The sequence below is a fragment of the Coptis chinensis genome, chromosome 7, assembly GCF_015680905.1.
Source record: "Coptis chinensis isolate HL-2020 chromosome 7, ASM1568090v1, whole genome shotgun sequence".
Classification (NCBI taxonomy): Eukaryota; Viridiplantae; Streptophyta; class Magnoliopsida; order Ranunculales; family Ranunculaceae; genus Coptis; species Coptis chinensis.
The window spans coordinates 61,863,343-61,935,096 of record NC_141462.1 but is presented as its reverse complement, the minus strand read 5'-3'; the positions used below and the strand labels follow the sequence as shown (position 1 = coordinate 61,935,096).

The following is a 71,754-nucleotide window of genomic DNA, read 5'->3' as shown; positions in this document are numbered from 1 at the left end:
AGCTATGATTCATTAGACTATCATAATTTAAAGAATAAGAGTAAGACATAATGAAGAACTACTTTATTAAGAATAACTTGAATTGAATTAATGGTGGCTAGGCTAATAAAACAATAACTAAGGTTTAAAACTGAAGAAAACTAATGATAAAAAGCTTAATTAACTAAGGGGTTCTTATTCTAAGTAATGGGGGAGGAGAGAGTAGAGTTTTACCTTAGTCCTCTTTATATATGAGAGGGCTAGGTTTACAATTTTAGGCATAGACTTTGGAGTTATGTTTTGGGTCATTAAATCAAGCCAAAATCTAATTACTTAAGTCCAAAAAGGGTTTCTCTGTCGAAAATTACTGCAACAACCTTTTCATTGCAACACAAAGAATACTTCCCTAACTCTAAAGAACTATACTACTAGAAGAAAAGTAAAGAACACTAACATGATATTAATATTGCAAAACATAAACCCTATTCTATACTTCCATCCCCTGGTGTGGGCAATGGAACTAATAACTAAAAACATAAAGAACTAACCTAATTGAAGAACACCATGAACCAGAAGAATCATTAAACCTTAAGCACTGGCTTTATCTCCTCCCTTGAAGGAGAAGATAGCCTTCCATAAAGAAGGAAGAACATGAAGAACGAGAAGAAGAAGAGTCAAAGAACATAAGACTAGAAAGACTAATTTATTAAGACTCAGCTAGTTAAAACCGATCTTTTATTATTAATCTCTCTCCTCCAAGTTAAAGAGACAAGAATATAAGTGAATTGGCCCTTTACATGAGGCACTTAGGTCCTCTATTTATAGAGGTTACAATGAGCTCTAGAAGCATTCTAAACCGTCATTTGTTTCCTAATACAAATAGACTTCTTTTAGAGTCCAACTTTGCCTTCAAAACGAGAAGGAATTGGCTCAAGAAAATGGGATTCATGCGTCACGGGCGCACTATTCATGCATCCCAGACTTAATCAATGCGTCTGGACGCTCGATCTATGCGTCCCAAACGCATGGGTCGCGTCTGGACGCACGATAGTCGCGTCTCAAACGCGAGACTCTATTTTTCCACCTTTGGTCTATTTTTCTTTCCTCTTTTGCGGGTTTTGGTCCAAGCAACGAATCCTTTGGCCTTGGGCTTCCAAATAGGCTTTAAAATAGGTCCAAGTCGTATCTTTAATAGCTTCAATTCCTTGGCCTTCTCCATGATTGTCCACGGGCTTCCCATGTGATCCTTAATGCTCCGAATTGCTCCATTTTATCTCTTTTTCTCTAATATTCTACAAAACCCTCTTTTTCACCTATAGAATCTAAAAACATAACTTGCAAACACTATTAGTCCACTAAGATGGCTAAACAAGAGGCATGATCGAGGGTTAAATTACACTTTTTGAGCACTTATCAGCTCCCATGACATCCTGATCAGATTCTGGTTATGTCTCTATTTAACAGTTTAACCTATTATGGTCACCTATTATTGTTCCAAATGAACTTTGGGGACATCACGGGTAGAATATGCATAGTAGTTCATGTCATGATATGTTGTGTAACATTGAGTGTTTTAAATGCATGCCTAAATTAGAAGAGTTGCAGAGCTCAGTTCATATCATGATATGTTGGTAACATAGAGTGTTTTAAATGCATGCATAAATTAGAAGAGAGCTGCATAGCTCAATAAGAAAAATAGTATGTGAGCAACATAGCTCAATATTACAGACCCATGAGAAATATTGTTTCAAAATAAATGTTTTCTAATCATGAACTGATTGGCTAAGTCTTTACTTAGCTTGTTGAGCAGGGTAGAATCAAATTTTGGTTCAATATCACTACTTGCAACCGCACCAAGGATCAAGAGCTCCTAGGCCACTCTCGAACCCGCTTTGGTGGTCGGATTGACTAGGACGGTTGAGGGCTGAACAGAACATTCACCTAAAATGGGCACGCGGGCAAAAAAGAAGTTGGGCCGGCACGCATGTCATTGTCGATGTCTTCTTGAAGATGAGGAAGCATCGGGCATGAGCTCATTCTGAATTGCTGAAATACTAGTAGTCAGGTCATGGAATATGATGAAAGGGTTAGTCACTTGCCCCTAATCATCCACCTGAGAAATGTATCCAGCAGTCTCAATAGCCTCCTCAAACTTAACTTGTTTGGCTGCATTGAAGGAGTATTCAGAAACATCAAGTACTCTTAAGGCAAAACGAATAACATTGTCAACAAACCTCCTCTTCACCTCTTGCACCACCTTAGAATAGAACTCAAAGGTCTCTGCCAAGAGATCATCAACCCTCTTTTCATAACGTAGACGTTTCTCTCTGAGACCCCTCTTATAACCTGCCATAGTTTCATTAGCATGGGTAATGGCCTAGACAAGTGTCCTCACCTCAGTGTTCTTATGGTTAAGCTCACCCTGGACTTGGTCATTCTTTGCTTGAAGCGTGGTGAATTGGGAGCGCAACTCCAACAACTTCATTTTCCAAGAGGCAGCATCAACAGCTCCTTTTTGGGCTTTATCTAGAGAGTTTCGAAGGTTGGCAATCATCTATCTCATGTTCCTAAAACCAGCATCTGACTTCTTCTCTTTTGCCAAAAAGTTGGTTAACTTTGGGTTTGCATTTTCTCGACTCTTTTCTCGGTAGCTTCTTTTAAACCGCTTAAACTCACCAATAGCCATGTCATCGGGATCAGATCTTGGCCGAGGTCGCAAAGATTGGTTCTTTCATGGCCAAGAAATTATTCACTAACTGAAAAATAATATAGAATATGTAAACAACACAATGAGATAACACAGGACATTGTACAGAGAAAGAAGTTTTACCTTGGCAAGTTAAACGACAAATCTGTGAAATGACATATCCAGACTACCAGCCATACTAGCTTCAGCTTTGTCAACAGGAAGTCGCACAGCTTCCAGAACTCCAAGCTCGATGTCAACATCATTAACTGAGTGTTTATTGGTAACAAGAAGATCATCAGGTCGGCCCCAACGCCTCATCTCCACGACCATCTCCCTTTAAGGAGAATCTGGGGATTGCAGCAAGAAGGGCATATCATCTCTCCTCTCCCTCCTATGTCCATCCCCAGATCGAGGAGGAGGGAAGGCAATAGTTACAGCAGTCGTCTCAACGATGCCTTTCCCCTTCCGGTCATCGGGGAGGGAAGGATTAATAGTCAATGGTACATGGTTACCAGCCTGTTCAAAACCTAGGGGAGGATCTGGAACTGGTAGGGGTGCAGCAACTTTCTCAAAAAACTTACCAAAATTAGGAACAGTCACAGGAACCTTGAAAGATGTTTCTTCATCCACCGATAGAGGACAAAATTTGGTTCTCTTACTTTAGGGTGCAACATTAGAAGCAAGAGCAGAATCAGTTCTCTTCGACTTTGAATGGTTAGACGCGCGTACTTCCCTCTTAAATTTACTAGCAGCCAGAAGTTTGTGAGGCAGTTCAGACCCCCTCCTACCAGTGATTACACAATCATCACTGACATTAGGCTCCTGAAGTGTACCCGATGTGGCAGCATCACTGGAAGTCACGATAGAACTCTTCTCTTTGCGGTTTCCTTTTCTTCTAGTACTGAGAGAAGATTCATCTTGAACTGGAGGAGGAAGAAGACCAGGATCTTGATCTACATGAAGAGGGAGTACTGTGCGCCCAGAGTTCACAGTATTAATCCTAAACGGAGAAAAGCCAGGGCAAGTGCTAGCAGTTCCTCGACAGACATGTTGAAATACTCAAGGAGATGGCTGGGATCAAGAACTACCACCCAGGGCATCCTCTAGTCTTTGGAGATCTTGTTGTTGAAATCCACGAGGCGGCATCGATTCGCGATAAGTTGGTTCCATGGGGAAGAGTCATCTAAAGAATAATAACAAAAGAACTAAGTTGAAAGCACTTATGGATGATTTGTAAAATTCATGAGAAAATATACTTACTAGTCAGGTATGAATATGTTTTCTCGGAACAGAATCCCCAACGGCTCACCATCATCATCATCGGAGGATGAATGTTCCACTCATTACCCAACACCCGAATGTGGTTATCGGCCGAACCATCATCATCAGTGTTTCCTCTCGAAGAAGACGATCGGGCGTTCTTGTCTCTAGTCATGAGGTAGTAGTAAGACTGGGTCCCTAATCGCGCCGGACCTCATAAAAATACCCAAACACCCATCGATTCAAGATGAATTCATGTTTCTTTGCCAATATGGCAAAGTACATGACATGTCGGCAGAAACATGGGCCGCGCTGACCAAGGCAAGATTGAAGTGAATCAAACACTCCCTCAATAATGGGTGGAGAGGAAGAGTGAGACCAACCTTAAGTTGACCAATTGTGACGGCGCTAAACCTCCTTGTAGGCCAACTTCGTCGGATAATCTCCCCACTCAAAGCCCAATATTAGTAGGGATGTGAAATTTCTCTCGATCGCTTCTAGGGAAGAGAGGTCCCCGAATTTAGATTCGTCATGATCGAAAAGATATAAAGTTTGAATTTTTAGTTTAAACCCTAGAAGGAGAACTAAAAAGTTCGGTATCTGGAAGAGAAGCTGAAGAGATAATGAGGACTCTCACCAAACTCTTTATATCTGAACATGATGAATGGTTGAGATGGTCCTAAGTGTTCCATCTTTCGGGATGGAACTTCCATCATTACCTATTTTCGAAAACGACATATCCACTCGAGCCGCCTTTTCAGAGCCTTAATTAGGTAAGCCCATAAGCAGTTGTGACAACTGTTTATGGAAAAGATTCTCGCACCAAAAGTAGTGTCGCTTCAAATGCCCACGTGCTAGATGGCACGAGAGGGGGCATCTGTAAGGGGGATTTCCCGTCAATAGATAAAGGACACATGGACAGGGAATGACCTGGAACTATATATACCCAGAATGAGACGAGAACCATCTAATTAGTTCTGGGAATGAATAATCTCGTGTTTCTCACGAGTGTTTCATAAACATGTGCTAGTCACGTGGCAGGGCCACCTTTGGAGATAACAAGATTAGCCAAGTCGTTAGGAACTCGATATAGACAGTTCACTGAATAGAAGAGAACCGAGAAGGACGGTCCTTGATGATAAGGAAGGAATCGGGATGACATATCTCTAAGAGGTTACCTTTTAAGCCTAATCTTCCCGCATGACAGATTATTATGATCTAAAAGGAAACATATCTCCGATAAGATATGGTCCAGATTCAACTTCAAAGAGAGAGATTCCTAATTGGAAAGCAGAGTTCAAGGAGGGAGGAAACTCACAAGCGGTGAGGTTAGCCCAAACCTTAGGACTCCTAAGACTCCTCCTATATAAACAATAGGAATTTGCTATTAGGAACGATGCAAAATAGGGTTTGGTTATTCTAAGCGGATAGGAAGATCGTGAGACCCCATGGGCGGTTCAACCCCTGATTATTCAATCAACTCATCTCATTTCTCTCTTCCATCCCAAACTTCTTCATCACACGGCATAGAGGAAGATCGTAGGATACTCAAAAACTCCCCTACATGTAATCCTAGTATCAATGCCACCAAGGATGAGGAATTTGATTAACCTTCAAGCGCTGAGTACTTCAATTTTAGGTGTAGACAATGTGAGTAACTTGGGGGGATTATAAGGCATGAAAAATATTTAGGGAACACTTTGCATTTCAAAGCTTGGGAATGTGGCTGATATGTGAGAAGGTAACCACGTTACATTGTTAGTGTCGGCCCCGATGCAAAAGCGAGCCAGCGACCGCTTTGGACCACCAAGTCAAGATCAAATTTAAGGGCCACATTATACTCGCCCACAAAAGGGAAATTTCTTACGTTTTCAATCAAAAGTCAAAAATCCACCTACAGAAACATAAAAATAAAAATAAAAATAAATAAAAAATAAATAAAAACACACCGACCCACTCCTTATACAAATACAAAAAATCAAAATAGAAACTAAAAAGGTAAACTAATAGTAAAACCAAGTCTGGCAATTCCCAAAACCAAACTTCTACAAAAAAAATTAAAAAATAAATAAATAAACTCAGACGTTGTTCAAGAAGTAAAGACGTAAAGGTACGAAACTTCACCCACTCTACATGGTTTTTGGTATTAGATATTTAGATTGGAGTGTTTGTTGTTTACAAGCATGCCTCCTAGGATTAGAATGCATGCACTTGGTAGTAGCAAAAAAAAAAGCAAAAAACAAAACAACTTATTTAATCTCAAGCAGAAGCTATTCGATCATAAATATTTTTCTAGAGGCAAAGCAAAAGATAGTTCTGATGAAGATTTAGTGAATGATGAACATGAAAATTTGTTGGATATACCACATGAAGATTTGGTAGATGAGGAACATACAATTGCCAATGATAATGAGGATCATATGATGAATGACACACATGAAGACTTGGTAGTTGAAGACAATGAAAATTTGGTGGTTGCAGACAATGAAGATGATGAGCATTTGGTTGATGAAGAACTTAATCAGCAAAAAAATGTGGCTGACTTATTTAGGCTGGTAAACATTGATGACCCGCAAAATTGGGATAAGATGGATCAAAATTACAGAGATTTATTAGTAGAAAGATACCCTAAAAGAGATAACACTGTCGATTTTCCTAAAGATGATCTTGGTAGGCATTTTTCTTCTACTCATTATGTTCGACACTTATCAAATGGAGAGAAGCAAGATAAAAGATGGCTTGTATATTCTAATGCTTTAGATAGGGTATTTTGCTTTTGTTGCAAGTTGTTTAAGCACGACGGAAATAATATTCAGATGGCGAATAATGGATTTAAAAATTAGAGAAATATTTTACAGTGGCTTAAAAGTCATGAAAAAAGTAGTAGGCACATCAGTTGCATGAGCATTTGGATTGAATTAGAGATAAGATTGAAAAAGAATGAAATGATAGATTGATAAACTTGTGCAAGAACATATCAATAAAGAGAAAGAACGTTGGGGTCACATATTACTGAGGATATTCTCTATTGTGAAAACTCTTACTAGAAATAATTTAGCATTTCGTGGGACAAAAGAGAAGATTTATCAAGAGACCAATGGTATTTTCTTAGGCATAATTCAGATGATTGCCAAATTTGATCCTGTAATGCAAGAGCATATTCCACCTATTCAAAGAAAATAAATTCATTACCATTATCTTAGTCACAAGATACAGAATGAGTTAATACATTTGCTAGCAGAGGAGACCAAAAGTATCATTGTAAAGAAGATCCAAGAAGCAAAATATTTTTCTGTGATACTTGATTGCACCCCAGATATAAGCCATGAAGAACAAATGTCAATTGTTATATGGTGTGTTGATGTTTCTACAAGTCCGGTAAAGGTAAAAGAATTCTTTTTAGGGTTTCTACAGGTGGACGACACTTCGGGATTAGGACTTTTTAACACACTCAAAGATGCACTGAACTCTCTTGAAATGGATCTAACATGAAAGGGAAACACAAAGGTGTGCAAAAGAGGTTGCTTGAAATAAATCCAAGAGCAATGTACACGCCTTGTAGTTGCCACAGTCTCAACCTCGCTCTATGTGATATGGATGACTATATTCTAAAGCTGTCTTTTTTTTTGGAGTGGTACAACGCATATATTCATTGTTTTCTTCTTCTACAAAGCGGTGGAAGGTCTTCAAAGATCATGTAAAATACAAAGAAAAGAATGGTAAGAAAGTGTCTAAGTGTTAAGTCATTGTCTCAAACTCGTTGGGAAAGTAGTGTGGCAAGTGTTAAATGTTAGAAAAAAGGATTTGCACAAATCCATTGAGATATGAATGAGTAATTTGTCTCCCAAGTTACCCCACTTGAGATGAAATGGGTTTCTCTTGAAACATTACGTAGAGTGAGAAAAACCTTTTTGAAATGGTGCACTGGTTTAAAACAGTGCATTATGCCGAAAAGGTGCGACCTTTTGAAATGTGCACTGGTTCGGAACAGTGCATCATGCCGAAAAGGTATGACCTTTCGAAATAGGCACTGGTTCAAAACAGTGTTTTATGCCGTAATGGTGTGTCCTTTCGAAACATGTGACTTTTCAAAGAGTTGTTTACTTTTTCCCAAGAGTCATTGTGTTGTTTCGAAGAGGCACCACTCACTTATAAATAGTGGATGAATTTGGAGAGAAAGACACAACACATCACACAGAGTTTTGATCTTTCTCTTCTCCCTCTGTTCTTAGTCAAATACTATGTTGTGTTCCCTGATTCTAAAGAATTGAAGTGCTATTTTTCTATAGAAGGAAATATGTTCTATCTTGGGAGACAGTTTCCCATCAACCTTCAAGCACCATGAGGGGGAAAATCTGTCATAAGGACATAAGGTATCTACACTAAGCTCAGATTTAACTAAGAAGTATAAGACACTTACAAGGCAAAAGGTTTATATAGTTTGGTAATTGGTAAAGAGTAAGTACAATTAAGTTGTATATTCTTAACAACTTAAGACAGATCCTTCTTTGGTAAATTAAGTTCATTCGTTAAACTAAAGGTTTTCTCATAATATATTTGTTATATCAATTTGATTTTCTTGTTAGCTTAACAATAAGTATATTTTTAGGATAAGTTTCCTACAAACTTAAGACAGATTTCTTGCCTTGAATTAATTTTGGTTATACTTATTGTAAATGCACTAACAATCTTAAAGTGGGTTTTGTTAACGTGTCATTGAGAAGCGTTGGTCAAAAGATTGATATGTGGCAGAAACATTTTCTTGCCATAGTTCCTCACTATGATGCTTCCATGCACTAGGATAGGTATGTATTTCTAGTTAATTACACACTCATAAATTATATATTTTGGTAGTTCTTTAGTAGTGAACGCTAAGGTGACCTTCGAAATTCCTTCAATCTGGTTGAAAAAATGTGAAAGAAGGGAATAGTTCACGTACTGATTGAATGGAAAGTCGATTTGTGTCAATGAAGTGCTTGAAGCACACTAGTTTTGTATCCAATTTAATGGACGTCTGTCCAATAACTTAAATAACCACCATGGTCTTTGTAATAGTATTGGCGCCATATGGTTTGGGTTTAAACAAAGATGGTTCATTGAACATGGGTGGAATTAAAGTGAACTTGATGAAAAGGTCATTTGTTTGAAAAAGGCAAACACTTGGAAGTGGAACCAAGATATTTGAACAAAACACCTACGTTGGTAAGATAAGGTTCAAGACTTGGAGTATTTGTGACTCTTTGTGAACATAACCAATAACCAACAAAAAGTACTAAATGGTTTACTATTAGGTCTTGTGAATGTTAACATACGTGTAAGCAAATTGAGGTCTTAGAAGTGTTTAGACACTATATGAATGATATGTGACATTCTTTAACAAGGCGCTCACTTGAAAAAACATATATCTAAATGGTTTTCCAATTTATTGACTTTGTCATGAGAAATCGGAAAAATGTGGGGGATTATGTATCTCCTTGAATTAATCAATTCAAAATTGAAAATTGTTGAAGCATTACTCAAAAGACATCAAATGTGGTGTTTTACTCTAGGAGAGATGTATAAATTTCAAGGAAATCCTCAAAGCAAACGTGCATAGCAAGGTCCACTATGGAATCAGAATTCATAGCGTTGGACAAGGCTGGATAAGAAGCAGAGTGGCTTTGAAATTTCTTAGAGGATATTCCAAAACTGGGCTAAACCTGTACTATCTGTGTGTATACACTTTGATAGCCAATCTACTATTGGTAGAGCAGTAGTATGTATGTATAAGGAAGTCTCGACACATACATTATAGACATAACACTGTTAGATAATTGCTCTCAAATGGAGTTATCTCAATCGACTATGTAAGGTCAAAAGATAACATTGTGGATCCGCTTACAAAAGGTTTAATAAGAGAACAAGATGAAAGATCATCAAAGGGAATGGGCTTAAAGCCTTTGAGATAATCAACTAAGAGTCTTCATAATGGAAAAACTAACCTAGTTGATTGGGGATCCCAAGATCTAGGTTCAAAAGACCAACTAAATTATGTCTAAGACTTAGTTACCACTGGAGATTAATAATATACTCTAACCCATTCCTATATAAGACAGTGCATATCTGCCATGAGACCCAGGATAAGTCAAGCGTTTAATGATTTACTATATCTTGGAAAGTTATGTTATCCAAGTGGAGTATTGCAGGATACTCTTTATAGAAATCACCTATGTGAGTGTGAAGTGAGACCCGCTTCTATGAGAATTTTAAAGGCAAATGTCTCAAAAGCACTCTCTCGAAACCAAGAAGTGTTCAAGGCCAAAATGAACACAAGCGTGAGAACCAAATGGTATTCGAGAAGGCGTGTGAAGATGATTGTCTAGGTTTATACAAGCGGTGACAGGTTCAAGGACATTAATTGAAGTCTACTGATCATCAAATTAAATCCGATCGTCTTTCACTAAAGCAAATTCAAGGCTTCCCATGCTACTTGACCTGATGTGGTATCTTTTCATTTATAAAAGAACAAAATCCGATGTTTATGATAGAAGAAGCTAAATTTTCAATCATGTGGGGATTGTTAGAAAAATAGATTTGCACAAAATCCAATAAGATATGAATGAGTAATTTGTCTCCCAAGTTACCCCACTTGAGATGAAATGGGTTTCTCTTGAAACAATATTTAAAGTGAGAAAAACCTTTTTTCGAAAAGGTGCCTTTGTTTGAAATAAAGCAGCATTATGCCGAGAAGGGCAACCTTCTGAAATGTGCACTAGTTCGAAACAGTGCATCATGCCGAAAAGGTGTGACCTTTCAACATAGTGCTTTATGCCGAAATGGTGTGTCCTTTCAAAACATGTGACTTTTCAAAGAGTTGCTTACTTTTTCCCAAAAGTCACTGTGTTGTTTCGAAGATGCACCACTCACATATAAATAGTGGATGAATTTGGAGAGAAAGACACACCAGATCACACAAAGTTCTAATATTTCTCTTCTCCCTCTGTTCTTAGTCAACTACTATGTTGTGTTCGCTGATTCTATAGAATTGAAGTGATAGCTTTCTATATAAAGAAATATGTTCTATCTTGGGAGACAGTTTCCCATCAACCTTCAAGCATCGTGAGGGGGAAAATCTGTCTGAAGGACATAGTGTATTTACACTAGGCTCGGATTTAACTAAGAAGTACAAGACACTTACAAGGCAAAAGGTTTGTATAGTTTGGTAATTGGTAAAGAGTAAGTACAATTAAGTTGTATATTCCTAACAACTTAAGACAGATCCTTCTTTGATAAATTAAGTTCATTAAGTTGAACTAAAGGTTTGTCCATGATATATTTGTTATATCAATTTGATTTTCTTGTTTACTTAACAATAAGTATATTTTTGGGATAAGTTTCCTACAAACTTAAGACAGATTTCTTACCTTGAATTAATTTTGCTGAATTAATTTTGGTTATACTTATTGTAAATGCACTAATAATCTTAAAGTGGGTTTTGTTAACGTGTCGTTGAGAAGCTGTGGTCAAAAGATTGATATGTGGCAAAAACGTTTTCTTGCCATAGTTACTCACTATGATGCTTCCATGCACTGGAACAGGTATGTATTTCTAGTTAATTATACACTCATAAATTATATATTTTGGTAGTTCTTTAGTAGTGAATGCTAAAGGTGACCTTGAAAATTCCTTCAATCTGGTTAAAGAAATGTGAAAAGAAGGGAATGGTTCCGCGTCTTGATTGAATGGAAAGTCGATTTCGTCGATGAAGTGCTTGAAGCACACTAGTTTGTATCCAATTTAATAGGCGTTCATTCAATAACTTAAATAACCACCGTGGTCTTTGTAATAGTCTTGGCACCATATGGCTTGGGTTTAAACAAAGATGGTTCATTGAACATGGGTGGAATTAAAGTGAACTTGATGAAAAGGTGCGACTATTTGAAAAGACAAACACTTGGAAGTGGAACCAAGATATTTGAACAAGACACCTGTTGGTAAGATAAGGTTCAAGACTTTGAGTTTTTGTGACTCTTTGTGAGCATAACCAATAACCAACAGAAGTACTAAATGGTTTACTATTCAGTCTTGTGAATGTCAACATACTTGTAAGCAAATTGAGGTCTTAGAAGTGTTTTAGACATTATATGAATGATATGTGACATTCTTTAACAATACGCCTCACTTGAAAAACATATATCTAAATGGTTTTCCAATTTATTGACTTTGTCATGAGAATTTGGAAAAATGTGGGGGATTATGTATCTCCTTGAATTAATCAATTCAAAATTGAAAATTGTTAAGCATTACTCAAAAGACATCAAATGTGGTGTTTTACACTAGGAGAGATGCAGAAATTTCAAGGAAATCCTCAAAGCAAACGTGCATAGCAAGGTCCACTATGGAATCAGAATTCATAGCGTTGGACAAGGCTGGATAAGAAGCAGAGTGGCTTCAAAATTTCTTAGAGGATATTCCAAACTGGGCTAAACCTGTGCCAGCAATGTGTATACACTTTTACAGCCAATCTGCTATTGGTAGAGCACAGAGTAGCATGTTTAATGGGAAGTCTCGACACATACATCGTAGACATAATACTGTTAGACAATTGCTCTCAAATAGAGTTATCTCAATCGACTATGTAAGGTCAAAAGATAACATTGTGGATCCGCTTACAAAAAGTTTAATAAGAGAGCAAGTGGAAAGATTATCAAGGGGAATGGGCTTAAAGCCTTTGAGATAATCAACTAAGAGTCCTCATAATGGAAAAAACAACATAGTTGATTGGAGATCCCAAAATCTAGGTTCAAAGGGCCAACTAAATTATGTATATGACTCGGTTAATCGGAGAGTAATAATATACTCTAACCCATTCCTATATAAGATAGTGCATATCTGCCACGAGACCCAGGATAAGTCAAGTTTTTAATGATTTTCTATATCTTGGAAAGTTATGTTATCCAAGTGGAGTATTGCAGGATACTTTTTATAAAAATCACCTATGTGAGTGTGAAATGTCTCAAAAGCACTCTCTGAAAACAAGAAGTATTCAAGGCCAAAATGACCACAAACGTGAGAACCAACAGTATTCGAGAAGGTCTTTACCGTGAAGATAATTGTCTAGGTTTATACAAACGGCTAACAGTTGAAGGACATTAATTGAAGTCTACTGATCGTCCAATTAAATCCGATCGTCTTTCACTAAGGCAAGTTCAAGGCCTCCCATGCTACTTGACCTGATGTGGTATCTTTTTATTTGTAAAATAACAGAAATCCGATGTTTATGATAGAAGAAGCCAAATTTTCATTCATGTGGGGGATTGTTAGAAAAATAGATTTGCACAAATCCAATAAGATATGAATGAGTAATTTGTCTCCCAAGTTACCCCACTTGAGATGAAATGGGTTTCTCTTGAAACAGTACTTAAAGTGAGAAAAACCTTTTCGAAAGGGTGCGTTGGTTTGAAACGATTGCATTATGCCGGAAGGGCAACCTTTCGAAATGTGCACTAGTTGAAATTGCATCATGCCGAAAAAGGTGTGACCTTTCAAAATAGGCAATCGGTTCAAAACAATGTATTATGCGAAATGGTGTGTCCTTTCAAAACATGTGACTTTTCAAAGAGTTGCTTACTTTTTCCCAAGAGTCACTGTGTTGTTTCGAAGATACACCACTCACCTATAAATAGTGGATGAATTTGGAGAGAAAGACACACAAGATCACACAGACTTTTGATTTTTCTCTTCTCTCTTTGTTCTTAGTCAAATACTATGTTGTGTTCATTGATTCTATAGAATTGAAGTGCTAGCTTTCTATATAAGAAAATCCGTTCTATCTTGGGGAGAGCAGGTTCCCATCAACCTTCAAGCAATCAGTGAAGGGGAAAATCTGTCTTAAGGATATAGTGTATTTACACTAGGCTCGGTTTAACTAAGAAGTACAAGACAGTTACAAGATAAAATGTTTGTATAGTTTGGTAATTGGTAAAGAGTAAGTACAATTAAGTTGTATATTCCTAACAACTTAAGACAGATCCTTCTTTGGTAAATTAAGTTCATTCATTAAACTAAAGGTTTGTTCATGATATATTTGTTATATCAATTTGATTTTCTTGTTTACTTAACAATAAGTATATTTTTGGGATAAGTTTCCTACATTAAAGTAATAAGATATCAAGTGCCAAAGATAAGGGATGCTTAATTTTCTTGGCGGATGCTAATGACAAAACAAAAGTGTGAAGAGTCCCTAGTAACACATCCATGGGATAGAAAACTTTGAGTTCTTGCTTGGTATGGTTATCATCATTTGTTATTTGATGTGAACTCGTTAGTTAAACAATGCAAAAATTGAAGATATGCACATTGATGTTGCCAAAGATCAATCAAGGGACTTATTTCTGCATTTGAAAAGTATAGAAAATTTGGATTTGAGGAGGCCAAATTTGAAGCTAAAGATGTTACAACTTCTATGCAAATTGAACCTATTTTCCTTGAGAAGTGTATTATTAAGTAGAAAAGAGGTAGTTTGATGAAAATGCTATCGAGGAGGCTTCACTATCACCGAGGAATCATTTATAGTCCATTATTTAAGTATTTATTTTAGACCAAGCTCTTTCCTCATTAAAGCGGGTTTGAACAATTCCAAGTATATGAAGGATTATTTGGGTTTTATTTAATGTGGAAAAGTTAAACTCGTATATGCTAACATTTGAAGGTTTCTTGTAAGCACCTTGAAGTGTTTCTAAAACACGAAGATGTTTCGATATTGATGGAGAAGATTTATTTTAGAATTAAGAATCATAAGAAAATTTTGCAGAAGGAGACAAAGAAAGCGATTGATGTGGTGAATTATTTGAGATTAAGAGATCATTGTTTTTTTAATGCTTGGGTTGCTTATCTGATATATTATTGACTATACTTGTTACAGTTGCTTCTAGTAAAAGAAGTTTTTCCAAGTTAAAGTTGATCAAGTCTTATTGATAAGCACCCCAAACCGTAATATGAAACCCTATCATCGCATATAAATTTGGTTAATTATGTGTTTAATAATCATGAAATGAGTATATTTTAAGTACTTTTCAGGTATTCATAGTAAACATAAAATATTGGTTAAACATCGTTAAAGCCGAGGAACGATGTATATATGAATTCTTCCAAATCAGCCATGTGAAGCCCCAACAAATTCGCATGACATTGCATCAAACTTCCCGGGCTCCTACCTCTTGAACCGGGACTCGAATCGACAAGTGAGCTGCTCGCATTAATCAGGCTGATGAACTCTACGCATAGACGGGAAGTTGTAAAATTGTCAAAAGACCGGACCGCCTCTCGACTGCACATGGACCCACTATGCGGGCTCGCAAGATTTGATGAGTCATCATACAAGTCAAGACAAAGGTGCAAATAATTGGTGCAAAAGTGACACCTTGCATGTAGTTAATAAAGTTAGATGAGATTAGGTGTTAATAGTGAAAAAAGATAGGTGTCACTTTGTTGTGGATTGTGTGGTTAATAAGGAAGTAAATATGGTTTGGTGTTTCACATGGGAGGAAAGGATATTTCTCTCAAATGGAGAAGAAAACAAAACAAGGAGGGGGACACTCCATTTACTCCCTTGACTTCTTTTCCTTTACCATGCATTATTTTAGTTCCTTAGTCTTAGTTTGTATTTTAGTTTTTTAGTTTGTAACAAAAAGCTTGTAATAGTTTTAATTTAGGAAACTTTGTGTTCCTCTTGAAAATAAATCTCACTTCTTCATGCAAGTGAGTTCATATATATATAGTTTCTTTTTTTCTTCTTGTTCTCCCTCTCTCTTTTTACATTTATATTCCACACTTGTCATATTTTTCTCCCAAGGAACATGAGCTAAACCTTTCCTTGTGGGGAGTTAATGATGCTCATGTGAGGGATAATCTTTGTATTTGATTTTAGTAAGTTATTTAGGAAGAACAACTAGACCTACATCTTATCCCAAAATAGTAGTTGGTGTAGAGTCTAGTTAGGAATCAAAGTGATAAGCTTAGAGATAAGTCATTGCTTTGGTTCTACATGCTATCATGTATGATCTTATAGATGAGTCATATACGTTAGGGATCAAGTTAATTTTTATTAGGACTTGTCTAAGAGTCCTAGGAAGATTAAGATGCACTTACTAAAAATCAAATAATACTGAGGTTATTTTCACATGAGAAAAAGTTAACTCTCCACTTTTTGTCTTAGTAAATTTTTATTCTTGTTTTAGTTGCATGTTATTGCGTGAACTTAAGTTTGTTTTATTTTGTGCATTAAAAAGAAACCAAGTATGTAGTTAGTATTAATGAAATATTAACTAAACTTACTCACTAGTTTCCAAAGAGCAAAACCAAGTTGTAAGTGGTCCTAGAATTTAGGTTGGTTTGAATCCCTACTTTCAAAACTATATGACACGAAGATGCGTGAGTAAGGAAAAATACTTTGTTTTTAAGCACTTTGGCCAAGGAAGATATCCAAATCTCTTTAGATAATGCATAAAGGTGAATATCACTTATCTTCTATTGACGACCATGTCATAAGAAAAATTGAATGGATTAGCAACATTATCTATTGAAAAGTTGTTGTTGAAAAAGTCTAACTATTCAAGTGTAATTAGTGAATTTCGCGATCTAAAAATGCAAGAAGAATGATTTAAGTTATAGGTTTTTTTTTGCCCTCTCCGGATTATATTGGCGGATGAAAGTTGAATAATATAAGTATTTTGTTTTGTCTTGTGTTTTTTTTACATATAGGGGTCATATTCTAGTGCATCGCTTTGGGCCACAAAAAATTTTAGGGTCGACACTACATTGAGGGATAAAGACCACAATTGAAAATTGAAGTTGATCTAGCATCTTGAGCCAAAAGGTCTGCTATAATGCACTGTTGGCCTTTGCCTCACCAAAATATGAAGGAACTCCAAATAGGGAGTATTATATTGTGGTGCAATATTTGCCGCTTGATAGGTGATTCATTCTTGTCAATCTTGTGACTCTATATTGTCTTAAGATAGCTAATATGCCCCTGCTGTGGAAAATTTAGGCGACACCATCTACTCGAGGCGAGGGAAGGTTCCATCACCAGAGATACCATCATTTTGATAACATGGCAGGGATCAAGTGGTGGTTGGCGGAGGGCGGAGGGGTGTCAAGGTGGTTGGGCACCGCGACACCTAAACTTCCAAAAAGTAGTAGTCTAATGTGTGTTGGTGTTGGTTTTAAACTTTGCCACCTTTACCCCTTAGAGCAACATTATCAAAACTTATTAGAATCGAAAAACAAAACCCCTCCCTTTCTTTTCATCCGGTTTTTTCTAAATTATATCAAAAACAAAACTTGCTGGCGGTGTACGTGATTGATTCATCGAATCTTTGGTAATACTTAACTTCTTCCTTTCTCTCTAATTTATATTCTTCCTCAAGTTCTGGTTTCAATTTACACACTTCATCTTTAGTTCCCAAAATCTTCAACTTGAATTGGAAAACTGATTTGGATTGTGATTTTGATTATTTTAATTAGCTAGTAAATGGGTGAACCTAATCGAGAAATACTTGAACAAGCGGGAAGCAACCATTGATGAACAAACTCCTAGTTGTCGGTGAACAACGTGTGGGTTGATCTGTTCACCAGAGTGTTTGTTCTGGAAGTCATCAAATAGAAGAGCAAAGTGGGTGTGTCAGACAATATTTAAAGACGTTAAAATTGTCAATGCGTGAAAACAGACTGCAATCGCAGAAATTAGCGTGATTAGAGTATCTTTAGTAAGAAATCAAAAGAAAACCAAATTTTTAGCAAACCAAATACCAAACCCAAAAACACCAACTAATTTAGGGGAAAAACATCAAATATTCGACGACATCAAGCGGCGGGGTTTTGGATAAGCTGCGCCATATAGCTCACACGACTTTCTCAAAACGCGCCAGAAGTTCTTCTTAGCGCCCAAACCCGCGTGGTTTTCCAGATACAGCGATGTGTAACCTACATCAATTTGGATGAAAACAGCTTATTACCGGATCCTCTAGGAAAACCACCACTGCGATTTGGAGGAACTCCTAAACAAGGTTGAAACTCAAATGCGGGGTGGGAGGAGGATGTCTGAGCAGGGCATCATGAAGCAAAATCAATGGGACAGCCCCTCGGGTCCCACAAAAGAAGGACAGGGGAATTCTTCACCTAAAAGCATAAAAAAGACCACCGGCATGGTGGCGGGAGAGTCGAGAATCCCCATCAAGGGACAAATGCTTGAGAAGGCGGTACCAGAATTTAGCCCTAGCAATAAAGATGGAAAACCATAGAAGAAACCAGCGTGGAAGGGGTTGAAAAGCTTCTTCCCCAGCTCGATAGGACAACCCCTGCGACAAAATGTCGGACGAGATCTGGAACTCAATCAAGAACCAAAGCTACCTCAAATAGCCCGGCTCCTCTCAAGCTAGGTTCTTTAGGTAATTTTAGGATCAGAACTTCTTGCAAGTTCCACAAGAGTAAAAACCCGCGACACTTGGGGCTGTAGGACCCCAAAAATGAACTCCAAGATCTAATTGAGAGGGGTACTTGAAAGCGGTTAAGTAGCACATGAAGCGGCGAATGTAATGTAAACGAGGAGATTGACATTTCATCTAGTGGGGATCCCTCAGAAATGGACCACTCAATGGTCATGTTCAGTATCGACATGATCTCGGGGAAAGAGAAAGCCGGAGAAGTGGACGGGTCGAAAAAAAGGTGTGAGATACCAAATCTGGCGTCGCCAAAGCAAATGAGGATCATGAATAGCGAAATATTTTTCTTGTCGTAAATCACCGTCGTTGTCCCAAAGATCCCACTTATCTGTTCGGGTCATTCCTCAAAGCATCCGAAACCACATGCGGGACACATTGGTCCTTACTTTCCTTTGGTGATTCGATCTACATTGTATATTAGTCGATTCAGAAAGTTGGGAAGATAATGTTATACTATGGCGATTCAAGAAACCGGCAGATTCGACTTAGAGATAGTCGTCCTCACTCCAACCACTGTATGGATCAAGCGGAGACAAAGCCCACAATAGTTGGAGAGGTCCGGTACCCCGGTAGCCACGGTCTAGTAACCCTCATCATTAACTTTATTTATGATCAAAGCTAACATACCTTATCACATGATCTGGCGGGGACTGTTGCATAGACTGCAATGATGTTCAACACCTATCACCAATGTTTAAAATTCTAGCATAAACAGAATAATCGAGACAATCAGAGGAGATCAAGTGGTTGCCAAAACATGCTACGCTCTGGCGATAAACAGGCCCCACTCCTTTTGAAACTAATAGATGTGAAGTCGCTGTCAAATGGTAATTGCAGGTTGGATCCTCCTCTCCCCGGACTGTTCCCAGAGAGAGGAGGATCCCCTCCCGTGAGCCCTTAGGGAAGTGGAGATCATGGGAGGCACACCTAGAACCACTTTCATCGGCACCTTGTTGAGTTCTAAAAGAGCGTGGGGCTTTAACATACTTCCTCCAAGAACTTGAGGGCGTATTTGCTTGGTGTCGATGAAATGCCAGAATTGACTTCATGTGGAATGCCACCAATTTGATATCCGCAGTGTTGATGAAGTAATCCAAACGAAGCCGAAAAAATAGGTGTTAGCAGATCCAAAGTAGTGAAAGCCCGAAGTTCAAAAGTGAAGGCAGCTAATTTTGTCGTAAAATCAATTTCCCCTTTGGATTTCTAACATTGTCCTGAATGCACTTAAAGAAGAATGGGTCATGGAGAATGCATGTATCGACTTTAAAGATCGACGAGCGGTGTGTGTCCAAAGGCAGGTTACCTCTACCCGCAATTGACAAATTGGTGGATGCGGCAACTGGACATACATGAATTGTTATCCTTCACGGATGGGTCATCAAACTGCGAGCGAGATTCCATTGCATGAGGAAGACCATAAGCATGCTAGTTTCCTGTTAGGGATGGCATATGCATTATCAAGTCATGCCATTTAGACTAAAAATCTTGGCGGTACATACCAACGTTTAGTAAACAAGATGTTCGAGGATTGATGAAGCGATATTATGGAAGTGTATGTAGGCGGTCTCTTAATCAAGAGCCTAAAAGTCGTGGAGATAACCTCTCCCACTTTGAAGCTTGAGCATTTGATATTCTACGAGGTATCGTCTGAAACTCGACCCGTTGAAATGCACTTTTGCTGTCTCATCGGGAAAGTTTTAGGGTATTATCGGTTATTAAGCGAGGAATCGAGACAAATCCGGATCATATCCGGTAGCTTTATAGAAATGCCTTCATCTAAAAACATGAAAGAGGTCCAAAGCGTCACAAAAGCGGTGGCGGCTTTGAGCGAGTTCATTTCAAGAGTTAGGATAAGTGCAAGCTTACGATTCTTTGTGAAAGAATACCTCGTTTGCTTGGATGAAAGGCTGCCAAAAGCATTGGATCAACACGGCGTGCACGGGATCACCACGATCCTTTCCAAACTAATTAATGGAAGTTTTAGGTCTTTATCTCTCTTCATCGACTCGGCATCAGTTACGTATTGATCTGGCGTGGATGAAAAGAAAGGTTGAAAAACTGTCTATTTATTGAGTCGAGCAGCTTATACCCGAAACAAGGTATCCTAAGCTTGAAAAGAGCGTTAGCTCTCTTGTTCTTAAAGCAGAGAAATTCACGACCATACTTCCAATCTCATACTATCGAGTGATCTCGGTTCTAGAAAGACCGAACTAGTCAGGAAGGTTAGCTAAGTGGTCTGTGCAACTGTCAGAGTATGATATAATATACGTCCCACGAATCTCAAAGAAAGGGCAAGCACTGGTAGAATACTTGGGAGATTTTCCAATGACTTACACTGGGTACGACTCAACAATCCCGAGTTCATATGATAGTACCCTGCTAGAATCTTAAATTGCGTGTCCAAACCCTTGGGAGCCGCGGCTCGAATGGCGATTGTTTGTGGATGGATCTTCAAATGACAAAGGCGTAAGAATTGTGTAGGAACCGTTATTCGAGCGAATATTTCTACAAACGCGAGAATCCGCAGCGGTGGAATTAATGGAGTTCTCATGATTTTGAATAGAAAACATACCTTTGAATCGATTTAGATAACTCGAGAATCCAAGCTTTATCAAATCCAAAATCAACAATCAACCTCTTGATCTTACGTTGTATTCCTTTATAATAGATTGGGCGTTATTGTGGACAGCGATCTACCAATCCCTTCTTTCTCTCAAGATCGAAGCGAATTCATATCTACTTTTCTTGCCTCTTTTTTAGAACAATGAATAGTGAATTTTGGCGGAGAGAAGAGTATTCTATTTATAGGCTACAACAGGGACCATGAGGAGAAATTAGGGTTGGAGCCTCTGGACGGGGCTTAGACTTCCCATGTTAGCCCGGAACACCGTCCCCAAGTCCGTCAACAAATGGCTTATTCCACTAAAGGCCATTGTTGCACTACCGCCTCTAATCCCAGTGCGTATCGTACGTTTATGGGCTCCATATTATATGCTCGTTGATCTCCGTGTTTAAGATATCGAATGTCCGTTGATTAAGTCAAGTTCTTGCGACAACTACATTAATCAACTTCTTATGAAGCTCCTCGAGGGACATCATCAACCCGACTTCTTCACGGGACATGGATTCCTTCTATAATCAACATCACACCTTACATACAATGTCATTATCTAATCCATCGAGTTTGTTGATTCACATATGAATCCCGCTCATTGATGATTTAAAGCAATGTACAATGCATGTAAGTGCCGATTATTATATCAGTTAGAAGGACAAGCATCCATAATAGCGAGGCGTTTGTTCTCTTATATAGTCAATTATGGGAGAAACAACCTCACTTGGTCATGTTCAATATACACAAAGTGTACTAGTGTAATCCTATAGTCAAGATAGACTAATATCAGATTATACTACGACCGTACCAATGGTTTATCCAAATCCATCTAGGTTGTGAACGATTACTTATACTTTATAAGGTACTGATGATATGATCTTCTGTATGTTCACACTATATCATCTATAACATAAAGTATTAGACACATGCATATAACTAATAACATATATAATATGCATAACATTTTCCCCATATGATTCTCATTCAAAATATAAAGAATTAGGAGTTAATACAAAAGTAATGTTTTAGTATATATACCCTATCAAATTGGGCTGTTTTAGTATGATATCGACTAGAAATCCATTTCGGCTAGGTTGGAATGCCTCTAACAATGAAGCGAGTATGAGGCTGACCCTTGTTGGCCTCACAATGGCTCGACCTTGGCTTAACACACCTCAATGTTTTTAGTGACTCCCAATTTGGTTGTGTTTCAAGTTGATGGAAGCTACGAGGCGAGAGATGAGCGGATGGCAAAATACCCGGAGGCGGTAAGGGGTCTTGAGTAAGTTCGAGAATGTTCAGTTTTATCAACTGCCCCCTCAAAAATTGACACGCTTAGATGTCTTTGGCATATGTTACCTCAATGTTGGGCAAGCTGCGAGTCTCGCCGTACCTATAAAGTTCGGAGACCGGACCAAGCATTCATACTGACCGGTGTTACTACGGTTTGTGTTATTCTAGCCACCATACCAAACTAGATGGATCCATACAAGTCTTACCTTATGGGCGGGACACTCCGGAGGATAAGAACATGACAAAGGCGACTCTTTGGTAAAGGTGCCAAGATTCACCCTCATTGGGGATGATCTCTACAAGAAGTCACTCTTGGGGCCTCACTGCGATGTCTCTCCTGACCTCATTTGAATAGATCATGCGAGAAGTATCTGAAGGGAATTTGTGGTAACCACGTTGGGGGCAGAACACTAGCTTTCAAGATCCTAAGGTAGGGATACTTTAGGCCTTACATGCAAAAGGATGCACAAGTTTTGTCCATAAATGTGACAAGTGTCGTGACATGCTCAGCTTATCCATGTCGATTCTTACTAGTCACGACCGGACTATTTCACCAAGTGGATAGAAGCAGTTCCCTCATCTTCATTCAAGAAGCGGGGCGTCCGAGAAAGTTCATTTGAAATAACATTATGCGTAGGTTTGGCATACCCAAGGTCATAATCTCGGATAATGGGCCGATAGTTATTTGGCGGATCAAGTGGCCGACCTCTGTGAAAAGTTGCACATCACCTATCTTTTTCAACCCCAAGGTATTGATAAAAGTAAAAGCATGTTTTACTCCTACTTAACTAATTAAACTCGGAGTAAGTAAGAACATGAATTTACAATAGTTGTTATCAAAGTTCTACTCTCGATTATCTTATAATAGCGAGTCGAGAATTGGTTCCCTCTAGTTTCTTAGATGTAATAATTTCTATAAATTAAACAATCCTACAATATCAATGAGAGCAATAATTGAATTATACTAATATGGTGAAATTAACTAATTTAGATATTCTAACTTATAATATGGCAATTTAATGAAAATATGTCAATAAGAAGAAGAGATTAGAGGGATTTGATTCCACCTTGATTAATTCTTAATATGCTAGTATAGATTTGTTGTAATCCCAATATTTATGTTTTCACATAAAATTGGGTCTTTTAATCCCTAATTATTCATGGCAATTTCTACCAACTAATAATTATCATGTGAGGCAATTTAAACTCATTCTCATGGTGAATTAACTACCTTCTAAAATAGAATATTTTACTACAACTTATTCTACACTAACACATCAATTCTTCATTAAGGCTATAATAAAACCCCTCTAATGGAGGTTTAGATATGATTCATTAGACTATCATCATTTAAAGAATAAGAATAAGACATAATGAAGAACTACTTTATTAAGAATAAGTTGAATTGAATTAATGGTGGCTAGGCTAATAAAACAATAACTAGAGTTTAAAACTAAAGAAAACTAATGACAGAGAGCTTAATTAACTAAGGGATTCTTATTCTAAGTAATGGGGAGGAGAAAGTAGAGTTTTGCCTTAGTCCTCTTTATATAGGAAAGGACTAGGTTTACAATTTCATGCATAGACTTTGGAGCTATATTTTGGGCCATTAAATAAAGCCCAAAACCTAATTACTTAAGTTGAAATTACTGCAACAGCCTTTTCATCCACTTTTACTCCTCTGATTGGATCAAAGCCTAGACCATTAGAAAGCTCTTTCTGAGCCGGTCATTTTGACATATAGTAGGCCCAATTCTGATGTCTGGGTCCAAAGTTACGGCCTATGGAAGTTTTATTGACTTTTATGTTATATTTCTGTCCGCGTTGACTTTGACTTTTCATCTTTTACTGGGATTTAAAAAAGTTTTTTTTTCTTTAAAACTTGGGCTTTAATCATAAAACTTCTTAGCAATCAACATTTGCTCCTTTCTCTTGCAAAAGTGACATATTTCTTCATATATTTAACTACAATACCTGAAATACACAAAAGCACGTAAACAATACTAACTCTTATTTATTATACATATAATTGGTCTAAATCTAATATTATTAAAGGGTTAAAACTACGGTTTTGGGCTCTTTATCATGTATCCACAAGACAATGGCCAAGCTAAGGCCTCAAATAGAGTTATTTTGGATAACTTTGGAAGCCACAAACTAGATGATGGGCGGGGGTTGTTGGTCGAAGAATTACCTAAGGTTCTATGGGCGTTGCAGAACTACACTGGATGATCCACTAGTGAGTCTCTATTTTCACCGACTGAACGGAACTGGGTTGTTATCCCTTTTGAACTAGTACTCCCCACCCAAAAATCGGACGTCGTGCACACATTAGACAATGAAGAGTTGTTATGCGAGATAAATGGATCTCTTAGATGAAAAGCGGAAAGCCACATTGTGTTTTCGTTGCTAACCAACGGACTCTGAAGAGATCATACGACAAGAAAGTCGAACTTCGAAAGCATTTAAATATGGAGATTTTGTCCTTCATGAGATCCCGAGCATAATGACAAGCTTAGTCCCAACTAGGAGGGACCTACATCGTCGACAAAGGTCGATTTAACCGGCTTTTACTACTTACACACCATTGATGGAGACGTTCTTGTCAAACCATGGAATGCGAGAGCACCTCCCGCAAGTATTTTCAGTAAATTATGATTTCATGCTTTCTTATGCATAATTTATTCTCTCCGGTTATCAATCGAATCTCTTCCTTGCATTAGCTCTTTATTTTTATCCCCAATGAACTAAGCCTTTAAGGAATTCGATACTCATTATCTGTTGAAGTATATTGTATGTCAATTTACCTTTGAACCAGAGATATTGTGTTTGGGGATGCGAACTGTATGCGGTTCCTTTTTCCCCATACGACTTGAATTGTAAGCCCAGTTCTTTAAGACTAAGATAATCCTCGATGGGTTAAGCCTTTAGGGAATCTAACCACACTAATTGTTCAGTAAATTGTACGCCAGTTTGGCTGGGAACCAGAGATAGTGTTCTTGGGAACCTGAACTACATGTCAGTTCCTTGCATTCCTATGACATCACTACCGGGGTTGCTTGGAAGATTTGGGTTGGATTCAGATCCTAGCACACAATCACTGGCCTAGAATTATGTCGGCATGATTGCGATGAGGAAGATTCTCTCACTGTTGTTATAGCGATAACCTATTTATTTTTTAAATAAACAGGACCTATTGTTATTGAACACAGTGTCGTGCTCAAGGCACCAAGTTACTTTCGTGTAAAACATTCGGCTCCCCTAAGATGTTGTTTCTCTACTAAGATTGTACTTCGTTACGATTAAATATAAGTGGCTCCCATGACATCCTGATCAGATTCTGGTTATGCCTCTATTTAACCAGTTTAGCCTATTATGATCACCTATTATTGTTCCAAATGAACTTTGGGGACATCACGGGTAGAATATGCATAGTAGTTCATGTCATGATATGTTGTGCAACATTGAGTATTTTAAATGCATGCCTAAATTAGAAGAGCTGCAGAGCTCAGTTCATATCATGATATGTTGTGTAACATAGAGTGTTTTAAATGCATGCATAAATTAGAAGAGCTGCATAGCTCAATAAGAAAATAGTATGTGAGCAACATAGCTCAATATTACAGACCCGTAGAAATATTGTTTCAAAATAAATGTTTTCTAATCATGAACTGATTGGCTAAGTCTTTACTTAGCTTGTTGAGCAGGGGTAGAATCAAATTTCGGTTCAGTATCACTACTTGCAACTGCACCAGCATCAAGAGCTCCTAGGCCACTCTCAGGAACTGATTGTGTGGTCAGATTGACTAGGACGGTTGAGGGCTGAACAGAACATTCACCTAAAATGGGCCTGAGCAAAAAGGAAGTTGGACCGGCAGGCATGTCATTGTCGATGTCTTCTTGAAGAAGATGAGGAAGCATCGGGCATGAGCTCATTTCGAATTGAAAAAATACTAGTAGTCAGGTCATGGAATATGATGAAAGGGTTAGTCACTTGCCCCTAATCATCTACGAGAAATGTATCTAGCGACCTCGATACCACTCCTCAAACTTAACTTGTTTGGCTGCATTAAAGGAGTATTGAAACATCAAGTACTCTTTAAGGCAAAGCGAATAGCATTGTCAAGCGGACCTCCTCTTCACCTCTTGCACCACCTTAGAATAGAACTCAAAGGTCTGCGCCAAGAGATCATCAGCCCTCTTTTCATAGCGTGAGCGTTTCTCTGCGAGACCCTCTTATAACCTGCCATAGTTTCATTAGCATGGGTAATGGCCAGACAAGTGTCCTCATCTCGGTGTTCTTCTACGGTTAAGCTGCGCCTGGACTTGGTCATTCTTTGCTTGAAGCATGGTGAATTGGGAGCCTTAACCAACAACTTCACTTTTCCAGGCTGGCAAGATCGCTGACTCCTTTTGGGCTTTATCTAGAGAGTTTGAAGGTTGGCAATCATCAATCTCATGTTCCTAAACCCAAAGATCGACTTCTTCTCTTTTGCCAAAAGTTGGTTAACCTGGGTTTGCATTTCCTCAGCTCTTTTCTCAGTAGCTTCTTTCGCCCAGTTCGGCTTCGCATTAGCCATGTCATCGGTGGATCTTGACTGGCCGAGGTCGCAAAGATTGGTTCTTTCATGGCCAAAAAATTATTCACTAACTGAAAAATAATATTGAATATGTAAACAACACAATGAGATAACACAGGACATTGTACAGAGAAAGAAGTTTTACCTTGGCAAGTTAAACGACAAATCGTGAAATGACGGATCTAGACTACCGACCATATTGGCCGGCTTTGTCGGCAGGGAAGTCCGCGACTTCGAACTCCAAGCTCGATGTCAACATCATTAAGCGAAGTGTTTATTGGTAACAAGAAGCTCATCAGTCAACCCCAACGCCTCATCTCCCGACCATCTCCTTTCGGGAGAATGCGGGGATTGCAGCAAGAAGGGCATATCATCTCTCCTCTCCCTCCTATGTCCATCCCGGATCGAGGAGGAAGGAAGGCAATAGTTACTGGCGTCGTCGTCCAACGATGCCTTTCCCCTTCGGGTGTCATCGAGGGGAGGGAAGGATTAACGATCAAAGGTACATGGTTACCGGCTGTTCAAAACCTAGGGGAGTGGTCCAGGCTGGTAGGGGTGCAACAACTTTCTCAAAAAACTTACCAAAATTGGGGAGCGATCAACTTTGGAACCTTGAAAGATGTTTCTTCATCTACCGATAGAGGACAAAATTTGGTTCTCTTACTTTAGGGTGCAACATCGGGAAGCAAGAGCGAGAATCGGTTCTCTTCGACTTTGAATGGTTAGATCGCGTGCTTCCCTCTTAAATTTACTAGCAGCCATAAGTTTGTGAGGCAGTTCAGACCCCCTCCTACCAGTGATTACACAATCATCACTGACATTAGGCTCCTGAAGTGTACCCGATGTGGCAGCATCACTGGAAGTCACGACAGAACTCTTCTCTTTGCGGTTTCCTTTTCTTCTAGTACTGAGAGAAGATTCATCTTGAACTGGAGGAGGAAGAAGACCAGGATCTTGATCTACATGAAGAGGGAATCGTATGCGCTTGAGTTCACAGTATTAATCCTAAACGAAGAAAAGCCAGGGCAAGTGCTAGCAGTTCCTCGACAGACATGTTGAAATACTCAAGAAGATGGGTGGGATCAAGATCTACCACCCAGGGCATCCTCTAGTCTTTAGAGATCTTATTGTTGAAATCCACGATATGACATCGGTTGTAGTAAGTTGGTTCCATGGGGAAGAGTCATCTAAAGAATAATAACAAAAGAACTAAGTTAAAAGCACTTATGGATGATTTGTAAAATTCATGAGAAAATATACTTACTAGTCGGGCATGAGTATGTTTTCTCGGGAACAGAGGAATCCCTATTGGCTCACCATCATCATCTTGAGGATGAATGTCCCACTCGTTACAACACCTGAATGTGGTTATCAACGAACCATCATCTTTGTGTTTCCTCAAGAAGACGATCGGGCGTTCTTGTCTCTAGTCATGAGGTAGTAGTAAAGGCCCGGTCCCTAATGCGACCGGACCTCATAAAATACCCAAACACCCATCGATTCAAGATGAATTCATGTTTCTTTGCCAATATGGCAAAGTACATGACGGTTCTATGAGAACATGGTATTTGCTTGACCAAGGGCAAGATTGAAGTGAATCAAACACTCCCTCAATAATGGGTGGAGAGGAAGAGTGAGACCAACCTTAAGTTGACCAATTGTGGATTTGGCGGCAACCTCCTTGTAGGCCAACTTCGTCGGATAATCTCCCCACTCAAGCCCAATATTAGTAGGGATGTGAAATTTCTCTCGATCAGTTCTAGGGGAAGAGATCCCGAATTTAGATTAAATCATGATCGAGAAAAGATATAAAGTTTGAATTTTTAGTTTAAACCTCTAGAGGGAGAACTAAAAGTTCAATTATCTGAAAGAAGGCTAGGCTGAAGAGATAATGAGGACTCTCTCACCAAACTCTTTATATCTGAATAGGATGAATGGTTGAGATTGTCCCAAGTGTTCCATCTTTTCGGGATAGAACCCGCCATCATTACCTTTTGAAAAACGCATATCCACTTGAAAGTTGTCTCTTTTGAGCCTTAATTAGGTAAGCCCATGGCGGTTGTGACAAATTTGTTTATAGAAAAGATTCTCGCACCAAAAGTAGTGTCGCTTTGAGCGCCCACATGCTAGATGGCACGGAAGGGGAATCTGTAAGGGGATTTCCGTTAATAGATAAAGGACACGTGGGCGAGGGGAATGACACGGAACTATAAATACCCGAATGAGGCGAGAACCATCGGATTAGTTAGGGGAATGAATAATCTCGTGTTTCTCACGAGTGTTTCATAAACATGTGCTAGTCGCGTGATGGGCCACCTTTGGAGATAATAGTTAGCCAAGTCGTTAGGGGCGATATAGGCGGTTCCTAAATAGAAAGAACTGAGAAGGACGGTCCTTGATGATAAGGAAGGAATCGGGATGACATATCTCTAAGAGGTTACCTTTTAGGCCTAATCTTCCGTACATGACGGATTATTATGATCTAAAAGGAAACATATCTCGATAAGATATGGTCAGTCGATTCAGAGTTCCAAAGAGAGAGGATTCCTAATATGAAAGCAGAGTCCAAGGAGGGGAGGAAACTCACAAGCGGTGAGGTTAGCCCAAACCCTAGGACTCCTAAGACTCCTCCTATATAAACAATAGGAATTGGCTCTGGGGAAGGAGCGATGCAAAATAGGGTTTGATTATTCTAAGCAGATAGGAAGATCGTAAGCAAAAAGCCGCAAGGCGGTTCAACCCCCGATTATTCAATCAACTCATCTCATTTCTCTCTTCCATCCCAAAGTTCTTCATCACACGGCATATAGGAAGATCATTGGATACTCAGAAACTCCCCTACATGTAATCCTAGTATCAATGCCACCAAGGATGAGGAATTTGATTAACCTTCAAGCGCTGAGTACTTCAATTTTAGGTGTAGACAATGTGAGTAACTTGGGGGATTATAAGGCATGAAAAATATTTAGGGGAACACTTTGCATTTCAAAGCTTGGGAATGTGGTCGATATGTGAGAAGGTAACCCGTTACATTGAGTTAGTGTCGGCCACGATGCAAAGCGAGCCAGCGACCGCTTTGGGCCACCAAGTCGATTATCAAATTTAAGGGCCACATTATACTCGCCCACAAAAGGGAAATTTCTTACGTGTTCAATCAAAAGTCAAAAATCCACCTACAAAAACATAAAAAAAAAAAAACCCCAAACCCGACCCACTCCTTATACAAATACAAAAAATCAAAATAGAAACTAAAAGGTAAACTAATAGTAAACCAAGTCTAGCCGAATTCCCAAAACCAAACTTCTACAAAAAAAAATCAAAAATAAATAAACTCGGTTATTTGTTCAAGAAGTAAAGACGTAAAGGTCCTAAACTTCACCCGCTTCTACATGGTTTTGGTATTAGATATTTAGATTGGAGTGTTTGTTGTTTACAAGCATGCCTCCTAGAATTAGAATGCATGCACCTGGTAGTAGCAAAAAACAAAACAACTTATTTAATCTCGCGAGAAGCTATTCGATCATAAGTATTTTTTTCTAGAGGCAAAGCAAAAGATAGTTGATGAAGATTTAGTGAATGATGAACATGAAAATTTGGTGGATATACCACATGAAGATTTGGTAGATGAGGAAACATACAATTGCCAATGATAATGAGGATCATATGATGAATGACACACATGAAGACTTGGTAGTGAAGACAATGAAAATTTGGTGGTTGCAGACAATGAAGATGATGAGGATTTGGTTGATGAAGAACTTAATCAACAAACAAATGTGGCTGACTTATTTGGGCTGGTAAACATTGATGACCCGCAAAATTGGGATAAGATGGATCAAAATTACAGAGATTTATTAGTAGAAAGATACCCTAAAAGAGATAACACTGTCGATTTTCCTAAAGATGATCTTGGTAGGCATTTTTCTTCTACTCATTATGTTCGACACTTATCAAATGGAGAGAAGCAAGATAAAAGATGGCTTGTATATTCTAATGCTTTAGATAGGGTATTTTGCTTTTGTTGCAAGTTGTTTAAGCACGACGGAAATAATATTCAGATGGTGAATAATGGATTTAAAAATTAGAGAAATATTTTACAGAGGCTTAAAAGTCATGAAAAAAGTAGTAGGCACATCAATTGCATGAGCAGTTGGATTGAATTAGAGATAAGATTGAAAAAGAATGAAATGATAGATTGATAAACGTGTGCAAGAACATATCAATAAAAAGAAATAACGTTGGGGTCACATATTACTGAGGATATTCTCTGTTGTGAAAGCTCTTGCTAGAAATAATTTAGCATTTCGTGGGACAAAAGAGAAGATTTATCAAGAGAACAATGGTATTTTCTTAGGCATAATTCAGATGATTGCCAAATTTGATCCTGTAATGCAAGAACATATTCGACGTATTCAAAGAAAATAAATTCATTACCATTATCTTAGTCACAAGATATAGAATGAGTTAATACATTTGCTAGCAGAGGAGACCAAAAGTATCATTGTAAAGAAGATCCAAGAAGCAAAATATTTTTCTATGATACTTGATTGCACCCCAGATATAAGCCATGAAGAACAAATGTCAATTGTTATACAGTGTGTTGATGTTTCTACAAGTCCAGTAAAAAGGTAAAAAAGAATTTTTTAGGGTTTCTGGTGGGCGACACTTCCGGGATTAGGACTTTTTAACACACTCAAAGATGCACTGAACTCTCTTCAGCTAGAAATCGGTGATATAAGAGGACAAGGATATGATAATGGATCTAACATGAAAGGGAAACACAAAGGTGTGCAAAAGAGGTTGCTTGAAATAAATCCAAGAGCAATGTACACGCCTTGTAGTTGCCACAATCTCAACCTCGCTCTATGTGATATGGTTGACTCTATTCTAAAGCTGTCTTTTTTTTTGGAGTGGTACAACGCATATATTCATTGTTTTCTTCTTCTACAAAGCGGTGGAAGGTCTTCAAAGATCATGTAAAATACAAAGAAAAGAATGGTAAGAAAGTGTCTAAGTGTTAAGTCATTGTCTCAAACTCGTTGGGAAAGTAGTGTGGCAAGTGTTAAATGTTAGAAAAAAGGATTTGCACAAATCCATTGAGATATGAATGAGTAATTTGTCTCCCAAGTTACCCCACTTGAGATGAAATGGGTTTCTCTTGAAACATTACGTAGAGTGAGAAAAACATTTTGAAATGGTGCAATTTGGTTTAAAACAGTGCATTATGCGAAAAAGGTCGCGACCTTTTGAAATGTGCCTTTGGTTGAGCAGTGCATCATGCTAAAAAGGTATGACCTTCGAAATAGGCTTCGGTTCAAAGCAAGTGTTTTATCTTCAGAATGGTGTGTCCTTTCAAAACATGTGACTTTTCAAAGAGTTGCTTACTTTTTCCCAAGAGTCATTGTGTGTTGTTTGAAGAGGCACCACTCACCTATAAATAGTGGATGAATTTGGAGAGAAAACCACATGAGATCACACGAGTTTTGATCTTTTCTCTTCGGCCTGTTCTTAGTCAAATACTATGTTGTGTTGTGTTGATTCTAAATAATTGAAGTGTTATTTTTCTATAGAATGAAATATGTTCTATCTTGGGAGACAGTTTCCCATCAACCTTCAAGCACCATGAGGGGGAAAATCTGTCTTAAGGACATATGGTATCTACACTAAGCTCGGATTTAACTAAGAAGTATAAGACACTTACAAGGCAAAAGGTTTATATAGTTTGGTAATTGGTAAAGAGTAAGTACAATTAAGTTGTATATTCCTAACAACTTAAGACAGATCCTTCTTTGGTAAATTAAGTTCATTCGTTAAACTAAAGGTTTTTTCATAATATATTTGTTATATCAATTTGATTTTCTTGTTAGCTTAACAATAAGTATATTTTTGGGATAAGTTTCCTACAAACTTAAGACAGATTTCTTGCCTTGAATTAATTTTGGTTATACTTATTGTAAATGCACTAACAATCTTAAAGTGGGTTTTGTTAACGTGTCATTGAGAAGCGATTGGTCAAAAGATTGATATGCGGATGTAAAACATTTTCTTGCCATAGTTCCTCACTATGATGCTTCCATGCAACCGACGGTATGTATTTCTAGTTAATTACACACTCATAAATTATATATTTTGGTAGTTCTTTAGTAGTGAACGCTAAGGTGACCTTCGAAATTCCTTCAATCTGGTTGAAGAAATGTGAAAGAAGGGAATGGTTCAGGTACTGATTGAATGGAAAGTCGATTTGCGTCGATGAAGTGCCTGAAGCACACTAGTTTGTATCCAATTTAATAGACGTTCGTCCAATAACTTAAATAACCACCATGGCCTTTGTAATAGTCTTGGCACCATATGGTTTGGGTTTAAACAAAGATGGTTCATTGCATGGACCAAAATATCGCCGATATATCCGATATATCGCCGATATATATCGGTATTTTGGTACACCGACATCGATATTTCCGACATATATCCACCGAATATAGAACTCTTTTTTTTCCGATATATATCGGAATTTCCGATATGAAACTTTATATCGTCGATATAATCGATATTTCCGATATAATCGATATATATCTGTTGACTTTTTGACCATTTTAAAATATAAATCCGATATTTCCAATATATATCCGATATTTCCGATATTATATTTCCGATATATCTGATATTTTCGATATTTTAAATAGTTTGGACTGGTTATCAAAAAAATAGATATATCCGAAATATCCGATATATCCGATATATATCGGTTTTTGGGTACACCGATATATTCATCGATATCGATATTTTGGGCCTTGGTTCATTGAACATGGGTGGAATTAAAGTGAACTTGATGAAAAGGGGTGACTGTTTGGAAAGGCAAACACTTGGAAGTGGAACCAAGATATTTCGATAAAGACACCGGTCTGTTGGTAAGATAAGGTTCAAGACTTGGGTTTTTGTGACTCTTTGTGAGCATAACCAATAACCAACAGAAGTACTAAATGGTTTACTATTCAGTCTTGTGAATGTCAACATACTTGTAAGCAAATTGAGGTCTTAGAAGTGTTTAGACACTATATGGATGATATGTGACATTCTTTAACAATACGCCTCACTTGAAAAACATATATCTAAATGGTTTTCCAATTTATTGACTTTGTCATGAGAAATTGGGAAAAATGTGGGGGATTATGTATCTCCTTGAATTAATCAATTCAAAATTGAAAATTGTTGAAGCATTACTCAAAAGACATCAAATGTGGTGTTTTACTCTAGGAGAGATGCATAAATTTCAAGGAAATCCTCAAAGCAAACGTGCATAGCAAGGTCCATTATGGAATCAGAATTCATAGCGTTGGACAAGGCTGGATAAGAAGCAGAGTGGCTCCAAAATTTCTTAGAGGATATTCCAAACTGGGCTAAACCTGTGCCAGCAATGTGTATACACTTTTACAGCCAATCTGCTATTGGTAGAGCACAGAGTAGCATGTTTAACGGGAAGTCTCGACACATACATCGTAGACATAACACCGTTAGACAATTGCTCTCAAATAGAGTTATCTCAATCGACTATGTAAGGTCAAAAGATAACATTGCGGATCTGCTTACAAAAAGTTTAACAAGAGAGCAAGTGGAAAGATTATCAAGGGGAATGGGCTTAAAGCCTTTGAGATAATCAACTAAGAGTCCTCATAATGGAAAAAATAGCCTAGTTGATTGGAGATCCCAAAATCTAGGTTCAAAGGGCCAACTAAATTATGTATATGACATAGTTAGCACTAGAGAGTAATAATATACTCTAACCCATTCCTATATAAGATAGTGCATATCTGCCACGAGACCCAGGATAAGTCAAGTTTTTAATGATTTTCTATATCTTGGAAAGTTATGTTATCCAAGTGGAGTATTGCAGGATACTCTTTATAAAAATCACCTATGTGAGTGTGAAATGGGACCGCTTTCATGTGAATTTTAAGGCAAATGTCTCAAAAGCACTCTCTCGAAAACAAGAAGTATTCAAGGCCAAAATGACCACAAAGCGTGAGAAACAACGGTGATTAAAAAGGTATTGCGTGAAGATAATTGTCTAGGTTTATACAAACGGCTAACAGTTCAAGGACATTAATTGAAGTCTATTGATCGTCCAATTAAATGCGATCGTCTTTCACTAAGGCAAGTTCAAGGCCTTCCATGCTACTTGGCATGATGTGGTATCTTTTCATTTGTAAAATAACAGAAATCCGATGTTTATGGTAGAAGAAGCCAAATTTTCATTCATGTGGGGGATTGTTAGATAAATGGATTTGCACAAATCGAATGAGATATGAATGAGTAATTTATCTTCCAAGTTACCCCACTTGAGATGAAATGGGTTTCTCTTGAAACAGTACGTAAAGTGAGAAAAACCTTTTCGAAATGGTGGGTTTGTATCAGCGCATTATGCCGAGAAGGTGCGACCTTTCAAAATGTGCACTGGTCAAAATAGTGCATCATGCCGAAAAGTGTGACCTTTCAAAATAGGCACTGGTTCAAAACAATGTATTATGCCGAAATGGTGTGTCCTTTCAAAACATGTGACTTTTCAAAGAGTTGCTTACTTTTTCCCAAGAGTCACTGTGTTATTTCGAAGATACACCACTCACCTATAAATAGTGGATGAATTTGGAGAGAAAGACACACCAGATCATACAGAGTTTTGATTTTTCTCTTCTCTCTTTGTTCTTAGTCAAATACTATGTTGTATTCATTGATTCTATAGAATTGAAGTGCTAGCTTTCTATGTAAGGAAATCCGTTCTATCTTGGGAGACAGTTTCTCATCAACCTTCAAGCACCGTGAAGGGGAAAATCTGTCTTAAGGATGTAGTGTATTTACACTAGGCTCGGATTTAACTAAGAAGTACAAGACAGTTGCAAGATAAAAAGTTTGTATAGTTTGGTAATTGGTAAAAGTAAGTACAATTAAGTTCTATATTCCTAACAACTTAAGGCGAGATCCTTCTTTGGTAAATTAAGTTCATTCGTTAAACTAAAGGTTTGTTCATGATATATTTGTTATATCAATTTGATTTTCTTGTTTACTTAACAATAAGTATATTTTTGGGATAAGTTTCCTACATTAAAGCAATAAGATATCAAGTGCCAAAGATAAGGGATGCTTAATTTTCTTGGCGGATGCTAATGATGACCCTAAAACAAAGAGTAAAAGCCGAGTCCCTAGTAACACATCCATGGGATAGAAAACTTTGAGTTCTTGCTTGGTATGGTTATCTGGCATCATTTGTTATTTGATGTGAACTCTGTTAGTTAAACAATGCAAGCTGAAGATATGCACATTGATGTTGCCATAGATCAACTGAAGGGACTTATTTCTGCATTTGAAAAGTATAGAGAAGCTGGATTTGAGAAGGCCAAGGCTGAAGCTAAAGATGTTGCAACTTCTATGCAAATTGAACCTATTTTCCGTGAGAAGTGTATTATTCGTAGAAAGAGGTAGTTTGACGAAAATGTTGTCGAGGAGGCGCCACTATCAGCTGAGGAATCATTTATAGTCCATTATTTTGTATTTATTTTGGACCAAGCTCTTTCCTCATTGGGAAGCAGGTTTGAACAATTCCAAGTATATGAAGGATTATTTGGGTTTTTATTTAATGTGGAAAAGTTAAACTCTGTAGATGCTAACAGTTTGAAGGTTTCTTGTAAGCACCTTGAAGTGTTTCTAAAACACGAAGATGTTTCTGATATTGATGGAGAAGATTTATTTTCAGAATTAAGAATCTTAAGAGAAATTTTGCCAAAGGAGACAAAGAAGACGATTGATGTGGTGAATTATTTGAGATTAAGAGATCATTGTTTTCTGAATGCTTGGGTTGCTTATACGATATTATTGACTATACTTGTTACAGTTGCTTCTGGTAAAAGAAGTTTTTCTAAGTTAAAGTTGATCAAGTCTTATTGATAAGCACCCAAAACTGTAATATGAAACCCTATTGAGACATATAAATTCGGTTAATTATTTGTTTAATAATCATGAAATGAGTATATTTTTGTACTTTTACAGGTATTCGTAGTAAACATAAACATATTGGTTAAACATGTCGTTAAAAGCACGGGAACGATGTATATATGAATTCTTCCAAATCAGCCATGTGAAGCCCAACAAATTTTAATGAAGCATCAAACTTCCGAAGCTCCTACCTCTTGAACCAGGACTCCTAATGCGACAAGTGAGCTGCTCAGACAATCAGGGCGATGAACTCTACGCATAGGAGGGAAGTTGTAAAATTATTAAAAGACCGGACCACCTCTGGACTACACGTGGACCCACTATGTGGGCCCACAAGATTTGATGAGTCATCATACAAGTCAAGACAAAGGTGCAAATAATTGGTGCAAAAGTGACACCTTGCATGTAGTTAATAAAATTAGATGAGATTAGGTGTTAATAGTGAAAAAAGATAGGTGTCACTTTATTGTGGATTGTGTGGTTAAGAAGGAAGTAAATATGGTTTGGTGTTTCACGTGGGAAGAAAGGAAATTTCTCTCAAATGGAGAAGAAAACAAAACAAGGAGGGGGACACTCCATTTACTCCCTTGACTTCTTTTCCTTTACCATGCATTATTTTAGTTCCTTAGTCTTAGTTTGTATTTTAGTTTTTTAGTTTGGAACAAAAAGCTTGTAATAGTTTTAATGGAGGAAACTTTGTGTTCCTCTTTGAAAATAAATCTCACTTCTTCATGCAAGTGAGTTCATATATATATAGTTTCTTTTTCTTCTTGTTCTCCCTCTCTCTTTTTACATTTGTATTCCACACTTGTCATATTTTTCTCCCAAGGAACATGAGCTAAACCTTTCCTTGTGGAGAGTTAATGATGCTCATGTGAGGGATAACCTTTGTATTTGATTTTAGTAAGTTGTTTAGGAAGAACAACTAGACCTACATCTACATGCTATCATGTATGATCTTAGAGATGAGTCATATACGTTAGAGATCAAGTTAATTTTTATTAGGACTTGTCTAAGAGTCCTAGGAAGATTAAGATGCACTTACTAAAAATCAAATAATACAGGTTATTTTCACATGAGAAAAAGTTAACACTCCACTTTTGTCTTAGTAAATTTTTATTCTTGTTTTAGTTGCATGTTACGTAACTTAAGTTTGTTTTATTTTGTGTATTAAAAGAAACCAAGTATGTAGTTAGTATTAATGAAATATTAACTAAACTTACTCATTAGTTTCCAAAGAGCAAAACCAAGTTGTAAGTGGTCCTAGAATTTAGGTTGGTTCGAATCCCTACTCAAAAACTATACACACACAAAGATCGTAAGTAAGGAAAATACTTTGTTTTCGCACTTTGGCCAAAGAAGATATCCAAATCTCTTAGATACACAAAAGGTGAATATCACTTATCTTCGGTCGACCATGTCACAAGAAAAATTGAATAGATTAGCGATGTTATCTATTGAAAAAGTTGTTGTTGAAAAGTCTAACTATTCAAGTGTAATTAGTGAATTCGCATCTAAAAATGCGAGAAGAATGATTTAAGTTATAGGTTTTTTTTTGCCCCCCTCCTGGATTATATTGGCAGATGAAAGTTGAATAATATAAGTATTTTGTTTTGTCTTGTGTTTTTTTTTTACCGCATATAGGGTCATATTCTAGTGCATCGCTTTGGGCCACAAAAATGTTAGGGTCGGCACTATATTGAGGGATAAACACCACAATTGAAAATTGAAGTTGATCTAGCATGCTGAGCCAAAAGGTATGCTATACGTACTTGCAGGCCTTTACCTCACCAAAATATGAAGGAACTCCAAATAGAGTATTATATTGTGGTGCAATATTTGCCAGTTGATAGGTGATTCATTACTGTCCAATCTTGTGACTCTATATTGTCTTAAGATAGCTAATATACGTGCTGTGGAAAATGTAGACGACACCATCTCTGGAGCAGAGGAAGGTTCCATCACTAGAGATACCATCATTTGATAACATGGCAGGATCAAGTGGTGGTTGGCAGGGGCGGAGCCAAGGGGGTGCAAGGGTGGGCAGCTGCACACCCTGAACTTCCAAAAAAAAAAAGTAGTAGTCTAATGTGTGTTGGTGTTGGTTTTAAACTTTGCCACCCCTTACCCCTTAGAGCACCGTATCAAAACTTATTAGAACAAAAACAAAACCCCTCACTCCTTTCTTTTTCATCAGTTTTTGTTTCCAAATTAAATCAAAAACAAAACTTGTTGCTGGTGCCCGTGATTGATTCATCGAAATCTTTGGTAAATACTTCTTCTTCCTTTCTCTGCAATTTATATTCTTCCTCAAGTTCACAATTTTCAATTTACACACTTCATCTTTATTTCCCCAAATCTTCAACTTGAATTGGAAAACTGATTTGGATTGTGATTTTGATTATTTTACTAGCTAGTAATGGTGAGCACACTGGAGAAATACTTGAACAAGCGGAAAGCAACCATTGATGAACAAACTCCTAGCACATCGAAAGTGATGGAAGCGGTGAAGCTCAACCTATTCGCTTAACTCACAGAGAAAATGACTTGCTTGAACCTTGCTATAGATCCCGGGTTTGCAATACCCAATGTCCGATTATCATCCCAATGATAGAGAAACTATTCGAAGAGCATACTTGTTAAGAGGTCCTTGTCAACCTCAAAATCACAATTTCTCCGTTACTACTCATGGTCGTGTTAATCGAAAGTTCAAGTGGGAATGGTTTGATGAGTTTGGCGACTGGCTAGAGTATAGCATAGATAAGGATCTGCATTTTGTTTGTATTGTTATCTCTTGGATGTAATCTTGGATCACAAGGGGGTGGAAATTGCTTTACTCTCAATGGATTTACTAATTGGGGAAAGAAGAACAAATTGCGAGAACATGTTGGGAAATTTGGAAGTGCTCACAACCAAGCTTACAAGTTGGCTCAAGTCTTGATGAATCAAACTCAGCATATTGGAACCTTTCTCAATAGGCAATCAAACCAAGCTCAAAGTGACTATCGAGTTCGCTTAAATGCAGTTGTTGATTGTTGTAGATTTCTTTCATGGTCACGATGAATCAAAGAAGTCAATTAGCCAGGGACATTTTCTTGAACTTTTGAAGTATACAACTAGACATAATGGAGCTATTGACAGTGTTGTTCTCGATAATGCTCCTAATAATGACCAACTAATTGCTCTTGAAATACAAAGGGATATTGTAAATGCAGCTGCAGTAGAGACTACGAATGTCATTCTAAAATATTGTAGAGATTCTTTGTTTGTTGTTTTGGTTGACGAAGCTCGTGACGTTGTCAAAGAACAAATGGCTATTGTCATCCGTTATGTTGACTCACGAGGTTGTGTGATTGAAAGGTTTTTTGCCATGGTACATGTAAGTGATACAAGTGTTATTTCGCTTAAGAACGAGATCACTCGAGTGTTTACAAAGCATGCGTTGAGTATTGCTAGTTTTGGCGGGCAAGGTTATGGACGGTGCCGACAATATGCGGGGAGGGTTTAATGGCCTCAAATCACTCATCATGAAGGAAAATGGAAGTGCATTCTATGTCCATTGTTTTGCTCATCAGCTCCAGTTAGCTCTTGTATCTGTTGCAAAGAGTGAAAAACTAATTATATTACTCTTTAGTATTGTTTCTAATGTGACAAATACTGTTGGAGCATCATGTAAGCGTCGTGACGCTCTTCGAGAAAAACAAGCTAAAAATATTCTTGATACACTTTCGAAGGGGGAAATTTCAAGTGGAAAAGGTAAGAATCAAGAGACAAACCTGAAACGTTCAGGAGATACTCGTTGGAGCTCGCATTATGGATCACTTTTGAACTTTATTCTTATGTTCTCTTCAGTTCTTAATGTCCTTGAAAATGTTGCTGAAGATGGCTCAAATGCAGAACAAAGAGGTGAAGCATATGGATTGTTAAATTCATTGTAATCTTTTGATGTTGAAGTTACTAAGACACGATTACAAACAATGAGAGATAGGGGGGTAGGGGGGGGGGGGGTTTCTCTCCTAAATGAAGTGTCTTCAGTATGTACTAAGCATAACATTTATGTTCCTCAGATGGATGATAAGTTTGTAGCTCCTGGGAGACCTCAACGTAATACTGAAGAAATTACAAACTTACATTACTACCGCATTGGACTATTTTATGCTTGCATCGACAGACAGAGACAAGAGCTAAAAGACCGTTTTAACGAAGCAAATATTGATTTGCTTCTCTGTATAGTTTGTCTCAATCCACGTGGGTCATTTGCTGCTTTTGATAAGCAAAAATTGGTTCGTTTCGCCCAGTTTTATCCCTCTTACTTTTCTGAATTGGATCTCATGGTACTTCCTGATCAACTTGAGACATATATTCTTGATGTTAGCTCTAATAATAAGTTTCTGAATTTGAAAGGGATCAGTGACCTTGCGAAGAAGATGGTTGAGTCTAAAAAGAACATTGTGTTTCCATTAGTTTTTTTGCTCATTACTTTATCACTTATTCTGCCAGTCGCTACCACCACTGTTGAGAGAGTATTTTCAGCTTTGCATATTGTGAAGAATCGACTCCGGAATCGTATAGGAGATGAGTGGTTGAACGATTGCTTAGTAACATATATTGAGAAAGACATATTTAAAAGCATTGATTCTGAAGCAATCATGCAACGCTTTCAGAAAATGAATACTCGTCGTGGACACTTGTAATTTTTTGTTTGATTTTAAGTTTTAGGAAAACTTTCTTTTTTGGATATGAATGTACACATGTTTGGAATTTCCAATTTCTGGTGTAATGAATTTTGAGTTGCATATTAATTTGCCCACCCTGAAATATAATCCTGGCTCCGCCACTGGTGGTTGGTCTTAGCTCAGCATGCGAAACTACAGAGTAATCTTAAAATTTATGTCATCAATATTACGTGTACTGCAAAGTCGAGATGGACGTCTCTGTGCAGGTTATACCAAATTCGGAAAAATATCAAAGAAATCGGATGGCACCCCTATCACCTTATGTCTCTGACTGACTTATAGTCAAAGCAGGTTGACCAACAGCAGGCCCAGAAGTGGTCAAAATCTACTCCAACCAAATTTTCTCTTTATGCACCTCGTAAAAAACCCCCGCTCGAGATTCACAAAAACACACGATGACTCAATCTCCGTCGTCGAATTCCAAGACCCGCGCTCTTCTTTATATCTTTCTATGCTTAATTCCAGGTAAGTCTTGCATTAAAACTTTTCAATTAAAACTATCAGGTCTGATTGGTGGTACTTTGTTGGCAGGGATATTGTGTACAGGAGTTGTGACACTTGAAAAGATTGAAATATATAAAACCCATGAATGGCTAAAAGCCAAGCCAACAGTGTATTTCCAATGTCAAGGAGAGAACATGACCATTTTACCTGATGTCAAAGAAATTAATCTTACTTATACTTTCAAGGGGGAAGAATCTTGGCAGGTCTGATTTTATTTAGTTACCTTACATGCCCCTCTTTGCATGCCATCAATTATGAGAATTGATAACTGCTATGCCAGCTTTAATGTTGTTTCTAGCTTAAAGAACATGATTTGAGTGTCCCTTGGGGAGGGCATCAGGTAGTGCCCTTGCGATTTTTTTTTATTGTTTTAGTATGTCCAAATGTGGAATAGATAGTAGACCGACTTTGTCGACCGCAAAGCTTTCAATCTATTAAGATCTTATCCAATAATTATTTTAGGGTAGTGAAATGGTTTAGGCAGATCTTTGGATGGAAAGAAGTGGGGAAGCAAACAAAAATTTTAGGTGATATATGCTCGGGTTTATCATCTGAGGCTGTCGTTCGCCTGCACCTAGGCGATCGCATAGGCGTGAGTGAGCCTAAGAACACGTTGTGATGCCTAAAATTGGGATTTCTACTAGCTATGCGCCTAGGCTCACTTTCACTGCATTGCTCAGCTATATTCTTCACCATTGAGGTCCCGAGACACCAAACCGATTAATTTAGATGTCTGTTACAGTTTTTTGTAAAGAAGTCTCTCCTGAACTTGAGATTCCATAAAGTTTCATCATTATTCCCTAACCCAGACTCGTTTTACTGGCGGACATGTCATACAACTGATCAAAATCTGTTCTTAAATGTTTATTCATGCACCAAGCATCTTCACAATTTACAGTACCCTTTCACCATTTCCTTCTTTCTTACTAAGCTAGTTTTTTTCGACGCCATATCGTTGCATTTTATAATTCCTTTACCTATGAGTGACCGTGGAGAAGTTTTTTCCACACTTTCTTTTTATTTTTTCCTTTTTGGTCGGTAAAGTATAGTTTTATTTAAACCAATAAAGTAAGTAACACAAGTTCAGATTTCACTAGAAGTAGAAAAGAAATTTTGAGCTGTGTTCTGGTTTCCAAATGTTTATTTCCGTTTTCTTTTATTCCAGTCTTGTACTCATCTCACGTAAATGAAAGGCTATCTGCTAAACATAAGTTTGTCATCTTTGCAGCCACTTACAGAACTTGAAGACAAGAAATGCAAGCGGTGTGGGTTTTATGAGAAGGATACCTTGACTTCGGACGATGTATTTGATGAGTGGGAGTTTTGTCCTTCGATTTTATGCCTACTGAAGGGAGATATTTCCGTGTCAAAGGAAACAGAGTTGAATGCTACTTTTACTGTCCTCAGTGCAAAGGTTAAATTACCATTCATGTCACTTTAATTTAGTATGATTTATTTATCCATGCTTTGTCACAACAACTAGATAAGAGTTCCTTGTCTGGTAGGTGCCCTCTTACGTGGTTCATAGCTGGTCATGCCGATGGGTACCTCTAGTGGGTTCATGACCCAGATATGTATATTAGAAATGTTACGTGTAAGAGGATAATTGCAGACGAGTGTTGGTGCCAGCTAACTTAGTTGGCAGAACCCCTAGGTGATGAAACTAGAGGTCTGGGGTTCGATTCCTGCCAGCATTACCGAGTTACTGATTTCACTATAAACAGGTTTGCCAATCAAAAACATGAAAAACTGAAAACAAGTTTCGTAAACAACTCGACACTATATGACAGTCAATCTGAGGCTGATTGTTTGTGAAGATGATCTTCTCATCATGAAGACCATGCTCACAATAACCAGCAAAGAGTGAAAATGTCTGAAAATTTGTCCGTTAGAAAAAAATAACTGAAATAGCTTACATGCTCAATCGATGAACTGACTCAAAATGGTATGAGATCTGAATAAAAGCGGTGTGTCAGTACTACAAATATATAAGAGTTTCCATAATTGCATGACCCATTTGATATACAGAAGGAACCCATCTATGCATGCTTAAAAATACACACAAATGTGTGAAATTGTTGTAGGTGGTGTCTCTGCCTTGCTTTAAACAATACCCCTAGTAATGCCATTGATATACAGAAGGAACCCATCTATGCATGCTTTTAAAAATACACACAAATGTGTGAGATTCTTGTAGGTGGTGTCTCTGTCATGCTTTAAACAATACCCCTAGTATGCCATGTGTGCTACTATTTCACTTTAACATTATAGTCGGACCATAGGTGTGTCATGATGCCCGGAGGCTTGAAAGCTTTGTGATAAAGCCCCATCAGTTGCTTAACTAGGATTAGAGATACCACAACGCGAACTAAGACAGGGAAAAAGTGCATAAAACAAACAGCTAGCAAATACAAAAGGTACAAAAGATCCCCAAAAAGGTACAGACACTAAGCATTGCCCATTCTCAAGACTGGGTTGAAAATGTTTAGAAGCCGGCCCTCTGAATCTACGCTCTCGGCTAAGGCTTCTTACCTTTTGAATTTGGATCGCCCAATTGAAAGCAAATCTGCCAAAAAGAATTCCACTCCACTCCTAATTTTGTAGTGACATCATATTCACATGCGTCCATGATTCTAATTTATGGAGCTCAGTCTTTCATAGTATGTTGATCAGTCAAGCACTTTATATGCTTGCAGCTCTCATCTTAAATTTAGCTATAATTTTGTTACTGTCATTTTTCTTAAGGAAACAGGTAAACTTGTTTTCTATATCAGTAACCTTACACAATCGCTGCAATCATGATTCTCTCCCAGTTAAGCCCAACTTTCTGGCTCTCCATCATAGCACGTATCCCATAAGTCAGCATCATTTATTCATTTCTCTCTCACAGCATCCTCAATCCGACCAACATGTGTCCTAGTATGGGGACCTTAGATTGTATTCAAGAAGGTCTAGGTAACAGAAGTTCTCACCATCTACCTCACAAAATTGTCACCAACACGCTGAAAATATCTTTGGTTCTTCCTAACTACTTTGTTCCATCATGGAAGCTACGCACTTGAAATGGATATTCTATGGGGACAAGTGAGACTTGAGATGAAAATGTAGAAACTTTCACGAAATAACAAAGTGGGTATTGAATAACATATTATGTCCCAATTTAAGGATCATTCTCAAACACATTAGAAATAATGATCAAAGCATGATCTTGCACATTATTCCTTTTGCTAGCCTAGTCTGGCCTCTAGGTTAATGAGAGTTCAGTCATTTGATGTGAGTAGACTGTGGAGCATAATTCATTTCTCTATCTTGTTTGACTGAGGAGGAACATAGACTTTGCGCATATAGCTTTGTTATTGGAGGACATTTTCTATTGGTTGAAGCTTTAGGAAGAGGGGCAATTTCTGTTTGAGCACTTGTTTTTAGGTGGAACTTTGAAACTATTAGGGGCAGCTAAGTGGATGAGATTATCATTTAGGTTATTGTCTATCTGTTTTATATTTCATTTTTTGCTTTTTGTCTATATAGTAGTTCTTCAAATCCTTGTATCTTTTGATTTAGTTAATCTTCATGCTTAAAATGTCTCGACTGGTATTTATCAAGTAATGTTTCAACTTATTTTATCATTTGGGGGCTTGCAGGTTCTGCTCATGCTTCTTCTATAGGACCTAAAGAAAAGAAAACAAATGTGGCTCTAGTGATCATTATCAGTTCACTACTTTCTTGCGTATGCATTATCGGAGCAGTAGTTGCATACAAATACTGGAAAAAGAGGAAAAGGGAGCAAGAACAGGCTCGTTTTCTAAAGCTATTTGAAGATGGCGACAGCATTGAAGATGAATTCAGTCTTGAGGACGTACTCTAAGCAGTTCAAGCCATCATCCTACCACTTGTATAAATCGTAGTTGGTTCTATAGCCATCATCCTACCACTTGTATAAATCATAGTTGGTTCTATAAGTTATTGTTTTCGACAAGCTAGTTAGAAACTTCTTAAAACATTTATAACAAAAGGTGTGCTTTGAAGAGTCAGAAACATCATATAAGATTTAAAAGCGGATATTTCAAATTTTGTTTTTCCCACAATTTATCTACTATCTATATACTAAAGCAGAGACCTCTAAAAGAGATTTTTCTCTTTTCTATGTGACACTCTAATATGAGAGATAATATTTTATCTTTCCTATGTGGCACTCTAATATGAAAGATAGTCTTTTCTAATAGCTTACAATATGAAACCTCTTTGGAGAGTTTGATTGTATCTCTAATTATTATATTTAGAGAGTTTGAGTGTATTTCCAATTCTTATATATTTGATCAAATAAAAAAAATTGCTAAAAAATAGGTGATTTGTAGAAGGGAATTTTCTATTACGAATCAAACAATTTTAGTATTCCAATTTTTATATATTTGATCAAATTAAAAAAAAAAAAAATTGCTAAAAAATAGATGATTTGTAGAAGTTAATTTCCTATTACAAATCATACACTTTTAGTGTCTATGATAAAGCATCGACTTATTTTGAATATATCTTTAACGCGGCCTCAAAAACACTACATATTCTTCAGTTAATTAATAACTTATTATATGGTATAAAATCAGTTTCCAACAGTTCCCCACATTCTCTAAGGATGATATGAGATATACCAAATTAAAACACTCAAAATGTTATTCGCATAACCCTTTCATATACCTGAAATTTGCATTTGTTGTTGGTTATTAACATCTTAAGAAGTAGACCAATATACTTCTCGAGTAAGTATTTGAATACCCATCACGCACTCTCACATTTTTAATATATACACTTTTCTTCCTTTTCATTTTTTTTTTCTTGGATCTGATTCTAATTTTCAAACACATGGGCAGGCTACAATATGATAATACATATTAAAAGTCTAGACCTAGACCTGTAAAAAGAACACCGGCTTATTATGAAGGGGTGCTTTTATTTGCACATTTGATTTATGCTTCTTTGTATGACATTGTTTCTTTAGACTTGTATGGCATTGTTTATTTAGACAATCTAATGATATATCTAATAATCATCTAAACACAACCTCTCACATACATACACTCGAACACTCGATTCAGAAAATGTCAAAGTTAACACTAGATCAAATGCCAAGGTACAAACTCTCTCAAGTTTTTTCTCATTAATGTAGAGAACTGCGTTTCTATTAGTTTAAGAACACTATGAAAGGATTGAACGATCACCGATAGTCATATTTGGAAGACAGGTAGATGTAGTGCATGATTATGCATGTGATGTTGTGTTTTCTATTCAATGTATATAGAGCAATATAGTACATTTACATATGAATCCATAGAGTTTTTTCCATCACAATAAGAGCTGACTTTAACAATCTAGATTTTGTATTTGGATATCATCGGGAAACACAAATGGAACTCAAAAGCAAAATTGTATTTGGCACTTTGGACGGTTTCCTTTAGGGCCCAAATGGTAAGCAAACTCTTAAGTAAATGTACTTAACTAATTTCATTTATAAACAATACATTGGCTTTCTTTGAACTAAATATATACTAACATTCTTACATTTCATTAATTTTAGCTCCTAGAACATAAATTGGAACTGACTCTTATAGCAAATACAAGACACGGTGAGTGAAATCACTACATTCAGGAGTGATGATTAAATTAACTGATCGATGAGGCGGCTGTCTTTGGTTTCCTAAGTTTTGTTCTTTTTTTTCTGAGTATAGAAAGATGAGATAGTGCTAAAAATAATTTTTCAAAATTTGTGCTCATTCTGAGTGTAGGAAGATGTGATAATGCTAAAAGATATGGGTCAAGATGCTTATAGAATGTCCATATCATAGAGTAGGATCCTGACAAGTATGTTTCACCTCTCTAACTTCATAAATGGGTGTGGATGCTTATAGAATGTCCATATCATCATGGAGTATGATCTTGCCAAGTTGTATAATAATATAATATCCTATCTGAGCTACTCTTGGTATTGCATAAGAAAGCTATTATTGAATTTGCATTGTGATGAACATTTCAAAGCAATGTAACTACAGTTGAACTTGCAATAGCTCAACAACCTTTATTCGATACGCAACAAACTTTGGTTGCAAAGAGAGCCACCTAATCATTTTTTGGTTGTAGGAATTTTAATAATTTTAATTTGGAGTAAAATATATAGAAGCTTAAAAATTCTTACGAGTGTTCTACTGATAATTGATGGATGATAATTATTTGGTCCAAAAGACTGAAGAGTGTTTGTGTGAATTATTGTTATACTTATTTTTGTGGTACTTTATTGATACCATCAAACGTAACCCTTTCAACATTGGTGCAATATTGGAATAACTTTGTGGTACTATTTCATCATCCGAACTTTGTTTTGCAATGTGCTTGCAAAAACATTGAGAATAGATAAATCTACTATAAGAAATAAGGGAAAAGGTGGAATAAGATGGAATATTTGAACATTTTATTGTAAGTTCAAAGTGTGTGTTAGAAGCTTCAAGTTTGGAAAGTTAATGTTATTTGAAAGGCACACTCTTCTTCCATCCATTTGATTACTAGATTGTTCAAATCTGAAAATTAATGGTCATTACTAATTTTACCTACCCAATCTTACGTTAACACTTTGACATGTTCAAATTGACGAAAGACATAGAACGACATGATTTTCTCTGTTATTTATGTTGGAATTGAATAAGTATACTTTGCATGTATACAAACAATCACTATAACAATCTAGATTTTGTATTCGGATATCATCGGAAACACAAATGAACTCAAAAGTAAAATTGTATTTGGCACTTGGGACGGTTTCCTTTAGGGCCAAAATGATAAGCATAACCTTAAGTATATGTACTTAACTAATTTCATTTATAAACAATACATTGGCTTTCTTTGAACTAAATATATACAACCTTATTACATTTCATTTCAAATTTCTTTGGAACAAAAATTGGAACTAACTCTTATAACAAATACAAAATACGGTGAGTGAAATCACTTCATTCAGGAGCGAGGATTAAATTAACTGATCGAGGCAGCTGTTTTTGGTTTCCTAAGTTTTGTTCTTTTTTTTCCTGAGTACAGGAAGATGGGATAGTGCTAAAAATAAAATTTCAAAATTTGTGCTCATTCTGAGGGCAGGAAGATGTGATAGTGTTAAAAGATATGGGTCAGGATGCTTATAGAATGTCCATATCATGAAGCAGGATCTGGGAGAGATGAATGAGTGGACTAAAGTGTCGGATTGCTAATTTGTTGTACGAGTTATTCGTACCAAGGGTTTGAATCCCTCTATTTCCATTTCATCTGATGACTTGATATTTTCTTTCAAATTCTAAAGAAATCTCGAAAACTTTATTTTATCTTTATCATAGTTAAATATCCATAATAGATAAAATCATAAGAAAATTCAGAAATCAAGCAACGAAAAATCCCTTCTTTTTTTATTCCTCGCGTCTAGGATTACGTCTTAGATCATTAGATAGGAATCCAAAGATGAAGAGAGAAACAAAGAATATCACCACTGTGTAAACGAAGAGTTTGAAAGTAAGCATTACAAAATCTCCAAGATAAGATCATTTTTGGTAAAAAAGGGAATAGATTATCTATTTTTTATACAGCATATATATTCTATTTTTACACCAAACCGAGAAATAATAAAAAAAAGGTTTCTAGAAAAGAAAATAATTTTTAGAAATTGTAAAAAGACTCTTTCGGTATGAAAATTATCTTTCATAGCACAATTAGTTATCGTGGGGACCCTGTATAGGGTCTTTGTTCACTGGAAGTAGAAGGTCAGAATGAGGGAACTTGATGAGTTGATCCGCCTACACGTCTTGATTTTACTGCTATATCGGGAGTTACTCAACATATTGCTTGACGTAAAACAGATAGTGGGTTTGTTTTTGTCTTTTGTTGAATCTTTTTCAGGGCTCGATAGATAATTTGATAAGTCAATAAATTTTTTTCGTGTTTCAAAATAGGATTTTGCCAAGCTGTATAATAATATGATGTCATATATGAGCTACTTTTGGTATTGCATAAGAAAACTATTATTGAATTTGCATTGTGATAAACATTTCAAAGCGATGGAACTACAGTTGAACTTGTAATAGCTCAATAACCTTTATTCGATACGCAACAAACTTTGGTTGCAAAGAGAGTCACCTAAATATTTTTTGGTTGTAGGAATTTTAATAATTTTGGAGTAAAATATATCGAAGCTTAAAAATTCTTATGAGTGTTCTACTGATAATTGATGGATGATAATTCTTTGGTCCAAAAGAGTGAAGAGTGTTTGTGTGAATTATTAGTATACTTATTTTTGTGACACTTTATTGATATCATCAAACTTAACCCTTTCAATATTACTGCAATATTAGAATAATTTTGTGGTACTATTTCTTCATCCGAACTTTGTTTTGCAATGTGTTTGCAGAAACATTGAAAATAGATAAATCTACTATAAGAAATAAGGAAAAAGCTAGGTGGAATAAGATGAAATATTTGAGTATTTTATTGTAAGTTCAAAATGTGTGTTAGAAGCTTCAAGTTTGGAAATGAAATGTTATTTGAAAGACATACTCTTTTTCCATCAATTTGATTATTAGATTATTCAAATCTGAAAAATTAATGGCCATTACTCATTTTACCCACACAATCTTACGTTAACACTTTGACATGTTCACATTGACGAAAGACATAGAACGACATGATCTTCTTTGTTATTCATGTTGGAATTGAATAATAATATTTTGTATGTATACAAACAATTACCTAGAAAAAGAGAAAATTCTTGGGGGAGTATTTTAAGTAGGTAAACGCATTTTCTTGAAAGAGAATTTTTTTTTCTATTCATCAATTCATCGTAGAACACGTTCATGTGATAAATATTTTTAAGTAGGAGTAGTGTATTCTTTGAGGATATGAAAACAATCAATCTGTTTTAGTGATTTGATATGTATTTTAGTGATTTGTATACATTAGTACGTAAGCCGAGCGGTGATGATTTACTGCTAAATCACTATAAATCTAAGAAAACTATTATACAAGCTAGATCGAAGTTTAAGATAATTCTATTTGAAAATTACGGATTAATATTCTAAACCATCAAAGTGAAGAGGTTATCTCAATTTGATAACCTAGTTTCCAAGTACTTATCTCATTAAATATATTCTGATTCGAAAATTTGTGTGAGACATTTTGTAAAGCCTTTTCAGCACACAAAATATTTAATAGATCCCGTCATAAAATCTAAGTATATACTTATATACACGTTTCAAATTCTGATTCCATCTAGATTTAGTGGGTCCAAAAAGTCGAGAGTCCAGCCCACGGCCCATATTTTAGATCCGAACCCAGAGCCACAAGTACACAATACAAGAATCAAAGAGTATAAGAAAAAACAGAGCAGTTGTGATCTCAAAACTAATCATCACAATAATTCATTTAATGGAACCAGAAACACCCACAGCCTCACTGTCAAACGGAGACTCAACAACGCCCGTAAGCACTACACCACCACAAACAACAACAACAAATGGTTCACCAGCATCAAACAATTTAAATAATAATAATAATAATAATGTCCCATCAAAAATAAACCAGTTAGCCGAGTCATTAAAACTAGAACACCAATTCCTACGCGTGCCATTCGAACACTACAAGAAATCAATCCGATCAGATCATAAATTAGTCGAAAAAGAAATATCCACTGTTATTTCTGAAACTGCCAATCGTGACATCATCATGTCTCAAGAAGAAGCTGTTGTTCATCTCACTTCTCTGGTTAACAAACTCCAAGGTCTTAAAAGGAAGGTATAAATGCGTAATTACATAACTACCCTTTAGTTTTTTTTAGTTTTAATTGGCTTGTTTGTTTATTATGTGTTTTGTTAGTTGGAAGAGGGGAGTAAGATGGAGAATTTGCAAGTGCAAAGGTGTCGGGCGAGGTTGGACCATTTAGATGCTGCGGCTTCGGAGGAGGAAGGTGATGGTGATGGTAATAGTAATGGTAATAATTTGTCGGAGTGGAGTAATACTAGGATGAAGCGGATTCTTGTTGATTATATGTTGAGGTTGTCTTATTATGATACGGCTGTCAAGCTCGCAGAATGCAGTAATATACAGGTAATTTATTTTTACTTTATTATGAAGTAATCCTTGCTATTTTAGGATGGTGTGGTATTAGGTTGGTGTAAAATGTAGAAGAAGAGTGTAAATATCACATGCATTTTAGGATAGGGTTACAAAAGGAAATGCTATATCGGGATCACATGTGTTATAAGCATATCGGTGATTGGATTATAGATGGAAATAGGGGGAGATGTGTGACCAATTTTGTTAATAAAAGAGGGCGGGGGGAATTACATGCAATGTTCCTAGGGGACTCAGGTGTGAGGCGCTTGTGGTGACCATAGAGTCTAGGCTAGCCTTTGACTACATAGGTTAGGAAGGACTCTCACTACAAACAACCTTCGTAGTATGCTAGTTTAGCTATAATCTTTTTAGAGACTGGCCGTGGCAAGAGCTTTATGACAGTCCTTCATTACCAGCTTTAACTGGGGAGAAGATATACCTCTAGCACCCATGGTTGGCACTGACACTATCCTCTCCTCTGCATTCTTGTGAAGAATGCTACTTACTGCTTTGTTCTGGACTGTTTGGAACAAAAATGACACCACACAATCTTTTAAGACAAATTCTGTTCTTCTGATCAGCTCATCCTTAAATTTTATCTTTAGGTGTGGCTGTACTGGGTTTAGGATAATAGAATGGGAGGTCTCAGGTATGAAAATCTCGTTAACCATTATTGGGTACTGGGTAGGATAGTGCAATTTTGACTTAAGACTGGATCATATAATAATGTTGGTTGCTATGTGACAAATGTGATTTTCTCCATCGCATGATTTTAAAAAGAAGGATAATATAAACTGATTTAGAAAGAGCTATTTGCCTACTAGGAGACTATCAGTGCATTTATTTATTTATTTATTTTGATTTGTTAACTATCCCTTTGACCGGTTCTTCTTATCTAACACAATATCCACCCAGCCCCTCTTCTTTCCCACCACCCATAAAAGCTGCAAGCACAGATGCGACAGAGCTGGAACACAAGTAAAATATGCATCTTTTTAGGAGTATGCGAATTAAAAAAAAAAAAAAAAAAAGTGGAGTGTAAGCTGATTGGTCTGCATCTCATTCAAAAAATTGGTAACCATTATAAACAGGTGCTATGTAATATCATTAGGATTCTCAAATTAAATACGATTCACAAATATGGAAGAGTGACCATGTTGGCATCTCTGACAAGATGAAAGTTCTTTGGTCCATTTTTGTGTAGTTCATGAAAAAAATGAACTTTGGGCAGCATGGCTGCTCTTTTAAATTTGTCTAGAGTTTATTTAGTAACTTGTTATCGTCAAGAAGTTTTCGCTCCTCTGCTCATAAGCAAAACCTTTACAGGTCATGGTGAATCTGTGAGGATATTCTTTGGTGAATCACTGTGTGGTGAGGGTTTAGTATAATCCCAGACAAGATGTTTAAAGCTTTGTTGTGTAGTATAAAAAGTCATGGGCCTGTCCACTCATCACCATTTGTTTTTGAGTTGGATGCTCCAAAGTTTAAGATGATATCGGAGCAAGCTATTGTATTTGGCCCAAAGGACCCGTTTGCTCCACGTCACTTAAGTATGTTGTCCACGTGTCAGGTTCAAGTAACACCACATGTGAATGGGAGGGGGCATGTTGAGATGTTTAGTATTATCCCACAGGGGATGTTTAAAGTCATGTGTGTAGTATAAAAGCTCCTTGGCGTCTTCACTCATCACCAATTGGTTTTGAGTTGGCTACACAGTTAAGACATGTCAAAAGAAGGAACTTTAGGAGTTACTGATTTTATTACTGAGGTAGGAAGGATGGAGATAGGTTTCATTTGGTATCGCTTCATACCAAAGGGAAATGATTTTTTGGTTAAAGATCATGTTTGAAGTCTCTTCTTTGGCTCAGAAGGAACTGTCAGGTCATTGTTTAATCTTGCAAACAGACAAGCCGCTTCATTTGCGTCAAAATAGTAATAATCCATTATGGGAAAGTACATCCAAGGACTTCTGCATGAGAGAGGATTCTGCATAACTAACATATTCAGATATATTCATAGACAAACCTGTTCAGTTGAATATTAGTCTCTAAAGAAGGCAAGAGATTGACTATTTTTAAAAGAACTTGTACGTTGTGAGGATGTGTTAAGAAAGTACATCTTTGGATATGACATCACAAAAAACAGTGTTATGTAGTGTTGATAAGACTTGAAGGAAGTACAGCTTTTTGGTTCCAATGCCTCCTTTGCATCTTGCTAATGGGGCATTTGCTTTGCATTTGGGTCCTCATGAGTCATGACTTGGATGAATACTCTCATGCCAATCAAAATAGAAAAGAAAAAAGGTATGCTACATTAACAAAAAACGTGCATTTCCAATATCAGATTATTGCCAACAATATCAAATCAACCAGATGGAACAGTTGTGCGAAGCATCCTTTTTCTTCTCCTTTATTTTATTCCTTTCCATATTTTTAAAAATAAAATTCTCTCCTTAGTGAATTTGGTTTTTCTTGGAACTTCCAAATATTGTGGACCCATTCCTTCATCCAGTGAGAATGATATCAGATTGCATCTAACTTCCCAGCAAAAAAATTATCATAATAAAACTTAATAAGTCTTATGGACCCTAACAATACTTATATTTCTTAATTTCATCTTCCAGGACGCCTTGTAACTGTAAACTGTATGAGGTTTCGACTCAAGTGATGTGTGAGCGAGAGTGATTTATTCCTTTGTTTGATCTTTAGAGACAATGAGGGTTGTGTTAGGTTGATGTGAACTGTATAAGAGTGTTAAAATCCCTAATAGGGATCTAGTGATCAAGTGGAAGATTAGTATTTATAGGAAATGCTATTTATAGGTTGCATGCGTTAGGTTAGGATTGCAAAAGGAAATGCGATATCTAGATCACATGCATTATAAGCATATCGGAGATTGGATTGATAGAAGGGCATGGGGAGACAACTAGACGAGCTTCTCTGCTAAACGGTAATGAGAGGTCTCAAGTATGAAGACCTCATGATTGGGTAGGATAGTGCAATTTTGACCTTAGACATGATCGTATAATCTATGCTGGTTGTTATGCGAAAATTGCGATTTTGTCCATTGCATTATCATATGAAAAAAATGAATATTTGTTTATTAATAAAGAGCTATTATCCTTCTGGGAGGCTATGAGAACATTAGTATTTCTCTCTGCTTAACTACCTCTTTAACCGGTTATTTGTTTCAAAGTATCAAACCACACAACACAGATACGAAATGCTGGAACAGCAGTAAAAGAGGCAGATTTGAGGAGATTAAGCATTTTGGACTGCATCGTTTTATTCAAAAATTGGTTAGCAATACAAGTCAAAAGATACTGTTAGGGGCATTAGGATTCTTAAATTATTAAATATGATTCGCACATGTGGAAGAGTGACAATGCTGGCTTTTCTGACAAAATGAACATTTTTTGTCCTTCGTCTACTTCTTGGAAAAATTAGATTCTGAACAGCATGACTGCTCATTTAACTTTTTCATGGAGTCTAGTTAATAACTTATTTTATTAAGAACATCATGCTCCTCTGCTTTAAGCAAAACCTCTATGGAACAGGTCACTGAGGGGATATAAGTCAGTGCATCATTGCATGTTAAAGGAAGGTTGTTTAGGAGTACAGATTGTGTTACTAATGTAGGAAGAATGGAGATAGGTTTCTTTGACTTTATTTTAGGTACATGCTTGAGTTTTGATGGGAGATGCTGGGTATTTGGTATTTGGAGTTGGGTGGAATGATTCTACTGTTGAGTGGTTATGCTTGTGTGTTTTTTGGTGAAATTTCCGCATTTTGTTTTGATTGCTTACCATTGCCCCTCATTAGTTCATTGATTGATACGTTTCTGGGCATCAACGTTCTTGTGTGCTTGTATGTTTTTCGGTGAAATTTTCACATTTGGGTTTGATTGCTTACAACTTACAACTACTCCTCATCAGTTCATTGAGTGATAATGGCATCGATCGTTCTTGTTTGCTTGTTGGTCACATCATAATGTATTACTGCATTAGTTGGGCTGTACCTATTGGCTGCTATTGTCACAACAATTTGGTTGTTTCCTTTTCTTAGTTTCTGATTGCGGTTTGATAAGTTTTTGGAACATAAAAATTGGTGTGGATTCTGCACTTGCAAGCAGTAGCATTGAGTGGAATAGTAGCGCAGGTTAAGTGGGGATTGGTGCCGTTTGGCTAGAGGATTATTATGGTAAGTGCTTTTGCAAGAATAATAGTCTATTGCTCTGTGGTAGTTAGCATGGATTGCACTTGGGATTTCCATTTAGGTTTCATATAAGTTGAAGAAAAATCTGTTGGTTTGATTACTTGCTTATCGATTTGCATTTAATTTTTCGGATGTTGGGATATGTTTGACGTATTGGTATATGACGTTGAGAAGGAATGAAGTCAGTCTTTGGTATTTGGTGTTTGGTGGTAGTCGTCTATCGTGGTTGGATAATCTATCCTTTGGTAGTATATTTTTCGGACCGCTATATTTGTTGTAATCCACTTTATGTGTGATTTTTTTTTGTTTTCACACATTCTCGGTGGATTGCATTTCGGTACTTGTTTGTACTTAAAGTTGAGCATTCGTGAGTTGGGGGAAAGTGTTATTTGTTATTATTATTATTATTATTTTTATAGACCGGTAAAAGTGGTTTTGTGAATAGGCATTTGGCAATCAGCAGTGAGGTAGTGGATGGCATGCATGGCTTGGTAGTAACATTGGCAATGGCAGTGGCGGTAGTATCGATTGGCAATGGTAGTGGTAGTAAGAGTGGTAATGGCAGTGACATAGTATTGTGGAGTTCTCTTGTTTGGATTTATTTTGTTTGTTTGCTGCCCATCTTCCTTTGTGGTTGGTCTTTGTTCAAGATGCTGAACTTGGGGGGGATGGGCTGTTGATTGGTTTTGGTAGCACTTAAAATCGGTTTGGCATTACCATTAGTAGCATTCAGTAATGGTAGCTCTTTTGTTTGCATTGGTTGGCAAAACTTTAACTTTTGTGGATGGATTGTATTTGTATATGGATTGCATTTTCTTCTCTTTGCAGTTGGTACTTGTGTACTGCATTCTCTTTTTTACAGCCGCTACAATGTAGGTTTGGCATCTTCTCCTACGCAGCCAGTACTTGATGTACAACATTCGTCTCTTCTCTCCTTCATGCAGTCGTATTTGGTATCTCTTCATGGCACAATGATATTATCTGGCTTCGCAAAGCACATTGCACTTTGAAGGCATTATAGTTGCAAGGAATGGCCTCTTCACTTGTTACGTTCTTGGCAAATTCTCTATGGTACACATCATGAGTTTGAGTGGGGGGTATTAGAGAGAGAGTGCCCCCTCTTATTCTTCTCTCTTTTTGTTTTTTATTATCATCCTATTGAGTATGCTTTTTATTTAACTTCCAAATAATTATGGGTCCAATGCATGATCCAGTTGGAATGATGTCAGAAATCTAACTTTCTATCAACAAAATTATTTAAGAATTTTTGTGGTCCCTAACAAACTAATATTTCATAACCATATATACTTTTTTGTGACAGGATCTTGTTGATATTGAAGTCTTCCACGAAGCCAAAAAGGTCATTGATGCTCTTCATAATAAAGATGTGGCTCCTGCTTTGGCCTGGTGTGCCGACAACAAATCCAGATTGAAGAAGTCAAAGGTATAATCACTTCTTTTGTCTAATTAGCGACTAAATGAAAGCAACCCCCTCCCCCACACTCACACACAAAACAAACACGCTTGTTTAGTGAAGTTGCTTGTATCACTGTCAGAGTACCAAGATAAATGGTTCCATTCCTTACCCCTTTACTTTAATAAAATCATGACACCATTAGGAGTGCCCCCACACACAAAAAAAAAAAAAAAAATGGCAAGAAGATACAATTTAAAACATGTAAATTTAAGGGAATTCAGACGAGGGTTTTAATCAAACCTATATAAGGGAGCAAGGGATGAAAAGAATGGAGTGTCAAAGTTAATATCACTAGGTAGGAGGTTGATAAGGTTGAAGCATTTTCATTGTAATCGTGTCCAATAGAATAACATTCAAATAAATAAATCGCAACAAACAGTTATTTGTATAAAAGATAGTGAAAGCATTTACCTAGAAAAAGCTTAAGGCTATGCAGTCAAAACACCACTTAGGGGCAGATAGACCTTTTGCCTAGTTTCTAGGCTTATGATATGTTGCTACATGTGCGTGTCCATTAGTTGAGCATAGATAGCTGAGTATATTGTTGAGATGTTTAGTCCCACATGGGATATGTTAAGCCACACATAAAAGTATATAAGTGATGTATTCTAGGGTTAGAAACCTTTGTTTTGAGTCCTAATTGGTTCACATATTATTAAGGGATTTTAGAAGCATCTTTGATTGCTATTTTGGTGTTTTTAGCATAGGTTGTTTTTAGGTTTATGTTTAATTCCGAAAATTAGTTGTTTTAGTTTCTATAATTGAATTAGAAGGCTAGCTTCTAAATTCATAGTTATTTTAGTCTATATATTGAGTTGTAGGCTTTTGGCCATAGTTGGTTGTTGATTAATAAACATTGTGTTTGTGTGAGAAAGGTTTTCTCTTTGTGTGTTTTTGTTATTGATTATTTGCAGGGTGATTACAAGCGATAACTTGTCATCTCCCTTCTCAAATTTGTGAGTTTCAAGTCCGGCACGACAACTGTAGTGGCTCACAAGCAACCAATTCGTGATTCTTCGGCGTCATGTTCATATCTATATGCACACTAGTGCATCAATAAGTCTTGAGGGCTCTCCACTTATCACCAATTGGTTTTAAGTTGGATACCCATCTTTAATATAGTATCAGAGCACGCTATTGTGTGTGGCCCAAAAGGCCTTGTTGTTTATTCCATATAACCCAAGTATGTTTGTCCACGTGTTAGGCTTAATTAATGCTACACGTAAAGGGGCGTGTTGAGATTTTTAGTCCCACATTGGATATATTGAGCCACGCATAAAAGTATGTAAGTCTTGAGGCCTCTCCACGTATTAGTTATTACCAATTGGTTTCAAGTCGATGCCTATCTTTATTGTATATAGCAAGTCTTAGTGATTTAGTTGTGAAAGTCTTAGTGGATTAGTGTTTTGGTCAATTGTGGTAGTTATTGTAAGTAGGTGTGTTTGGATTATGTAGTGCTGCAAAACATTATGTAACCTCTATTTAGGTGATGGTAGTCGATTATTGTTGAAATTGTTTGCACAGTTGTGTGAATGGAGGTTTGATTCCCTCAATAGAAGATCATTTCATAGGTCTTTGGTTTCCTCGAATTAACCCAAATCTATATACAATCTAGTTGATTGTATCAAGTGGTATCAGAGCCATTCCATTTTTGATATGTGGGTATGCATGTTTCTCGTATGAAATAGATATGGGCTTCATACTGAACCTTGGTGCAAATGCGTGTTTATGGAAACTCATTAGTCTTTCCACATGACAAACGAGCTCCAGTCTCCATATTCATATACTTACCCTGGATTGATCTTTTTTGTATGGACATATTTTTGTATTTGTGTAAGTTGATGTTTACAGAAGTATATATAACCTTGTTCCCATCTCAGGGTGCTTTTTGCAATTGTCATATTAAACACCTCAGGCTCTCACTCATATCTGACACTGACAGAAATACGTATGTTATGTTTTTAGTTTTACACATTGCATGTTCAATGCGTGTAACTGGTAACTACTGAACTGGTTAGGTACTGATGATGTTTGTTCTTAGCAGAGCAAGCTTGAATTTCAACTGAGACTTCAGGAGTTTGTTGAGCTTGTACGAGCTGAAAATAATTTACGCGCTATCACGTATGCTCGGAAGTACCTCGCGCCCTGGGGAGCTACCCATATGAAAGAGCTGCAGCGTGTCATGGCGACCTTGGCCTTCAAGAGTAATACTGAGTGCACAATGTACAAGGTAATTTCATTTTCAGGGTGTCGGCTTTGTATGTGTATTTCCCGCAGCAGGAGGCAGTGAGAGCATCTGTCTTCTGTTCATTTATAGCTAACTGAAAAACATCATGGGCAGTCATCTGCTCAAGAGGAAGACAAATCTAACCGCTCAATTGGTAGAATTTTACTTCCGTACTTCTGATTACTTTCAGGGGAACTAGTCCTGAGGATAAACAGCTAATAACTTCAATATTTGTGCATGTAGGTGAAGAAAATAAAAAAATAAAAAAAGTGGGCAGTCGCATCAACTAACAGTGTATTGTCGTTGAAAAACATGCACCATAGAATGTCTCCTAGGAAGTCTTCTGTGGTTTCATGATTCATCCATAACAACTAAAATTAGATGGGCTTAATACGGAGTCTTGGTGTAAATTTATGTTATTATATATATATAAAAACTAGACTCTTCACACAAAGATCGAACTCCAGTCTCCGCATTAGACATTTTTAAATGAGCTATTTTGTTCAGTGGACAATCTCCATGTTGGAGAGATCGTGCCAAAATAAATCAGCATCTAATTCACTGCCTAGGCTGGACAATCTCCATGTCTGGAAAACAATTGCGTGTTTGGAAAACAATACAGCATGTTGCATTGACATGTGGTCAAAAGGAGTTTGACCAATGACTTTTCTGCGAAAGTTGGTAGAGATGTAACACAAACCCGGATCACATGGCAGCTTCGATGGCACTTTTAGGATAAAGCATTTAAATTGACATGAGGTTTTTGAGGCTATAAGAAGACAAATTTCAGTCCATTTTTCTTCGGGGTAGTCTTTAGCGAAACACGGCAAATCTTTTCCAAGTAGTTACCATTCAGGCTTTGTAGTTACCATATAAATCTTGTTGTATACCAAGGATGAACTAGACATAGATAATATGCAAAGTAGATTTTTAAATGGAGGTAGTATAATGATTCCTCTTGATCTTTCTAGGTATTATTTGAACCGAAGCAATGGGATCATTTAGTCGAGCAATTTAAGCAGGAGTTTTGCAGGTTATACGGCATGACCCTTGAACCTTTGCTGAATATTTATCTGCAAGCAGGCTTGTCTGCTCTAAAGACTCCGTATCCAAATCTTTTTCGAGAAAGATATGCTGCCTGATTTCTTCTTCTTATATTTCTTATTTTCTCAATAATTCTATGGCGCTTAAGAGTACTTTAGCTTCGAAAACTTCTATGTTAGGGCTAACATCTCATATCTTTGTTGTATGTTTTCATCATGAAGTGAATGCTGGCATACTCCTTTGAATTTTGTTTTTTCTGTAGTTAAAGCTGGCATATACTCATTTTGGAGCTTTTTTTTTATCTAAAAAAGAAAGTGTTGTTCCGATAATGTTTTGGTAGAGTTCTCTGTCTTTTCCTTAACCTGAATTAGGTTCTGTTATGAAGAAGATTGCACAAAAGAAGATCCACTGTCACAAGAGAGCTTCCGCAAGCTGGCCAATCCATTGCCATTCTCAAAACAGCACCATTCAAAGCTTGTGTGCTACATTACTAAAGAGCTGATGGATACAGAAAACCCACCACTGGTCTTACCTAATGGTTACGTCTACAGCACCAAGGTCCTGGGTCTTTCCTCAAGTGAAGTACGTTTGAGGCATTGACAATTTGATTAATGTTCTTATCGTTTCTGTCACAGGCTCTTGAAGAAATGGCGAGGAAGAATGATGGCAAAGTTACTTGCCCAAGGACAGGCTTGGTCTGCAATTATTCAGAACTTGTGAAGGCTTTCATTTCATAACCTCTCCCCTCGTGAAATCTGCTCTTAGATAAGTTTGTAAATTATGTGCCTCCAATGATTGGGCATTTGTGTTGTTAAAGAAGGGCCGTCTCCATTTCACGCATGTTTGGTTCATAGGTCCAAACGACCAATGGTTCCATCCAAATGAGAGTGCAGTTTCATGTATGTATATTTTTTCACTCGGATACATTCCTGTTTCATAAATAATAACTTAATAAAAATAGTCGATTATTCAAGTAATCTTGATCTTGTCTTTTTTGTTATTGCCTGTGGGACACTCAGGGTATTCTTGTATTGGCGTACAATAGTCTATGTCAAATTTGTTGCTACATAATTCAGCAGATACAAACTCACAACGTACTTATTATATGATCTAAAGGAGTTTTTAAGTTTGACGCCTGCATAGGGCCAACCTATATGGGCAAAAATGGTTCGGAACGGGCACAGCCATGTGTACATGTACGTGGAAATGTCTTTAAATTGTGCTTCATCCCCGATCTCCAGTTAGTTTGTTTTCCTAGGGTCCTCGGGTTGGTGCATTGATCTGTGTCTGATGTAGTTGACCTTTCATCATTGCTTTGTTACCATAACATATTTTCACCTCTTAAAAGTTTAAAGAACATTACACTATAAATTACGTGTGTGATCAAGTATATACAGTTTTTTCGTTTGAGAAAGTCAAGAGTCAGGACTTGGCTTTTGAAAAGGCTTGTAGAGTTAACTGATCGCACATACTAATTCCTTGCCCCATAACAGCTCCCACCCAATCTACGAGCTCAAGTTCAAGGCTCCGTGGGACGACCTGCAATTGAAAAGGTGTATGCCACCTTATCGTCCAGCCGTCTCTTCAAGCATTCTCTCATTTCCATAGGAGTGGAGCAACGGAAATATTTTTCATTTGGATCTAGACTGGCGTCTACTACTTGTGTAGCAACATGCTTCATTTGGACACATTTTTCTTAAATGATCTTCTCACTCTGCCTAAGATCACCATGGAAATGATATATTGCTTCCACTGCTCCTGATATTTCTCATCATTGAGTAGGGTGTAGGGATCTCTTTTTTGCATCAAACAAGGAGATTATTACTTTATTAGGATATGATCTTATCCCTGTTAGAAATTCTTGGTTTAAAAGAACTCCATAATTCCTTGTATGTCTCTATATACACGTTCATAAACATTACTTCTAAAAGTACTTTTCGTGAGGTATCATTATTAATCTAGCTTGAGCACCTGAAGGCGACTCACTACCTCTGGGGAACCACACCTTTCGTTTCATCCCACCTTTTGTTGTTACCTCAAAGTTTCCAGCAACGAACTTGTCACAAGAGCAAAAGGAGTACGCAGCTGGTGGATTTGGTCTCAATCTCTCGCAATTAAGTCAACAACGCGAGGAAAGAACATCTATATGTTGTTATGGTTCACTGATACATTCGGCACCTTTAACGGTGTTAAGTAAAAACTTAGTGAGAAACAAAAACAGTGTATTATGTGAAACAAAACATTACAACTGTATTAAAATTTCTTATTTTCAATTAAATTAAGAATTGAGATCCATACAATAATCTTGAAATAAGCATTTAGAAGCTCGAGAAAGTTGTTCCAATTCTTTGGTAGTCCAGACGGGTCGAAACTCGATTTGGGACCTTAGCATCTATGCCATCATACAATAACTATCTGTGGACAGAATCATTTTTTTTTTTTTTTTGCTAAAAGGGTAATTGTATTAATAGCAAAGGAAAAAATTACATTTATATCAGTTGAGAGCCTTGTGTAGGTCTCTCCAAAGTTTACATTTAGACTGAACCTAACAAGATTTACTACATGAATCAGTAGTACGTCTAATGTTGATTCTCTATCTGGTGCATGAAAGGTGGTTTATCATCCCACCATTTCTTGGTGCCCTTTGTTAGATTGGCTCCGTATCTGGCGCAAGCATCTGAAACTATGTTAGTTTCCCTCCATGAGCATGTGAGATTTAACCATTCAGCTTTGTCTTTCACTTGATTCCAAAGCCGGATTGATGCTCCAGTGCTTTGATGGCAGCAGCTGAGTCAATGTGCATCATATATCATACATATAGGGCCTTGTCAATGAGCGGGCAGAATTTAACACCAGATTCCCCACTTTTGGTAGTCACGTCATAGACTCCGGTAAAAAGATACTTTTTATTAGGACTACGAAAGATTCTCCGTTTTAAGTGTGAATATCCACAATAATCTACGTCGTAAACATACTTGTCTTTCCTGAATGAAGAAACGGCTGTCTTGACTCCCATTTTATGCGTAACGAGTAGCAAGTTTTCGTATGGAAACCTCTTTGCTAGCGAGCGAATAACGGTTGCATATCTAAGCTTTGCAGATTCAGGTCGCTCATGCCAATCTGGCAACTGGTTGCATATAGGCTCCATTGTTTCCACTGTCCCATCTGGGAACATAGCTTCAAGCTCCGAGACATTAAATCCGACGTTTTTCCCGTGTTCAGGAGCCCTAGCCAAGTTTCTTCTATTGAAGACCTCACACAATCCATACTCGATCGTTACCTTGACCTCATTATCGACGTCCATGTAGTTTGCGTTTTTGTCGACGGTACATAGTGCCGATACAATCTGTGAAGCCGTTTGTACGCAACGCAAGAAAGGCGATACAATAACTCTGTGGATTGGTGCTGAAAGATCGTCCTTGAATTGTTTTCCTATGGCGAAAGCTCTAGCTTTACCTGTGTCCGACAGAGGTGGATCCCATGGTCGTTCTGCTGTTGATTTCCAAAGTGGATCTTCACAGTCTAACCGATCACCATGTCTCATCACAGTGATATGCTGTTCTTGTTTGCCGGAGTGGAACGAACTAAAATCCTTATCAAAGCGCTGATGATGAGACTCTTTTTTCATTGTTAAGAAGAAACTGAAGAGAGGTTTGAAGAAGAAGGATATGGGAGGGTTGGTAAATAGGGTTCGACACTTGAGAGATGGTTTGATAAAAATTCACGTTCGTTACAGAAACAAATGGGTATTTTAAATAGACGCTGGATACCTTGGATCCGAATCCTAGTAGAATTAGGACAATACAAATTCAATTCTAGTTCGTCGATCTCCTACCCAAACTTGGATGCCTTATTGGTTTTGGATTCGTTTTGTTTAGTGACTCAACATTCAGGACTTACAGGCTTAATCGTGAGATCAAGATAAACCATTTGCATAACCCAAACTAATTGCTTGCTTTTCAAGACACAGGGGCCCGGCCTGGAATTTGTTTCAATTTTGCAGCTTAATTGGTGAACTTCCTACGGTGGAAAATGATTTTTAATTTTTCTTTCTTCCCTCTCCACATATGATCCAATATCCTCATTATAATTCAACAGTCTTGGAACTGTAAGTCCATAAGTGACCCTCATTTTGAACGGAATATGCTATTGTGTTACTAGTTAAATAGGTCTACAGTGTCAGTATGATCTATACTTACAATAGAGTAAACATACTCAGTTGCCCTCGAAGCTGTGAACGGATGACTAACGTATCTTGAACTGACAATATATCACATCCTCCGCATATTTAGTTAGTTTGCTCTTAAGCTTTGAAGCCATCACCCTATAGTCATAGAAGTGTTTGATTATGTTCATCTAAATTTCATTCAGAAGAGATGTAACAGGCATTGCTCTAGCAATAGCATCTTGTTCAAGCTCTCTATGTGGTTTGTATAACAAATACCATACCTTCTCATTGGAGCAAATGCACAAGACCATGACTCTTTTGGAATCTTAACAAGTTTTGCGTAACCCTTCGGATAATTTCAGGATATGTGACTCAAGATTCTAACAAAATCAGCTTTCTCATAAGTTTTAGCCCCGCCCTCTACACCCTCCCTTTTGTGTCTTCCTTACTGATATTGTTTCAGATGTGTTGTGCACAAAAGTAATATGTAGCATTATGAAGGATTTTAAGCACGGCTTGAAGAATGCTTTGATGCCTATCAGACATAAGCACAAATTTCTCCTCAGTCCCAACGACATGGTCTCTCAACTTTACCAGAAACCAATCTCAATGCTCATTATTTTCTTTCGGGACTATGACAACTGTAATTGGGAAAACATGGCTGTCACCATCAGCAGCTAATAGAGCGGTGAGGATAACTGACTTGTATCTACCTTTCATGAATGTCCATCAATTATAATCAACTTATGGAGACATCCTTTGTAAACATGGACAATTACCCCATAACACAAGAAAATGCATTCAAACCTGTGCTCAGGAGATGACGACGTCAATAGCTTGGTGTAACAATTTGGATCAACCCTTTTAAGTTCTTTGCAGTAATTTGGTAACATTTGGTACGACTGAGAGAAGTTCCCCTTATCTACACCAAAACAAGGCAAACCAATGTAAGTTATCTGTTGCTACATATCTACTCAGTACTAGCTGATTGTTTGAAATATGATACCTTCTGCATTGCAATATCTTTGGCTTCCCATGCAACTTTATAAGATACTTTGGTATGGTGTGAGTTCTTCACCTCCAGCTCCAACTGTCTTGGACCCAATTTCATGTTGTCCTTCAGTTTCGACTTAATAATTTCTGAGACCCACTTAGCATTTGCTTGTGGATTAGTTGCAACAGCTTCATCTTGTGGACAAGTGTGTGCCTTTATCAAGGTTATAATAACCCTTATATCAGAACTAGTGGCTGGTTTTGCATACATATGAAATGTACATCCAACAGCCTTACACTTCATCGCCACCCTTTCAGGAGTAGTACTTGCACGACGCAAATCAAACATGTTTGATATTGCATACAACTTCATGCCTTTGATGAGATCATCTCGAGTAGGGTAGTGTTGTCCAACTTTAGGAGGGATAAACTTCACCTGCAAATGAGCAGGAGTAACATCAAGACCAGTACGTTCAGGTGGTCTTCGGACTATGGGAAAAGTCGAGATTCTGACATCCTTGATGTAAGTCTTCGAATTTCAGGTCAATAGGTGAAACTACCACAACATCAACCATTCCCTCCAAATCAAAATCAAATTGACTTTGTCGTCCTTCGCCATTCTTAGTAACTGTCAAAGGCGTGCCCCCCCAAAAAAATTCTTCACCACGGTTCGAAGTAGACCATCGATCATTATCATCTCCATCTAATACCTGGACTTTACTATCATCATCATCATCCATGACTCCTTCTTGACCTACGACACCTTCATCGTCAACATGTCCATCCAATACTACCACATCTTCTTCTTCTATTTGAACATCTTCTTCTTCTATTTCAACATCATGTATTATTTCAACTTCATCTCTATCACCCACAATCTCATCAATAGTTCCATTGGTGGCAATTCTATATTCGTCAGGAACGACCACTACATCTCCATACGGATTTTGGCTATCAAAGTCATCATAATCAAGTTGATCAAGATCTCCAACACCAGTTTCACCAAAGTCCGCATTGGATTTCATTGCAATATATTAGTGAAGAATATATCAGTAACAAGACTATATGATACTTGAAACATAGAAACCACGTACCTTCAAACAAATAAGGAAGTATAGTTGCTCCTATTCAATCGATCAGAAAAGGTTTCCGGTGAACTTCTTGCTTTAGTTGACACTTCCTCAGGCCAAAAATCTATATTTCAACCAACACTCAGTAAGTACACATACCATTATCAGCAATATGTTCCTTAAGCACATGTGGACCAACTCTCACCTACCATGATCTTTTTGAATGTCGACAAGCTGTGAGATTTAGCAACTTCATGAATCTCATCATGTTCCACTTGATGAACACCATTTGTCTGTTGCTCAAGGGGATTATCTGGTGAGCATAACATGGTCAATATAACATTCAATTCATAACTATCAGCAAGCATGTCCTTTACTATCACTAAATACAATATAAAAAAAATAGAATTATGAACCTATTGCTTCGTCCACAAGCTGTAATGGTTTGGCATAGGTTTTCGTACGAGCTAACATCTTTTCTTTCAAAACAGTTTGTTTTCGCGGAGAAGGGCCTGTAGGAATCTCTTTCCATTCATATGAAATATTTTCATTCATAGTTTCTCTCTGGGAAATACTTGTAGGGATCTGTTCTTTAAACAACCGAATAACTATTTTTTTCTTTTTCATACTCGGTGGACCAGGAGTAGATGTTGTAGCTCTTTGTGGTCCTCAAGAAAGTGGTGTTACAACACACGCTTCCTTGATAACCCAAACTCACATAGCTTTGGTCAGGTTCTTCTTCTGTCTCATAATCATGTTGGCATAGTCAGTTTGTTTGTCGATTCTACAAAGGCACTTGTTCATCAGGTATCGCAAAGAGAAACTCGACCACCTACTCGAACTTATAGCTTCCACAAGACTAATGAATCTTTCATAAGAAATGTCGACATCACACACTCTCAATTTCACCTCACCTCTGACATACTTCATCAACCCATGTTTGTCTGCTTTCATCTCACCATCATAATGAAGAAGAACATGGAAAGAAACACCTGTAAGAGTTCTCACATTGAATACAATATAAAAGTTATCGCATTTAATAATGTTACACTTTTATGACAATAATATTCTATAAAAACATTAACAATAGCGAAAGAATCAACATGGAAACCCGAGAACCATTGAAACCAATAATATTTACTTGAAAATAACGATAGAACCTCAATACTACATTTGAAACAAAACCCAACAAACCAAACTCTACAACCTAGCATCCAAGATGAGATAGATAAGTTTCTAAAGGGTAAGTTAAAACAAAACATTTTTTTATGTGAATGTGTGATGTTCTCCTCCATTTCAAACATGAGGGAGGAAGAAAAAACCAAGAAAACCATAAACAAAAGTGATACTTGTCTAAAATTTTGAAGGTTGGACCGAATATCGAGGTTCATGTTAGGGTACTATTCCCATTTTTGTGAAATGAAAATAAGTAATAGGTATAAGTAATGTTGCTGATAGTAGTTATAACAATTGCTACATAATATATCCAACTTAGCTTCGACTACTTCATTTATATTTTTATCCAAATCCGTTGGTGACACATATCACTAGAGTAATCGAACGGCTAATTCACTGTGGTCAATCACAATCACCAAGTACACATACCCAGAGATTGCGTGTACCAGGTAGTTTAGAGAGTGTAGCAGTTCCACGCCGATTTTGTCCCAAAATACAACAAAGGGCAAAATAGTAAAAAAAACCTTTGAATAAATCAAAATGTGTGGGCGTGGTCTAATTGAGAAGGAATTGACATTATCATGGTCTAATTGAGAAATTACCCAAAAAAAATATAGAAAGACGGTGGAAAACCCTATTAAAGCAGACCCACCAGGCAACCATAAGTTCTCGATATCAAAAATAGAAAAAAAACACCCTATTACATTAGCCTGTCTCTCTATTTGTTTGTGTGTGGTGTGTTGGCTACTACTTTTTTTTTTTTTTTTTTTTTTCGATTTTGATTTGACTATTTCTTTGGTTCATGCGTAGAGGCACTTGATGATGTGAATAGAGTTATTCGATTGAATCCTCGCTTGGCTAAAGCATACCTGCAAAAATGGTGAGATAAGTACTGTCTCGGTTATGGTAATTGGAGCATGATAATCACACTCTGTCCACATTATTGCTTCCTCAATCTTATTGCAGCTTTTTCTTTTTGCAATATTGTTTTTGTGGAGCTTAAACAATATGAAGTTGCTTTGCATGCTCTTCAAGCAGGTGCTTCCATTGTGCCTGATGAGTGATGACAACCGTTTCAATCCTTTAATCCATGCGGTACTTTGAAAACATTGATGGTAGGCACTACATAGTTTCTTTTCTTTATATATATTTGCCCCAAAATTGACGGTCAACTAACTTTTCCGAAAAACACATTAAAAAAATAATAATAAAAATAAAATAAAATAAAAGACACATGAAATAACATTAATACCCTTTTACTCTCTAATATTTATTTTTTTTATTTTTATTATTTTGTGGGCCCCACAAAACAAAAAAACAAATAAAAAAATGTCCTCAATTTATTTTAATAAGTGAATAAAAATTAAAGTGAGGACCAGTTAAGGCACATGAAATGACATTAATACTTTTTTATTCTTCCATATTTATTTTTCTTTTATTATTTTGTGGGCCCCACAAAACAAAAAAAAAAAAAAAAAATGTCCTCAATTTATTTTAATAAGTGAATAAAAATTAAAGTGAGGATCAGTTAAGGCACATGAAATGACATTAATACTTTTTTATTTTTCCATATTTATTTTTCTTTTATTGTTCTGTGGGCCCCACAAACAAAAAAAACCCCATACTTAGAAAATACTTACATCTCACAAATAAAAAATAATAATTTTTCTACAAAAAGGTAGGTCCCACAAACACTAATTCCCCACTTTATTTTTTATTTACTTATTAAAATAAATTGAGGACATTTTTTTTTGTTTCTTTTTTATTATTCTATGGGCCCCATAAAACTAAAAAAACAAACAAAAAAAAATATTCTCAATTTATTTTAATAAGTGAATAAAAAATGAAGTGGAGAATTAGTACGTGTTTGTGGGACCCACATTTTTTTAGAAAAAAATATTATTTTTTATTTGTGAGATGTAAGTATTATTTAAGTATGAGGTTTTTTATTGTTTTGTGGGGATCATAGAATAATAAAAAGAAAAAAAATAAATATGGGTGAGTAAAAGGGTATTAATGTCATTTCATGTGTGTTTTTTTTTTCCCATGTGTTTTGACCGTCAATTTGGAGGGGAAATTCTAATTTAAGTTATTCGGGGGGGGGGGGGTGTATGTCAATATAACCCTATATATTTATATATCTTGATTTTTTGCCATTCGGTTTTCTTTTATACTTGTTAGTTGCAACTACTACACATAAGGATACTTTTACCTCATAATAATTTACACTACACAATATACTACTTGTAAAACTTCAAGTTGAAAACAAAAATCATAATGCTTCAATTCCTATTGACACTGTAAATACGCACGGAAGGAGCACTCGCTACCCTAGCATGAATCTATACCATAATCTAAAGTTTCACATACTCCAATAATGGGGTTATAATTAATATGATGTTGATGGAATTATCTTATGAAATGAAGCTAAGTTTTGTAGTTCACTGTCATTGGGGTTTGATATTGTGTGTGTGTTTTTTTTTAAAAGTTTGTGTGGTTGGATAATAGTGATATACTGATATATCTACACAGTGCTGTCAAAATAGTACGACTCACGAGTCGTAGTTTAATAGTTCGAAATCACAAGGAGTATAGTGGAATTGCTATGAAATCGCAATTCGAACCAACAAACTTGTAAAAATTGCACGATTCAACGACCAATGATTCAGTGGAAAGGGAAAAAGAAAGAAAGAAATTTTTTGTGTTTAAACTTCACTTTAAACCTAGTTCGGAAAAGGTCAACTTAAAATTCATGTCAATTTAAGGTCTAGTAAGTCTTTTCTTCTTCAGATCTTCTTCTTATACTTTTTTCTTTTTTTCCTTGCCTGAATCGAAGAGAGAGAGAGAGAGAGAGAGAGAGAGAGAGAGAGAGAGAGAGTTGCGACACATTTTGTTTTGAAGTAGATATTAGGTTTAGATAGAAAGACACATGACTACTTTAAAGAAATGGGCGGTCTTTAAAAACTGGGCCAGTTTTAGTAAGTAAACTGATTTGGCTTATCATTCACTTGAACCCTAATTTAAAAGGGTTTTTTAGATAAAAACCCCCTAAAGTTTGGGACACTTTATAATGAACTCCCCATGATTTGGCAACTCACACATAACTATCCACTCTGTCCCGGTTCTGTTTCT

The 71,754-nt window shown here is 36.9% G+C and overlaps 6 protein-coding genes across 7 annotated transcripts; 5 read left to right on the top strand and 1 right to left on the bottom strand.

Moving 5' to 3' along the window:
- The first annotated feature begins 36,189 nt into the window (after positions 1–36,189).
- LOC147488278 (uncharacterized) lies at positions 36,190–36,834 on the top strand. The gene is made up of 2 exons (XM_086574332.1): positions 36,190–36,368; positions 36,480–36,834. Exons 1-2 carry the CDS (start codon positions 36,190–36,192, stop codon positions 36,832–36,834), a joined length of 534 nt encoding a protein of 177 aa, XP_086430458.1.
- Positions 36,835–39,901: 3,067 nt separating this feature from the next.
- On the top strand, positions 39,902–40,820 carry LOC147488277 (uncharacterized). Its single transcript, XM_086574331.1, has 3 exons — positions 39,902–40,261; positions 40,458–40,638; positions 40,735–40,820. Exons 1-3 carry the CDS (start codon positions 39,902–39,904, stop codon positions 40,818–40,820), a joined length of 627 nt encoding a protein of 208 aa, XP_086430457.1.
- A 129-nt stretch (positions 40,821–40,949) lies between these two features.
- On the top strand, positions 40,950–41,576 carry LOC147488276 (uncharacterized). The gene has a single exon (XM_086574330.1). It carries the CDS (start codon positions 40,950–40,952, stop codon positions 41,574–41,576), a length of 627 nt encoding a protein of 208 aa, XP_086430456.1.
- A 325-nt stretch (positions 41,577–41,901) lies between these two features.
- On the top strand, positions 41,902–46,190 carry LOC147488275 (uncharacterized). The gene is made up of 4 exons (XM_086573098.1): positions 41,902–42,083; positions 42,150–42,325; positions 43,351–43,536; positions 45,764–46,190. The coding sequence occupies exons 1-4, from the start codon at positions 42,014–42,016 to the stop codon at positions 45,785–45,787; spliced, it is 456 nt and encodes a 151-aa protein (XP_086429224.1). The 5' UTR covers positions 41,902–42,013; the 3' UTR covers positions 45,788–46,190.
- A 5,302-nt stretch (positions 46,191–51,492) lies between these two features.
- LOC147488274 (protein MAEA homolog) lies at positions 51,493–62,192 on the top strand. 2 transcript variants are annotated; one of them, XM_086570551.1, is made up of 7 exons: positions 51,493–51,932; positions 52,014–52,244; positions 57,789–57,911; positions 59,989–60,174; positions 61,143–61,276; positions 61,587–61,773; positions 61,851–62,192. In XM_086570551.1, the coding sequence occupies exons 1-7, from the start codon at positions 51,567–51,569 to the stop codon at positions 61,950–61,952; spliced, it is 1,329 nt and encodes a 442-aa protein (XP_086426677.1). In that variant the 5' UTR covers positions 51,493–51,566; the 3' UTR covers positions 61,953–62,192. The 2 variants fall into 2 exon arrangements, with proteins under 2 accessions (XP_086426677.1, XP_086426676.1); XM_086570550.1 differs by having other exon boundaries at positions 51,514–51,932; positions 59,986–60,174.
- Positions 62,193–64,024: 1,832 nt separating this feature from the next.
- LOC147488273 (uncharacterized) lies at positions 64,025–64,843 on the bottom strand. Its single transcript, XM_086574329.1, has one exon. It carries the CDS (start codon positions 64,841–64,843, stop codon positions 64,025–64,027), a length of 819 nt encoding a protein of 272 aa, XP_086430455.1.
- Positions 64,844–71,754: the final 6,911 nt, after the last annotated feature.

What these genes read in the sequence shown, in the direction of transcription:
- LOC147488274 (XM_086570550.1), top strand. Translation starts at nt 51,567, where the DNA reads ATGGAACCAGAAACACCCACAGCCTCACTGTCAAACGGAGACTCAACA. An exon ending in CCAGATTGAAGAAGTCAAAG is followed by an intron (nt 57,912 to 59,985) that starts GTATAATCACTT and finishes GTTTGTTCTTAG; the next exon opens with CAGAGCAAGCTTGAATTTCA. An exon ending in TTGTCTGCTCTAAAGACTCC is followed by an intron (nt 61,277 to 61,586) that starts GTATCCAAATCT and finishes AACCTGAATTAG; the next exon opens with GTTCTGTTATGAAGAAGATT.
- LOC147488276 (XM_086574330.1), top strand. Translation starts at nt 40,950, where the DNA reads ATGGATGATAAGTTTGTAGCTCCTGGGAGACCTCAACGTAATACTGAA.
- LOC147488273 (XM_086574329.1), bottom strand. Translation starts at nt 64,843, where the DNA reads ATGAAAAAAGAGTCTCATCATCAGCGCTTTGATAAGGATTTTAGTTCG.
- LOC147488277 (XM_086574331.1), top strand. Translation starts at nt 39,902, where the DNA reads ATGCAGTTGTTGATTGTTGTAGATTTCTTTCATGGTCACGATGAATCA. An exon ending in GGTTTTTTGCCATGGTACAT is followed by an intron (nt 40,262 to 40,457) that starts GTAAGTGATACA and finishes TTTGCTCATCAG; the next exon opens with CTCCAGTTAGCTCTTGTATC. An exon ending in GGAAATTTCAAGTGGAAAAG is followed by an intron (nt 40,639 to 40,734) that starts GTAAGAATCAAG and finishes TGTTCTCTTCAG; the next exon opens with TTCTTAATGTCCTTGAAAAT.
- LOC147488275 (XM_086573098.1), top strand. Translation starts at nt 42,014, where the DNA reads ATGACTCAATCTCCGTCGTCGAATTCCAAGACCCGCGCTCTTCTTTAT. An exon ending in CTTTCTATGCTTAATTCCAG is followed by an intron (nt 42,084 to 42,149) that starts GTAAGTCTTGCA and finishes CTTTGTTGGCAG; the next exon opens with GGATATTGTGTACAGGAGTT. An exon ending in AGGGGGAAGAATCTTGGCAG is followed by an intron (nt 42,326 to 43,350) that starts GTCTGATTTTAT and finishes TCATCTTTGCAG; the next exon opens with CCACTTACAGAACTTGAAGA.
- LOC147488278 (XM_086574332.1), top strand. Translation starts at nt 36,190, where the DNA reads ATGCAAGCTGAAGATATGCACATTGATGTTGCCATAGATCAACTGAAG. An exon ending in TGTATTATTCGTAGAAAGAG is followed by an intron (nt 36,369 to 36,479) that starts GTAGTTTGACGA and finishes ATTGGGAAGCAG; the next exon opens with GTTTGAACAATTCCAAGTAT.